We start from the raw sequence: 72,089 nt of genomic DNA on the forward strand, positions 1-72,089 counted from the left end.
AGGGATAAATTTTCTTCATAATGAAAACTTTTTTGAAGCTCGTACACCAATTAATTTGTGTACAATTATTGTAACTTCTTTCATAAGGTACTGTGTTAAAAATTACAATGTTAAATTGAAGTAATTCAAATTTTGCTCCATTAAAGGGCCCAAAACTGTGTTTATTATGATCAAGGGATTTTAAGCTATCATTTACCGCAAAAAAAAATTAACTTTTACCGTACTATCTCAAACAGGCAGACTACTTTAATAGAATTTAAACAAATGAGCAATGGCATAGAATAGAAAAAGTGTCACCTTCCATGTAAGGGATAACGTTCAAGGGACGCCCATATAAGGGAATATAAAAGGATGATAAATGTAATTTCAATTCTTTGGTAGCATTTTCAATTTACGGTATCGAAATTCCTTAAAGGATTGAAATGAAAATAACAAAAAAAATTTAAAATTTAATTTATCAATTAATTCCCCTTGTATAGATCTGTTGTGAAAAATTAATATCGCTTCTGCACGGTTTATGAGATATTTTTTTGATAAACTGACTTTGATAGTTAATTTTCCTTAACCGTACAGATGAATCGATATGAATTTTTCACAAAAGACGTATAAAATGATGATTAATTAATAAATAAAATTTCAAAATTTTGGAATCAATTTATTTTATCGCTATCAAAATTCCTTAATTTTCATTCGTTTCAAACATCAGACATATGGTACCGTAATGAACTACACATTTTATAACCCCCGAACTAGAAAAGAGGGCTGTTATAAATTGGACCGCTGTATGTGTTTGTGTCTGTCTGTCTGTCTGCGGGATCGAAGCGCCTAAACGAATGAATCTATTTTGAATTTTTTGGTTTGAAATGTAAAAAATTTAAAAAATTGGCGATGATCTTCAAAATCGGCTCTGTTTGGAAAAGGCTTTAAGGCAAAACGTAATTTAATGGAAAGTGTTCTTAGATATGTTTTAAATGGAAGTTTAAAATTTTGTACCCGAAAATTTGTCGGGGGTTTTTTAAATTTTGTAGATTTTACTTGTGTGTGTTACAAAACATACATGTAAAATAACCATATCTTAGTGAATTTATTTTTACCCGATACTCGACTAAGAATACGGAGTTGGTTAACAATTAAATTACCCAATTGAATTTGAATGAAATGTGATTGGTTACCTTCCAGAATTGTAGAAACTCTATGTAAAATATAGTTAGTTATATATTAATTTGTCTTTAATTTTATTTTGTTGTATAAAATTTAGTTATCACTTAACTTAGTGAAACATTACATAAAGTTATATAAACATTTGTTATAATTACTTACTCGCATACTTACTTGTATTCAATGTGAGTTTTTGAAATGTTTTCTAATTGATGTGATTAGTAAATATGTAAATATAAAATTTATTTTATTTAACTTTATACTCTTATGATTTATTGCAGCCTATAGTTAACTAATTTTATTTAATTAATTTTGTAATTAAATTAATTTGAGTTAATTTATGTGACAAAAATAAAAAATAATAAAAAATATCAAATTAGGTTTTACTTCCTACCATAAATGAGAAGCAAATCGGGAAAGAAAAATAATCGGGAAAGAATCGTTGTTAAACTTTGAGTTAAAGTAGCGTACTGGCTTAAAAGTTATTGTTTGTTAGATCGTTAAGAAGAATGATACCCCTTACGATGCAATTTTAGTGTCTATTGGAGATTCAGTTCAACCAGAAAAAATAAACATATTCTTACTGTTAATCGCAAAAAATTGACCCAGAAAAAATAAACCTAAATTTTATAGACCCGGAGTTTCGTTTGTCGAGTATATAGGAGTTGTTGACGCTATAGAAGTTGCTGACGCTAGACGCTATCACAAAAAATTTTTCGGCCAATTTTTTCCGGTATATTTTTTTCTAAATTCATTTTTATTAATGTGTATACAGTGTTCTATAAAAATAAAGTTTTTCTGGCTGTTTTGAAGTGGTATTCAGGCACAGAGGCCCGAACACGCACGATATATTTTTATGCGCGATATTTCAACGTCACTTTTGACCGGTTTATCTGTCATTGGCCTTTTGTTTCATTCGCAACTCGTGTATTTATAATAATAAATGTCAACTGACGAACTGACGTCACAGCGCCATTCGCATAACTTCGTGTTTCCGATTCGTTTTCGCCAATTTGGATTTTAATGATATTCATTGTCTATTTTCTCGGTCGTATGGCTTCAAAAAAAAACGGGGAAAAATTAGCCCATTTATCAAAACATTTACATTAAAAAAAATAAAAATAAAAAAGTGAAAAAGGTCTATTTAGTTCATTTTATTAACTTAAGATCTATCAAAATGTTTTTAATTAACTGAGTACGACTTATATTACACTAACGAACGTAAACTAAAATTTTCATTTTTTGCTTACACGTTTACTCTCCTGAAAGAAATCGTCATAATTTTTGAAGGACGTGAAAAAAAAATATTTTTAAAAACTATATAATTTGAACACTTTGAAAATTTGTATAATTTGAACACTGAAAATTTCTCTCATTTACGTGGTAATTACTCTGCATTTACTTATACATGCTAATGAATTTGGAAATTCGTTAATTTTTTTGCCAGAAACCCGCTTTGCTAATCTTGACAAAATATGGACTGAACAGAGCTTGCTTACATTTTGGAGCAAGTTCATAGCCACTTTTTATTACGTAACATCCTTTTTGTTTTAAATTAAAATTATACTGCGTTATTAAAGTAATTATAAAGTCTAAGTCATTACGCAGTGTAAATAAAGGTGCAAGACATTAGAATAGGTATTTTAGATTTTAGATAGTAATTTGACTAGTAGTTTTTAGATAGTAATTTTAGCAGATACTTGAAAAGCAGACATTCTTTTGAAATTAAAGTTACTAATTTAATATCATATTAATGAAATCAATACAAAATTTTGAAATGCTTTACCAAAATATTTAATCAATTTCCAATTCATCATCTTAGTTTGTTTTGTTTTCATTTTTCTATCAACATGGGAATTTAAGGTAAACATGACGATATAAATTGCAAAAAAAAAAAAAAAAGATTCAATTCTTCAGATTTGAAATAACATTCTTATATATATTTATGTTTTATTCTTCAAACAATTTTCTTATATTAAAGATAGAGATATTATATACATGTATGTGTAACTGACAAAATAAAAATAGAATTCGAAAAATATCTAAGTTGGGTTATTTAGAATAACAGAGGTATCGAAACGAAAAAGTGGTATAGATCAGGCATGAAGCATAGTCCTATGAATAGATAAAATCGATCAATTCTTGTAATTTCGTTGGTAGCACAAGCTCATTGAAGATTTTAGTGAGGTTGTCTTAGTTCAATCCTACGTAGCTCCATGCCTGATCTATACCACTTTTTTTCCATATCTCTGTTATTCTAAATATCTAAACTTAAATATTTTTCGAATTCTTATCATCTAAGTTATAGAAAATATTCAATTATTTGAAGGGCTCTAAAAGAGGTCATTTTGTTACTACTTATTTGCTTATAGGCTTATGAAAAGTTTTTGATAATAATATTAAATTAATATAATTTAAAGAAACTCTCAATATGTTTGATCGGCCGGTTTGTGGCATTATAGCTTCTAAACGGATGAACCGATTTTAAATTTTTGTGTTTGTGTGAAAGGTAATTTAAAACACCATAGTGAAGAGCTTTTTCTATAAAATAACCTTTGCCATGAAAACAAAAATCTCAAATTTGATGCATTCGTTGAGTACCTACGAGGCCACAGACACCCTTCGTATGCAACGGAAACTTTGATCATGATTTTGATCCCGTTAAAAACGTTGGGTTAACTCCAAATTTGCCAAGGACCGATGAAAATACAATAATTAAAAGTTTATTTGATTATCGGATAGAATTTTTAGAATGAACGAATTTTATATCTGAAAATATATACATTTATTTGCGCTCCCACCATATTTTGACTGAATATTTTATAAATAAATAATCGTCTAAAAAACTAAAAAACGCAAAATAAATAATAGTTTAAATGAACTAAAAAACATGCTTTTGTAACTAGATGACGAAAAAGTAGAAAATAATTTCTTTAAATTCAAAAAATCATTTTATCGTAAAAATGGGGTGCTTTTTAAAATATTTTATAATGGCTTTACTTTATGCTAATATCTGTCTTTAAAATTTTTACAATAATTAAAATTTAGCACCCCATGCTTTTTTACGATAATATGATTTTTTTCAATTTAAAGACATTATTTTCTACTTTTTAGTTCAGCTTTTTAAACTTACATTTAATTTTTCAGTCTAGTCCTCACCCGCCAAATGTAAAACGGGCGATAAGGAACTTAAAAATCTCTTAATAAATTTTGCAATGATTTTTTTTTTCTAATTGCAATATTTCAAAAACTCTGTGTATATAATTTGATATCGTGTGTTGTTTGTTCAGTTACCAGTTGTTGCCGACTAGAGAAGTTCAAATTTAATTCCTAACTTGAATCCCATTGGAATACTATGTGTTTTTTATTTTTACAAAAAGAAAAAAAAATTGAGATACAAATAATATATTTTTTTCTGTAAACAGTGTGCCTACTGTAAACAATTCCCGTTATTTTTAAACACTATATCATGTAAAACTTTCATTGAGGCATCGCCCAATCATTTTGATTTAAACACGAGGATGTGCTCATATAAAATTATTTTTCGATTTAACATTAACATTAAAGACTGAGGGTCGCTTAAAACATAGGTCTGACAACGCACGTAGAAAGGCAGAAGTTCAAAAATTAGGTATAACCAAGTGATTTTCTTCATCTTCACCCACAAAAGGAAAATGAGGAAAATTACATACTTTTGGCTTACAGGATACCGCAGATTAGATACAAAAATTGCTCTGTAAATTTTTTTCAAACCACCCCCAAAATATACTTCGGACCGTTCTGATCAAAAACCTCCACGGTCACAAAACGAGTATTTTTTATCGAGCAATTTTCGGGCTACGAGCGATCAATGCTATACATATATTGTAGTTTAGTATATGACCACCATATGTGGTAAGTAAATGTGTGTTTGTGAGATTGTGTGTAGCTGCATTTCCTTGTTAGTTGGTGCGTTGTACGATGTATTATTATTAAGACAGTAGTCATATACTAAACTAAAGTATATATGTAGCTTTGATCACCCGGCTTGAAAAAGTTTCATAGAGAACCATTTTCCTATTTAATCGTGCGGGGTCCTTTGATTTAAACTGGATAGGTTTAATGTAATTTCATCCCATGCAAGTTCTTCAGTTAATTAAAGTGAAAGAAATACTGAATAAGTTATTTCTAGGGTAGCGAGTTCCATTCCAGAAAGCACAGTTAGTGAAACACAATAGGCCTCAGAACTCACCGGCGCTGTCGAAAGGATTATTCATCATAACCTATCGTAATTTCATCACTGATTATGGTATGTTTTCTTCTGCTCCTCTCTTAATGTCTTCTACTTATCACTAAAGAAATGTTTGATAAAATTTTTCAATATTTATAAGTCAGTAATTATAATAAGTCGGTAATTATGTGAAAAGAAATTATATTAAATAATTTCTTACGATAATTAAGGAGATGTGGGAAGAAAATTGAATTAAACTAGTTAAATTTAAAAATGTAAAAATATGATATAAATACCTTATATATTGCAAAAGTGGTATTCCATGGTTGCTGAATTGTTAGTAAATGGGCTTTATTGATTATATTGAAACAAAAAGAATGAAAACTAAAAGTATAACAGTTCAAAAGAATAATATTCTCTTTCTCTTTAAAATATTTTGTATCTTAATTTTTACATTCTCTTTTTTAAATCGTTTCCTGTAATTTGTACGTTTCGTATTTTTGGTAACATTTTCTTTTTTAAAAAGATACCGTTTCGCGAATCATTTCTTAATAAAAAAAAAATTTTTTTACACGAATTTTTACATAAATATACGACTTTTCGAAACATAATTATATAAAAAATGATCGATACATGTATGTCTTTTTAAACTTCCCAGAGGAAGTTAATGTAATGGGGCCGTTTTTGAAAATCTCCAGTTTTACATATATCCCGTTTGTGTGTGCGTGTGTACGCATGTGCGTATGTTCGTATGTGTGTATGTTCGTATGTACGTATGTTCGTATATTCGTTCGGATTATTACACTTGGATTATCTCGCGTTCCAGTCATGACATTAGCACGTGGCTGAAGCTAACACTTCGACGCGCAATCGTGTATTAAAAAACTGAAAGAGTTTTCAGCAGAATTAGTTGAGCCGTTTTTTAATGGTAATAAAAAACTGGAAGAAACTGAAAAATCAGAATCTGAAAAGTGGATAAAACACATCATTTATCTATGGAGATAATAATCGTTCCAGAATAAGCTGCAGTACATGATCTAAGAATAATTCAAGATCTTTTTTTAATGTTTTCCCCCCTCTGGGAAGTTAGTCGTGTGGGCTACAGGAGTCGCACTCATACGACTTCACTACCACACCGACTATGTACTGCCAATTAATTATTTTTTTATTACAAGCTTTTATTTAACTTGAAATGAAGGTATGTTTGTACGGATTGGAATCTTGTAACTCAATTTTGAAGCAATTCTATCGTCAAACGATTGAGCTGAAATTTTGCATCATGCAAATTTCCACCATCTTTGATATATAAATATTCTTTTTTGTCTTCTATTAAAAATTTTAATAAAAAATACTTTTTAAAAGACAAGATTTTATTGTACTAAAAAGAAGAAAATAATTTTTTATATGAGTCACACATACACGACTATTTGTAAAAGCTTAAGATAAATAATTTAAAATGATTTTCTTAAAATTACTTTTATCTATTGGTTTTGTGTGAATCGATACCTATTTTTATGGGACGTTACATTCCAGAGCTTAATTTTAAAAGTTTTTAAATAAAACTAATAACGATATAATTATATTTTCTCGTACTTTTGTAATAACTCGTCGAAACAAATACACTCAAAAATTATTTGGCTCAACTATAAACAAGAACTGTGTTTATCACAATGTGTAGTTGTTCTAATTTTCAATCTTTGATGTATATGTTAATATACAGAAGACAAAAGTTTTACCCAAAAACATTTCCTCAATAAATTGAGACAGAGCTACATAGACAAACGACAGACAAACAACACAAATACAACTTGCCTAAAGTTATTTATTTATTTAGCTAACATATGTAAAATGTATGGTTACATACATACACATATACATACCTGTTTATAAAGTTGCCTGTAAAACAAGAAGAACCATTGTTTTATCTAAACTGTACTTATATTTCAGGAACCAGACCTACCAAATTTGGACTGGGACTTGGGAGGTAGCATGCAGTTAGGCTAGATCCGAAGCACATTGTTTCCCCTTTTTTTAAAATACGAATAACTTGATCTCTCTTAAAGTTATGAAACATTTCTCTGTCCCTTGACAAATTTTATTATTGCCTTAAAGTTTTAGAACGAAGGTCTTCCAATGTCGGGCATTGACACAGCTGGTGTACCTTTGTTCCATCTTCCTGGTTGCATTCCCCACAGAAAATGTGATTCGTAATATCTCGTGATGTGCCCAGCGATTATTCAACTAGATTCTTCATTATAAGTGAGTACTCTCTTTGTTTTGTTTGTTCGAACAATGACAAAATCACGTCGATTTTGCTACATTTCTCCTTACTTTCTTTTTGTAATTTCATCAATGGTATCTTTAAGCGCTTTGATTGGTATTCACAGCATTATAATTTACAGAGTTACAAAAATAGGAAACTGAAATTTAATGGACATCATCTAAATTTGATTAGGTTGGCTCTTGGTGTGTATAAACTTTATTAGAAGATCATTGTAAATGTATATAATAACGTGTGTTGTGGTTATATTGTCGAAGCCATTATGTTAGAAATAACTTACGAAATTCTAAAAACCGAAATGTATTATATTCAATCGATCATATTTCTCATAATAGTGGGAATTTCTTGCTTAACATAAACTTTGTTAGAATTTATTAAATAAATAACTCATACACCCTCTAAATTGTTTTCAATTAAATATCTATGAAAGGAGTAGAGCTAAACTGTACTATATGAGTTTGAACTAAACAAAACATAAATCTTTTTTTCAGTATTTCACGTATTACGCAGGTAACACATCTTTTTTTTGCTTGCAAAACGTAGTTCCACACTCTCCTAGGAGGCCCAAATAACATATCAAGAATGACATATGGAGCTGTAGGTTGACTTCAATTTTTTCAAATTTAATTTGTGTACTTTCAAACTGATAGTAGCAAGAGCAACTAATGTTTAAAAGCTCATAGTTTTTTAATTAAACTGCAAAGAATTAAGAAAAGTACGTAAATTTTGCAGTTATTCACGTATTACGCGGATGGGGCAACTTATATCGCGTTTTGCGTTTTTCCAACCAGTTTCTAGAGATTATAAAATATGTTTCATAAAATTACTAAATAGTTGCTTTGTTTTTGTAGCTTTGAAAAGAGGAATCTGATCTCTAATCAAGATCACGATCCGACTTCGGGGAAAGAAAACATGTGTTTAGCCCTTTACGCACCAATGTCCAATAAGATTAAAGCTGTCCATTCATATGGTCATCCACTCTACTAAGATTTTTGAAAAATAGCTGTGTTTCATAAGAAATAGCTCAAATTTTGTTTCAAAATGTTTCATAAATAATGTTTCATAAGAAATAGCTTAATTTTGTTCTTTTAATTTCTAAAAGAGGAATTCGGGAGAAGAAAATAAATTTTTAAGCATTAAATTCAATAAATGTGTTAAAATGTTATTTCTCTAGAGTTGATTTAATAAAGCAACTTGAAATTTTACTCGTAATATAATTTTACACAATTTTACAAAGCCAACCTAAAGATAATTTGTGTATTTACGTGTTATGTTGTTGACTTCGAATGTTGATAACAGGTACAAGTTTATCACAATGCACTCTCATACATTCAAAATCGATTGCTGTCGTTGTCATACACATACAATTCACACTAAGAGTGTATAATTGTTGTACATGACAGAGCCCTACACTTTCCTATTCAATGAAATTTATGTATTGTTAAATTTGTTGTGATAACGATCTGAATTGGATATATTATCAAGGGCAACGATAATATAATGTAGTTAAAATTATTGTTATTTTTAGAGTCGGTGTCAGCCATAGAAACAACTCTGACAGAACAGTTTGCTACATTAGCTTAGCTGACTCCAAAACTAACAATAATTTTAACTATATTATATTATCGTTATTTTTTTACTTTTTAGTTCATATTAATTTGTTTTCGTAAAGTTTTTCTTTTAAAGTCGGTTTTCTTCTTGCTAAAAGGTTTTTTATTTTGTGATTTTTAGTGAGTCTGAAGGACTTTAACTAATTTGTCAAAATTATGGTTGGCTTGATATTGAGTTATTCGACCTCTTGTCGTGCATACTTAATGCAAATTAAAGACTTTCATAGTTTAAGCATGGATTCCGTTGTCAAAACTGGACCAAACTAAAATGGGCCCACACGGGAAGCACCAGCTTTCAAAAAGATAAAGAATCATCAAAATCGGTTCACCCAGTCGAAAGTTCTGAGGTAACAATCATAAAAAAAATACAGCCGAATTGATAACCTCTTCCTTTTTTGTCTGAAGTCGGTTAAAAAACACAGTTATTTCAAAGCTTTAAGTTTTCATTTCTATCGGCAGTTACTGCCTCTTAGTAAACAATAAAATTATCGATTTTGTAAAAATTTAAACCTTATCACTTATGAATATTGTACTTTGTTACTAGGTTACTGTTAACACGATTGTAGTTAGAATTATCCGTTTTTCATTAACAAAATCCTATTCTTAAAATATTTCTATGCATGAAAATTGCCTGAAAGTTTTTTGTAAATTTTTTCTATGAGGAAAATGCATACAATTTTATTATACCATGTATATATGAAATATACATAGTATATTAAGTTTCGTCCCAAGTCTGTGGACACGATAACTGAAATTTTTACAGCGTTCTCAGGACGTAAAAAATGAGCATCATAGGTCAATTAGATCTTGGGTCCGTAGGACCCATCTTGTAAACCGTTAGAGATAGAACAAAAGTTTAAATGTAAAAAATGTTCCTTATAAAAAAATAAACAGCTTTTGGTTGAAACAATTTTTCGTAAACATCACCGTTTACCCGTGTGGGGGCCAATTAGGCGGAAATTTTATAGTATGCACTATACTTGAATATCAGTTATGTATGTGTCACATGTATGTATGTGTCACATGTATGTATGTGTTATGTGATAAAGAAATCAACACTGACTATGCATGGTATTTCAACAATTAACTCAATCAATTTTTTATTTTCACTTATTTTTAATTAACGTTAACATAAATTAAAAACAAAAAGTTTTTATATATAATACATGTGATATTGTTAGCAGTATATAGAACAATATTATAGATGTTTGGCTAACTAACCTTTTATAACTTACTTTATTATACGTTTTAAATTAAACTGAATTCCATTGTTGTAATATTTACACTTTTTATTAGATATTGCATTAATATTCATTGTTATACCGAGTAATTCTTGTTGAATATTGTAAATAAGAATATTGTATTTTTAATCCGACTATATAATGGCGAGGGTTATGTGTTTTTTCTAAACTACTTACCATAATTTGACAAATGAGGTATCGTTAGAAGCGTCTTGATCACCGGCTGGTTATAGACTATGGGTTTCGTCAAATTTAATTGAATATGGCGCTCTCTAGAGGATATAAAATTATGATTGAAAAACAAATTTTGATTTAATTGTAGCGTGTTTTGTATCAAATGAAAGGGCGTAATTAGTACTTTTCAAAAATTTATGTATTGTCGTACTTAATCACGAAATTATAACCGCAAAATAGTTTAAAATGTATGTATTGCTTCTAACGACAAATGAGGTGTCGTTAGAAGCGTCTTTATCGTCCACTGGTTATAGGCTATTTACCATTACATTAAATTAAATACGGCGCCCTCTAGAGGACATAATTCTATGATAGCGCTTTTCATATATATATATGTTGTTATACTTCCTCACGAAATTGGTTTAACCCCAAAGTGGTTTGAATACAAAAACACATTTATGCTGTGCTTAAATTTGCCTTCGATAGAATAATGTTTTTTTTCACCTAGCACAGGGTTGTCAAAAAGGATGGAGCGCAAGGCGACTCAACTCTTTCTCTCCATTTCTCAAAGGGGCTACGGAAAATCGTGAAGACTCAGTAAAAATAAATAAAGGTTTACAAAAAAAAAGTTAAAGACGTTTTTTCTTTGATTTCGTTTCACTATTTTCACTTAAAGTTGACGAAGATGATGTTTTTTATCTATTTTCTTCCGTTTTCTACTTTTATGCTTTCCGGATACAAAAATATATTTCTGTTTCCCAAGGATTCTTTTTAAGTACCTTGATTCAATTCAATTCAATTTTATTTATTCTTGTCTACGCAAGACAATCACTGTAAAGAACATAACATAAAAAAGGGATAGAGAAAATGAAAAGTAGGGTGAGGTAAGTAGCCATAGGGGCAACATATGTAGATATATCTATAAATATCAGTCGTCATCTCTAAAATGGAAATGCACGCTTGAAGCATTTTGTAAATCAAAAAATAATATGAATAAATAACAGGAGTATCAGATTAAATGGTCAATAATCTAGGAGACAATTGGATACATCAAAAAAAGCATGTTCGCATTTGTTCAATGCTGGTATGGTATAGGGGACAAATACTCAAAAATTATCCCATAATTAGTAGAGTAAAATTACGCCTTGTGTATGGATTAAAAGTTGGGGCAGCGAAACTATTAGAAGATCCATAACTGGTGTTATTTATATTAAAACTGTATGATATAAAAACCTTTGCACCACTTACATTAGTACAGTGTTGCGTTCACGCCTATACTTAGTTATATCGAAAAAAATTTCGTAGGAGGAACATGTGTATGGAAATGATTCCCTATAGATACAGAGTTGGTATTTTTACCAGAAACTATTATGCTATTTAAAATTAATTAATTTTTGATCTTTCTCCAACAGCTCGTTAATAGTTAAGATTGAGCTAAATATTAAACAGAAAAGTGTAACTACAATTTTTGTTCGAAACAATTGTTTGAAAACCTAACAGTTTTGGCTGAAATGCCAAACTCAGCTTACGAAGTTTCTAACTATTAAATTGTTTGTCTGAAGAGGAACGCTTCCGAACACACATGGCTCACGCCAAATTTATGTTTTGGTGTAATCTCCGCCTAGATTATTGACTATTTATTCTGATACATCTGGTATATGTATAAAAAAAATATTTTTGCATTTCTTTATTAACGTAGTTCCAGCATGGTATTTGCAGTTTCTATGTTAAAGCAATGGTACAATTTTTTTTTCGACAGAATTTAACGAAAAATTAAATTTAAGAATTTAATAATGCTTACTATTAATTCCCAAAGTTTCAGAAATTTTGACCGTTTAAAATGGGAAATAATTATGCCAACGTCCCAATTTCGATCAATTTACGTCAAAATTAATATCTCGAAAGTGAAAATTAATTTCTAAATTTTTTTTTTAGAATTTTATTGTATAAACATTTTTTTCTACTTTTTCTTCAATATATAATAATATCATAAAAAATAGTTGGAGAGACCGGACATTTTACATGCTTTAAATGGGACATGACCCTCAAAATCGCGAACTTTGTCTTTAAATATCTCGCGATCTAAACGGTCAAAAATTATGAAATTTTAGGAATTCATAAATAAAGCTATTATAAACCCGAGAAAAAAAATTCGGCCAAATCTGTCGAAAAGTGATTTCATGCTGGTACTACCTTAACATGATGATAAAAAGAATTTATTAAAAGGATTTACATAAATGAATTTCAATTATTTGAAATGGCATGCGATAAAATATTGTTATTGCAATTATTATTAATATTTTATAATTTATACATTTTCAATATCCATTAAATGACTTTCGTTAATTCCTTTTATTACTCCACTGGAATTAGATGAAATATATGACGAATTGAAATGAAATGGCTGATTTTCTAAAAAGTTTATTTAAATCAAAAATTATTTTACAAGGACAAGCTTTTCTGTAATAAAAAATAAATAATAATAATCACTCATAAATGGCTATTTGTAAACGCTGGAGGTGCTCAATTATAAATATCAAGGCTGATTTGGAGCGTCTCAAGCCTTTATAATTAGTCATGTATATGTGACTCATAGAAAAGTGATGTTTGAGTGACATACAATGAAAAAAAATTATTAATACCAATGGATATGAGGTTTTATCAACCTCATCGCGAGATCAAATAATGCAAATGGTACCACGAATGTGATATAACTATCCTACGGGGTTTATGAAACTACGCATGAGTTGTTTGTATGAAAGTAATACACTGTGTAAAAAATTTCGAATATTGTTGTTTTGAAATGCAACATGGTTTAAACAATTTTTTTTGATTGGATCTTCACTTATAAACATTATAACAAAATAGTGATGTGATTGTCACATCTACATGAGCAGGTAAAAAACTAAAGGTTTATACCACTCATAGGTTTATTTAGGACATGAACCAGCGACATATGGATTTCTATTGATTTTAGTGTCCTAAGTCTCATGAAGTTGGCTCAATCACATATGGACTACACTTGATAGATATGCAATCATCATAACCAAATTCTCTATTTAAAGCAAATGTAAAGAACTTTTCTTTTAATTCATTGTTTCGCTTTATTTACACGATTATATATTCCAACTAAGTACAAATTTATTTTTCATCAATAACCTTAAACTAAAATCAATCTCTTCCATAGAAGTAATGGTTTTGTTTATTTAACTTCAGTGATTTTGTATCAATGAATTTGTATCATATTTTAAATTCAATCTCACTCCATTGTAAATGCAAATATTTAGCTGAACCTGTTCCAATCGTTAGGCAATTGTTTGAAAGTATTTTTACTTTATTTCAATATGAAACGGCCAACTTCGGGATGAGGTTGTCATTATTTTAAATTTTTTTTTAGTGTATAAATAATTAATTTCTACTTTTTAGTACAATAAAAAAATATACATTTCAAAGCAAATTTCATTTAAATTTTTAATTGAAAACTAAAAGAGTTATGTAAATCAAATATGATGGGAGCGATGAGAAAAACTAATCATGTTTACCATAAAAATGCATTGTTATCCAATCTATATAAGTAACTCGTATTTTCCTCAACAAACCCTATACATTGATACACGTTTAAAGAGAGTACATAAAAATAACTAATCCGCCACCTTGAGTGCTCCGCCATATTCGATTTGCAATGTGTAAGCTTAATCAGTTCAATCAGTTGAGGATAACTTCAAAATGTTCTTACCATCAATATTTCTGAACGCTTCAAACTTGGAACTAAAACTAGTATACTTTGATATGTATTTCATATTTACATATAACAAGTGAAAACAAACAATTGACTGAGTTAATTGTTGAAATACAATGCATAGACAGTGTTGATTACTCTATCACTTTATACATACATACATGCCACACATACATAACTAATATTATCATCTAATACATACAATAAAATTTACGCCTAATTTGCGCCCTCACGGCTAAATACTGATGTTTACGAAAAAATGTCTCAAACAAAAGTTGGTTATTTTTTTATTAGGATCATTTTTTACACTTAAACTTTTGTTCTATCTCTAACGGTTAACAAGATTGGTCCTACGGACCCAAGACCCAATTGACCTATGCTTGATATCTTTTTTAGTTTTTGAGTTATTGTGTCCACAGACAGACGGGCAACCGGAAATGGACTAAGTAGGTGATTTTATGAACACCTATACCAAAATTTTTAGCGTAGCAACAATATTTTTAAGCGTTACAAACTTGGGACTAAACTTAGTATACCTTGCATATTACATATATGCATGGTGTAAAAATAATAAAAAAGATGTTTTTATACTTACGATTTTATAATTCATCTTCATCTTCCAAATACCATAATTTTGAGACATCCAGTATAAATATAGTATGGAAAATGAGTTAAAGTATCTCTTTTTAATAACAATGTTACATCTGATATACATTTTTAAATTGAACTTAATAAATAGCAAAATGAATTCATTCACATGTACAAGTATATGAAAAAGTTATCCCACAAATATGAATATTGAGTATGGCTTCGGTTTCGAAACTTCACCACTGACCTAATATTTGTGAAGAATATCCTACCTACCTAGATATTTTATGAGCCAACATGTAAAATAATTTTAATGGTGTGAAAGGAAGTACCACCTATTTTATTCCCAATGAGTGTATTTGAAGTTCGTACAGTTTTTTGTTCTACCTTAAACAATGAAATATAATACACTACGGTATAGTATTGTTATAAGTCTTTGAGTATGCTCATGCTCGAATATATTGAGCTTATATTTATTAAAAGAAAACTATAGAATATTATACATAGAAAACGCGAAAGATCTGCTAGCGTATAAGTGGATGCGATATGACGAATGAGAAAGAAGACTGCCAGTGAGTTCCCCTTTCTTAGAGTCATAATCATGTGTACAATATACTTATTATATGTATTAGACAAGGACACAGGGGAACTTACTGGCAGTCTTCTTCTCTCTCGCTTCGCATATTTCATCCACTTACAGGCTAGCGTTCTCTATCTTCATATCTCTATGAAGAAAACACGCTAAGAATGGATGATCAAATTGCTGTTTCCCGTATTTGCAACAAATTAGAATAGGGGATAATCTCGATGTCGAATTGGCCATATCAGCCATAAAAATGTAAAACTAGATTTGATACCATGATAAATTTTAAAGTGAAATTAAAATTGACTTAAAAATGAAGAAGTTATAAGCAATCAAAGATTGCATTAAAAGGTTGCCCAACCTTTTTTAGCAAAACAAAGTTTTATATGTAATCTCTATGGCGGTACACACGTATGACGTCACTAGTATGGATATCTGCCTCTTTGTTAAATTAGGAATATTAAACGTAATTGATTTTAAAAACCAATTTCACTTTTCCATTCATTAAGTCAGAATTCTTCATTTAAAGCGAAAAAAAATATTAGTCCGATTCCCTATCCTGTGAATACTTTTGTTGATTCATATGTCTGAACACTCCATTAAATTTAAGAATTTTATATGGCTTCCTATTAAACCCCAAAGTTTCAGAAATTTTGATCGTTTAAACATGAAATAATTATTCGTTTCATTAAAAAATTTTTTTTTAAATTTTATTCTGAAATATTCCTTTTAACTCTCCCACTTTTTTTTCAATTCCGTCGAGAGAGCTTTTTAATATCGTAAAAAATAGCTGGGAGGAAGTGTGTTTTACATGCATTGACTCTTGAAATCACGAACTCTGCAGCTGATTATCTCGCGATCTAAACGATCAAAATTCTGCAACTTTGGGATCTCAAAGCTAAACTATTTTGAGTCTGTGAAAAAATATTGACCAAATATGTCGACAAGTGCATTCATGTTGGAAATACCTTAATGTGATGAATTAATAAAAGAATATATGCATAGGATGGTCCAAAAATTATAAAAGACTACTTCAAATGGTAAATGAAGTTAAAACAAGTGAAAACAAACAATTGACTGAGTTAATTGTTGAAATACCATGCATAGTCAGTGTTGATTTCTTTATCACATAACACATACATAACTGATAATCAAGTATAGTACATATTATAAAATTTCCGCCTAATTGGCGCCCTCACGGGTAAACAGTGATGTTTACGAAAAAATGTTTCAAACAAAAGTTGTTTAATTTTTAATAAGGAACATTTTTTACATTTAAACTTTTGTTCTATCTCTAACGGTTTACAAGATGGGTCCTACGGACCCAAGACCCAATTGACCTATGATGCTCATTTACGAACTTGACCTCACTTTTTATGTCTTGAGTACGCTGTAAATTTCAGCTCGATATCTTTTTTCGTTTTTGAGGTATATTTTTCTGTGCATGATATTACACGGTTTCTGAAGTAAAATTAGCCAAGACTAGGGGTTGCTGGTTGCTAAAGAGTGAAAGAGAGTTAGCGGTCTAAAAATGTACCGCTTAGGGAAAGTTTTAAAATATAATTAAACGTAATTTGTCTGAAAACTCCATATTTTTTTGCTTTACATTTTAAATTGGTTCAAATTTTCGTATTTAAACATCCAAGTAAAAACATATAGCTACCTATTCATACACAAAGATAGGTTATATGATATCAACATCAGTTGATCTAAACGCGTAGTGTAAAGTTGATGATATTCAGAGAGTTGAGATTCTGACGATGATAAAGGTAGACACATAAACTTACAAAATGGTTTTGGTATATGCTATAACCTAGGATGTGTATAATATGAATAATAACAATAATGTACTTCCCCTTTATTATCACAAAACAACAATCTCTGGCATTACAAAGTCGACTTATGCTAAAAACAATGCCTTCAATATATATAAGGAATTTTCTCGTTATTTGTTTTATTAATTTATCGAAAGAGTTTTGATATATGGGAAGGACTTGCCAATACTTTTGATTTTTGCCCGAAGGTGTCATTTAAGAAAAAATTTAAAAATCAAAACAAAAGATCTATTCGTTGTGTGCGTAGTCATGGTAGGTAAAATAAAATCGATGCCAGCGCTTCCAATGAAAAATTTTGGCGTTAAAGGAGGCTGTTATGACTCATTTGCAATTCTTTATATGTAAATGTTATAGTGAATGTCAAATGAAAATTATTGAAAAACACTAATTAATTGAACTTAATGCATTAAAAATTGTGAAAATAAGAAATCAAATTGCACAAATAATATTTTTCAAATGTAAATTTTCATAATTATTAATTTTAATTTGTTAGACAAAAATATTAAATTTTTAATGTAAGTCATAAATGCAAACCATACAATTATATATGCATCCATACGATTCTATAATTAAAGTAGTGTATCGTTACAATGGAAACGCCTCCAATAAAACTCACACACGGTGGGAATCGAGAAAAGGGCTATCTAGCTTCTTTAATAGATAAGAAAAAAATTTAAGAATCACAACAAAAGATCTAGAGAAAATGGCTATTATTGAATAGATATGAATAAAGAAACATCCTACACAAAATCGGATCTGATCGATTCATCTGTAGCACCGTAGCTGCAAAACGAATGACCCAATTTTTATTTCTATTTGACTTTACAGAAATGGTTATATACTTCGCATGTATCTTGTTTTTAAATTTCTCTCTCTTTAAAACGGCTAACCCAGGTGACCTTAGATAGGTGTTTCAAAAAAAAGGCTCTAAATAGTAATACGAAAAAGGAGAAGTGAAAAAAAAATTGACTAAATTAATTGTTGCAATACCATATGTATACCGTATAAATAGTGTTGATTACTCTGTCATATAACATACATACATACATACATGTATACATGTATACATGTATACATACATGTATGTCACACATATGTAACTAATATTCTCATGTAATACACACTATACAATTTGCGCCTAATTTGTGCTTTCACGGGTAAACAGTGAGGTTTACGAAAAAATGTTTCAAACAAAAGTTGTGTATTTTATAAGGAATATTTTTTACATTTAAACTTTTTTCCTATTTCTAACGGTTTACAAGATGGGTCCTACGGACCCAAGACCCAATGGACCTATGTTGCTCGTTTATGAACTCAACCTCACTTTTTACGATCTTTAGTTTTTTAGTTGTCGTGTTCACAGGCGGACAGACAACCGGAAATGGACTAATAAGGTGATTCTATGAACACCTATACCAAAGTTTTGTTAGAGTGGCTGTCCTGGGGTGGGACTCACTTAGACCATAGAGTCCGTTGTGATAAAAGTTTTGTTGGTAGCATCAATATTTTTTAGCGTTACAAACTTGAGACTAAACTTAATATACTATGTATATTTCATATATACATGGTATAAAAACCAGTACTATCCAATAGGATTTCAAAATATGGGAAATTAAAAACATATTATAAAAATATATATACAAGTTATATGTTTAAATTTAATTAGCAAAAATAAATTGGATAACCCTTACCCTTAGGGTTAAAAGTTTTAATATGGTCTAATAAGAGACTCTTTTAAGTACCGGGAAACTAAAAAATCTCAAATAAAATAAATAATTTTCAAAATCAAAAACCCGAATACGTGAAATAAAATCTACACTAGCTTATTTTTTAATGCACTAGCTAATTAAAAATAGTTTAATTACGTGATTATCGAATTATGTTTTAGAGTGAAATATTCTAAATAATTAAATTCATTTTAATTAATCATTCTATTTCTGTCACAAGTTTTTATAATTTACTGAGTACGACTCATACGAAAGTACACGAACCGGCCTATTTCCGAAGTATATTTTTACTTACATCTTTATTCTTGGGATGAGATAAATTCTCACAATTTCTGAGGGACTTAAAAAAAATCTCTTATTTAAAACTGTAGATAGGTTAATCTAAAAAAATGCATAAATCGAAAATAGACAAAACTATTTTAAATTACAATTAAATTTATTTACAAACTGTGGAAAGAGTTTCAACTACATATACCACTTGAAAAATAAAAGTAATTTATATTTTAAATCGATCGTGAGTCAAATGCTGAAGCGCAAGTGCTGACGGGTTAATCACCTCAATACTCATTCAAGATACTTGCGATATAACAATTTCAAGTTCTCTTTGCTAAGTAATAATTTACTCGCGCTTCCACCATTCAGGTGTCTTTTTTTAAAAGAGACAGAAATTCAATATTAAATGGGGTATATATAAGTACACATAAAAATATGTTAATTAACGCCAGATATTAATTTTTGTAAATAGGTGATTTCTTAACTCCAAGATAGATAAAAAAGACGCATAAATTGAGTATAGAACGACAACACAAGCTTGTACAAAATAGAATTAAAAACGATAAATATTTTTATTTATTTATTTTTTAACATTATATAGCATATAACAAAATTTTTGGCTTTTGCGTTCGCCCTGTGATCTACGGGTAGAGTTATAATGGGTCTGCGGGTTTTTTGGCTCTTGTGTTCATCCTGTGATTGAATTCACTCTGTGATCCACGGGTTGGCCATGCTTTTAATGGGGTCGAGTTAGTACAGGTCTGCGGGTTTTTGGTCCTTGAGTTCACTCTGTTATTGAATTCACCCTGTGATCAACAGGTTGGCCATGCATTTAATGGAGTCGAGTTAGGACGGGTCTGCAGGTTTATTCATTTTTAGGCTTGAAAATATTAACCAAGAAAATTGAGCATGTTTTCCTGAATTAAAGAAATTGTAAGTTTCGGTATCTCCACAGGCGGATTCGTAATCTAGGTAAAAAATGCTTGAAATTGTTTTTTTTCTGATGGTCTAGGATGATTTTTAAGGAAAAGGGCCTAAACTGAAGTTTTACCAAATTCGGTTTTGTCTCCCTCCAACGTTTTCTTTGTGGAGCATTTGGTCCAAATGCCTTTTTTTTTAAATATAATCATTAGCTTCTTCAGTATTTTGGAATTCCGAAATACCAATTTTAAGTGATAACCAAAAAAATTTTTTAATTTGACATTTAATTTGTCGGGTAAATTGCAAATCTAAACATTTTTACCAATTTATTATAATATTAAAATGTTGTTGTTCATATTTAAAATCATACGTTATATAGCTGTAAATTAAAATTTAATGCAGTTAAGTAACCATTATTGCCGTTTTTTCATACATAGATGTTCAATATAATATTTTTCTGTGCATATTATATAAGAACTGTCCCCTCTTATTATCTGGCGTTAAAACACACTTTTTTGACGTGATTTTCACCCTTTTCGACGTACATTTAAATCGCACCCAACCCATATTAAATTTTCTGATACTTCGAATCCATATTTAATTAAAAATAAATTGTTATAAAATTATGCATTTGATAATCTATTTTAAAATTAAACTAAATGCATTTTAGTTCCACATTCTCGAAACTGCCATAATTGTCAATACTCCCGGATGTTATTAAATTTTTTTTAAAAGCTAGAAAAATGCTTACTAAATTCTATCAACTGTGACCTTGGTTTTATTGTTCCAACTGGCAATCATTCACTGTTATATTTTACTGCAAGAATAATATAAATCTTATAATGATAAGGGTTTAAATTCCACCCTCAATCCATTTTTTAAAAGAAACATTATATATATTATACAATTCGTGTAGAATTTCTAGTTAGAAAACATGGCAAGAATAAGTGATTTGCGGTTGGTCTGGTTCAAGTGCTTTTGGTATGCAATGTTTTCAATAAACCATTTATCAACTGTATACAATACAACACTTGAAGGCAAGAATAACTGATGTGATACAAAAATCAATTAATTTTTTGTGAATATCTTTTAAACATTACCTACATTTATTGGTATAAAAGTAAGAAACATAACAAGATAGTTGATTTTAAGTTCTTTTCTAATTGAAATTGGGTAGGTATGAAGTTAGCCTGACATCTGAGAGTGTCTTGTCTTTATCGTGTTCACTTGCGGGGAATTCCGAAAACATCTGCCGAAAAATACTGATTGCAATTTATTTAAAGAGAACTTTTGTAAATCATTTTTCATGTCCATTGTCAATCAGATTTGCCGCTGTTAATATCGCACTACTTTAAATCATTTTAGTATGCCTTTAATTTTAATATGACTTAGTCGAATGAAGCCTTTCTGATAAAATGATACCTTTCATTCCCATTTTTGGTTTTTATATCCTATTTATGAAACTAGCTCAACCAGTACGGAATTCCGAGTCCTGCAAATCTGGGCCCAAAAAATCAAATATTTAGTTTAAATTACTATTAGGAGAACATGCTTTAAAAATAATTTATATAAGAAAGTTTATAAATATTTGTTGTTGCTTCTCAATGATGTTTTCCGTATTAGGATAACATCTATAAAAACTGTTCCATCCGATAGCTCTATTTCTATATAGAGTGGCAGTATGGCATCATGCATAGTAAAAAAATTAGCTTAATGATGTATAAATTTTGAACGTAAAAGTATAATACACTCATATCTGTTTACACCTGGCTACGTAGAGCTGGGGCCAAGCGCCCAACGGCAAGCGTGATTTTTTAAAGTCTTTAGATATATTTTTGTGAAATGGGCATTTCATTTAAAAAAACAAGCGAAATTTGTTTTTGAGATATCAATTAAAAATTATTTAATTTAAAATGAACTAGCGGCCACATTTTGATAAGCAACCTAGTAGGTATTTATTATCTTATTCATAAATTTATTCGCTAGCCTATCTGTCCGTGTGTCTATCTATGGCATCGTAGTGCCTAAACGATTGAACCCATTTGGATTTTTTTTGTTTCGTTTGAAGAGTAATTTAATAGGGGACTGCTCTTAGGTATATTTGAAGTATGAGTTTACTACAAAATAGGCGATGATCTTCAAAATCGGTTCAGTTTGGAAAAGGCTCTAAGGAAATAGGTAATTTAATTGTAGAGTGTTCTTAGATACGTTTCAAGTGCGATTTAAGGGTTCCGTACCCGAAAAATTACTGGAGGGTTTTTAATTTTTATTAATTTCACTTGTTGGAATATACTTGATGAACGTACGAATTCTACAACCGAACCTGGTACTATTATTTTAATTACATTTTTCATTTGAAGAACTATATTATCTTGCTCAGGCCTGGGCGAGTTACTTTAAGTCGAAGTCACCATTGTTATAACTTTATTGTGTGTTATACACTTCGTTCTGTGTCTCTTTATCCAAGTCCGCATTGCTCATAGAGGTGGAAGCGAGACAGGTGTACGACTATTCTACCTATCTCAGTTTCTCTTATAGTAATGAGATAGATAGAAAAAAAACTGTTGTCTCTCTGTCTTACTCGTATTTTTGGTTTGTCACTAGTTAGGTTGTCACTGTCTTACTCCTATTTTAGATTCAGAAGTATGAGGGACTTCTCTAAGCTATGTTTGCCCATGTCTGATCTTGCTATTATAATTTTTGGACCACCCTATGTATATATTCTTTTATTATATAAAATAAATAATATACATTACAAATATAATATATTTTAAGTCCTTTGATGTAGTTTTAAGTATAACAATAACAATAAAATTTTAATATTATGAAAACAGGCCTTTTGAAACTAAGTAAATACTGTTATAATAAATTTATTTACGTAGAACTACTTTAAATCTACCATCAGATTGTTGTACGATGACTCATAACACAATATATAAGAGTGTGTGGTAAGTTATTGGAAAACCATTTGATTGTGGCTTTAAGCTTGTTGTACATTTACGAACAGTAAGAGTTGAAGCTTTCAAAGCAATGTATTTAATATTTATTGAATGTAAAGCATGAAGGTATATGTTTATAAATCGTTTTTGCATTTACTATAAACTATATACATAACACAACACATTAAGGATAAAGTACTCTGAACAGGATCGTTTTATATACAGGTAAAGTACATACTTAGGGAAAGCTATCAGGTGTGTATATTAACGATAATCAATACAGATAAATTATTTAAAGATTAATCTTCCTTGTAGTGAAGTGATAGAGTAGTCTTTGGAACTATGGTGCTTACCACACGTTTGGCGAGTGGGAGCTAGACAAATGAAGATCCCTACCGATTCTTTTTTTATCGTTTATTATCTTGAAAATAGTAATAGTTTTCTTTATTAGGTTTTTCTTTCATGTGAAAGGTCGTTTGTTCTAACCCCATCCATATCAATCTAATTCATTTTTAAATTGTTCGTCGTTTAATAACTTCTGATTACGATATTTGGTAACTTCCGATTACTGTTCACAGGTGGCGTTTGATTTAAAATATGAAAAGATATATGGTTTTGATTACTTTGAACAGTAAGCCAATCAAAATTATTCCGACCTATATTATAGTTTACCGATAAAATTTAAAAAATGGATATTTTAAGTATATCATACATTTTTAGAGCAATAATTAGTAATAAAATATCTATTTTCAAAATTTGAGGAACGAAAACTGGGAAATAGACAATTTAATGAAAACTAAAAACGGGTCAACTTTCGATTTTGTGAACGGTAAGGCGGATCGGGGTGTGACTTTTTTGCATTCGATTCTTGAAGGAATCCCCCAAATTTGTGAACAAAAATGATGAGGGAGAAATAAAAAAATGGAAAACTGAAGACTAAATATCGATGGAAATCGAGTCTAATTTTGTTACCCAGAGATTTTATTTTGCTACTCAGGGGTCTTATTTTGCTACTCAGGGGTTGGGGCCGCTTAACTCTAATATCACAACAACAAAAAATGGCTCTCGATGTACCTAATGCTCAGAGTAGACAGTATAAACCTCGCCTCTTTAGTAGAATATGTAATATATTCATCGAAACTCGTTATTGGGATTTTACGGGGTCGCTGAGCACGAATATTAGGGCGAAAGAGGGACACCCAGGGACGAAATATGTTACATCTATCTACATATTCTTGTAAAACTCCAAAAGCCGAAGGCTATACCGCCCGCCCTTGACACCAGGTACTTCGGAAGCCGTTTTTGTGTTCAGCAGCCCCAAAATCACTGTTAATATCTTCTCGAACGAGGTGCATACTGCGCGCCGAAGTGTATACTACCCGCCTGGGCCACCAGGTACCTTCGACACTTTCCGTCCTGTCTTAGATCTAATTCAATGTACGCAAAAATATTTTGATCTTTCGATCAGTTTGCCGCCCTCAAAATTTGTCGCTTAGAGCCATGGCCCATGTGACTGAATATGTATATCCAGACCTGATCCGCACACGATATAGGAACGAAATTTTTATGGCAAAACTACGCACGGAGATAGAATCAAAATTACTCTTGATAATTATAAATACGTAACTGCAATAGGTATTTTCATACATGAAGACTTAGTATACGGACAAGTTGTGAAAACCACTCTCCAGTGTTAACATTATATTGACTGAACGACATTTTCAAATTGCAACCAGATAAAAGTTTTCAATTTACACCATGTGATAATTACATTCGTTACTTCATGAGATAGATGAACACTTTTTAACCCGTCAGCACTCCCGTTAGGAACATTTTGTTCCACATATATCTACCATGTTTCAAATAGCAGATATATGTGGTTGAAACTTTTTCTGTCTTCATACAATTTTACCTATTATCGAATTATGAATTTTTCAGATTTTCAAACCAGCCTGTACATTCGCTAGCTAACGTATATTCAGCTCTGTACAGTATAAATCGAAGTTTATTTGTCAACAATATTGCAATGTCATAACTAATTGTGTAATAACTTTTGTGATAATAACTGTGGTAATAATTAATAGTTATTAATAAATTTTAATAGTAAGTTTAATAAATGCAGATGACGTTGTTAGTAATTTTCTTCTGATTTAGTTATACTTCTTATAATTTTTATTGAGAGCATTCTTACCGATACATAAGCTACGAGTATAAAGCCGTATTTATCTAATCTATATAACATATTGCCATTTTTAAAATCCAAGAATTAATTCAATAAATATTCACGGTATAAATTAGCGAATATGATTATGATTACTTTGATTTTATTTCTAAAATGATTCACTTCATTCTTGCCCAGTAAACTAAATTATTCATTCTTCTCCAAGAAATAAAGAATATTTAACGCATGTGCAAAATATGTGAACAAATCTCTCAGTACGGGACTAAAGATTACCGAACGGTTGACGGGAGTGCTGACGGGTTAACATAAAATATTTATTTAAAATGATACTGCTATGTGTTTATCAATTATTTTTAATTACTGAACCATTATTAATATGGAACATAGGACACAAGGATTGCTGTACTTGTTTCCTGGTCGCTTAACATAAATGCAATTTTAATTTAATGATATACCTGCGAATAAAATAAACTATTCTTGTTTTATGTATGTAACTTCATGACCAACATGTGACTATTTACGCTTATCTTGGCACTGAGGATAGACAGAAGCTCAAAAATATCGGCTTCCGTATAGTCATTGAAACTTTTGAAAAGGTTGGTGATTAAACTTTTAGCAATTCACCATACAAATTTCAACAAGCTCTATGTTTTTCTTTGAAATCGAATCATTTCTGACCAGATATCTAAGTAGAAGTGACAAGCTTTCTTCTACAAACCAAGCAAAGGGAATGTTTTGATGCTCATTCAATTATGTTTGGCCTACAAAGGGTTTAAAAACAAATATATTTTATTTATACTTCATAAAATAAATGCATGATATACAAAACACAGCGGTTTGAAACTACTCAACTTTGAAGTACTTCATTTACATGAATTATCGAGACTCCTGTCATCATGAGAATATATCACTGTCATCGTTGACTCTATGATGAATACTGTGTTTACTTTCTTAAATCATCAATTTTTTTTTTCAGCTCTTTTCAATCACTACAGCTATAATATTAATTAAAATTTTAACGATATCCCGGCGACATAAAATCAGGTCTGATCTATTCGTTTGTGGCATCGTAACTCCTAAACGGATGACCGGATTTTAATTGTTTTTTAAGTTTATGTTAAAGGATAGTGTTTTTAACTATGTTTCAAGAAAATCTGCCCAACCGTCAAAAGATCTCTTTTTTATTTGTTATCGGACACGGAACCCTGAACTCAATTAAATATACTTAAAGTAAAATTGATCCTTCCCTAACAACAATTTATCATTCTGAAAAACGAGACATAATTTTATTTAAGAAGAGGGAGAGGTGTTCGAGAAATCTGATGGACCCTTAATTGGATGCAGAGATTAGGGAATAGGCCAGGGCCCAAATGGCAGGGCCTAAGGGACACATTTTCTCCAAAAAGATGTTAACATTTAATAGGGAGAGCGACCATCTTCAAAAAGATGTTGCTATTTAGATGGATGAGATGTTTATTTAAGGAATATAATATAAGGGCAATATATAATTTAAAATAATTTATTTATAATAAACTATTTCTGTTGCATAATGTTCTTAAAATACATGTCCCATTCATTTTTGGAGAATGTAGCTTTCCTATTTAAGCTTCTATTAGAACAAATTCTGTCCCATATACGTGAAAACATATTATTGAACAACGATGTAAAATAAGAATTGAAAAGTTATCCAGCTACAAACCTACTGAATTTGTAGATAATTTCTAATGAAAAAGTTTTACTACCTACTTATTTCAATGGAATAAATACAAATGGAATGTTTTCTTAAGAAAATTATATTTTTATTTAAACAATATATTTACAAAATAAAACATTTTTACAGATTTAGAAATAAAGATAATATTAACTTAAAATTACAAAATATAAAGAGGTTTTTCATTTAAAATGAGAGCACTTTAAATTTAGATTAAACAACTTGCGTATATGAATGAGGAGTTTTATTGATCAAAAACCTGTGTCGCAGGTGGATTGCTGAGTCAGATGATTTACAAAAAAGTTTGGTCAGTTTCTGCTGTAAGATGTTGCCTTGCTTATAAAAAAACTTATATCCAGTTTAAGTTCAGACTTAACGAAAAATGGCTGAAATGGTTACTACTTCTGAGCAAGCAATAGGATACTTGCGAAGTAAACGAGAGTGGGGTAGTGAAGTCGCCTAACTTTGGCAACTATTTTCGAAGAGACTCCACGAGAATATTCTTATGGAATTGCTAAATAACCCGATCATCTTAATCAAAATAAGTAATCATCCTCGGAATCTAACGGAGTAAGCTAATTTTTTTTACAAACCTTTATTTTGATAGTACAAATGTTGTCTCAAAAGTCATAAATGATCTCGCGTTCGCGTAGTTAGATAGATATTGAAGGTCAAAGGTCTCGAAAATCAGTTTTTGTAAATATCTCGTTTCTTTTGCCTTCAATCGTATTACCACGTATTATAAAGTTGTAGAAGATAAAATTTTCTACAAATTTTGCCAGAAACTTTTGTTTGTATGTTGAACTGTTTTTGATAATAGAGGGCGCAGAAGGTGTTGCGCTCAACTTAACATACTTTAGTTCTGGGTCACTATTTATGAATAAAAGGTATTAAATAATTATTTAAGTAATATTTAATGAATAATTATGGAAAAAAATCGCTTAATAGACTGGGATTCACGATTTACCTTATCTATTATGCAGTTTTTTCAATTAATTAAGGATTAAATAGTACTTAAATAATTTTTTAATCACAAATTGTTTAATTTATGTTTGAAGTTTACTAATTTTAAATGATAAACTCTTTATATAAACAAAAAGTAATAATAAATGAAAAATAAAATAAACAAATAAAAAAAAAAAACATTTAAATTAAAAACATTTTGTTACATAAACATATTTTCCTGCTTGCTGTTGTGTCATTTGTTTCATATTTCCTTGAATATATAAAATTATTCCTATTCAAAAATATATTTCTATTGAAATTTTTATTATCTTTTTCAACATCATTCTTTTAAAAAAAAAAAAGAGTATATTCCTACAAAAACGTTATCACTGTTTTTGTTGTGTCTTTTTTTCTAAAAAAAAAGTGAAAATTATATGAAAATTGCCGAAGGTTTCTTTTATGATTGTTTTGTAATATTTTTCCGCCAGAAACTTTTTTTAAACATATTGTTTTTTCTCTTTTGATTGCTTTATATTTAGCGTTTATTTAACGATCAAAGACCAAATTGATAAAGTTGGTAAAAAATTAATAATAAGAAAATATGAATTATTTTATATTAAGGTTATGTTGCCACTTAAATATTAGTCATGTTCATAAAGAGGGGCCAAAGTGAACTATTCAATTTATTTGCTGATTCAGACCACTGTGCATGATCGATGAAATGGTTTGAAATCAGTTTTGAAACGTAAAACGGTACGAAAAACTATTATTATAATTATTTACAAATTTTATTCAATGTTTACAAAACGCTTTCTAGTTACGAAAGAGCACAGAAAACTATTTTAAGCCAAAAGCTGATTTTTATATTCAACTTATTTACCACAATTTTTGTACGATTTTCAAGTCCTACAGCTTTGATAATTGTTTCCGCACATAAAAATACATAAGAAAACTTCTTGAGCCTCCATCGGCTAAAAAATCAGTGAAAAGTTCTGTTTTTGAGCGGAATTCATGTAGGCCAATAGAATTACGGATTGTACGTGTTGTTGTTGGTTACAGGTCAGAAGTGGTTTTAATCTATGCAGGGGGGTACTCACATTATGGACCTGTCGAGTCCGCTCGTCTGGCACCTGGGGACTGGAGTTATTCAGCAAATTCGGCTAAAAAATTTTTTTTGCTTTCTTGTTAGCGATGTAGCTCGTAAATGGTGCACTTTAGAACACTGGTGCTGTGGAACTTTTTGTTCCTTAGATGTTTTCCTAACTTCGAATGAAAAAAGAAAAACCAAAAACAAATTTTTGGTCGCAAATTTTTGCAAAAAAATGCCGAGAAAACGCTATTTTTCAAATGAATTTATTTGTTTGCAAATAATTGTTAAAAATAAATTTACGCCTACATCTTGTAGCTTATACTTCAAAGAACAAAATTAGCTTTGAAACGTTTCATTTGATCGAATAGTTTTTGCACAACTCCATTTTGCACTAGGTGTCTGAAAAAAAGTGATTGACTTTGAGCAGGCCGCAAGGTCTGAGTTTTTATCCGGTCGCAATCTCAATGACGGAAATTGAAAGAACAAAATGTCAATTTTATTTAGCAATTTTGCCTATACACATTTTCAATATTAACTACAGCTACAGCGGTTTAAAAAATGGCGAAAATTCCTTAGTTGCAAAATTAATTTTCTCAAAGAATTTTCAACTTAACGAGATGCGGTTTTAAAATTTGCTTTGAAAAGAACATTTTAAAAATAGACCTCCGTTATTCTATTGGCCTAATGGACGTATAACCTTAATATCTTGGCTCCTGAAATTACAAATTTTTAATTGAATTTATAATTGGAAAATTTTATACTGACGTAGAATGATATTTTGTTAAATAATAACAATTGTTTGCAATTTGTAGTGACGAGAAATTCAGTCAAATTGAATATAAATACACAAGAGGAGGCTACGTTAAAAGCTCTTATTACGTAATTAAATATAGAATTTCACTTTGATTGAATAATTTTCACAGGGTTGAATTACATTGTTAACCTAAAATAATAGAGTGTCGAAATATCGAAATGACGATATACTGCTACCGCCTTCAAAGTCAAATATTGTATTACAATAATATGCCATTGTCGCACTCGAGTTTAGTTTAGAGATCATGTTTTACTGATACTCTCTACATGGTGAATTGTTCAATACGTTCTTTTGTGTTCAATTCGAGATGTTCAAATTAGGTATGAAATTTTTAAATACTCAAAATCCTTCAAATTTATTTATTCCACCAAATTTAATGTAGAAATTGATCATTTATTTCTACTTTGACTTCGGAATATAGTCGTAAGAATAACGAAAAACCAACGGAGACTACGAGCTGGATGCCTCATGGGTTGACTAGAGACAGCAGTTTCAGCTCAAAACTGTATGAAAAATTATCATCGATTCACAAAATGAAAAAGCAGATCAGCCCGTTTCGTAGGAGATTTGCTTATTCATCATTGAACCAACCATTTGGCAGTGTTGACGCTTGTGAATGTTTCCTGGGATTCAATTTTTGAAAAACTAACCAAACGATTTTCTTTGTAGCCTACATAGTAAGAAATGCACGGCGTTTACTATAATGCTAGTATGGTATAGAGACAGGCACGTATAGTATCTGCGTTAGCATCAGTAATATTACAGTATTGAGTAGGGCTATCCACCAGAAGTATTGTGGGTATTGCCAAATAATATGGGCCTGACACCCATACCGCATTGACTCGTCCGCCACAACTATTGCTAATGTTACTATTCCCTCAATATAGTATACAAAATGGCGTTCTCAGCGATACTGACTTAGTAATATCCACAAAAAAATTTCTTACCGTGTAGTTACTCTTAGTGAGGTAATGGCAGATAATTTAAGCCAGCCTATCTTACGACATTTTTTCGTGGTCATTCAGAGCGGTAGCGGTAGTACAAATCGAAATTAATAAATAACATCTTATACGATAACCTCCAAAACAATAACAAATCACAAATTATTTAATGATGATGATTTCGTAAAAATCCAGCATTCCACAATATTTTATAAATTTCTTCACGTGGAATCTTACTTGCCTCACGTTCAAATACTGGCATTTCACCATGATGGAACCAACTATGTTTTGCTAATCCTGCACGAATTCTTGGATTTTTATAGAATGGATTTCGTAAATGTGATGGTAATGCTTGTTCTTGCAATGATGTTAAAACAACATCTTTGTGTCGAACATCTGTTACTATTTCTGGTTCGTGATGATGATGTACAATTGGAGCAAAACGATGAAAGCTTGGTGTGGGAAATAGTGAATGTGGATTTATGTGCGGTGGAAGAAATGATTGAGGACCGATTTCTGTTATTTGAGGAAAGTCTGGTTCTAATTTAATGTCCGGAAAACCATGTACATCCACTGCATTTATGTAATCACTCAAATGTAACTCGTTTGGTTTGTGGAGTCCATAGTGTTTAGTGTATGTTGGAAGTATCGGTGGTTTGATTGGATAGAAATGTGCAGTGGTTTCGCATATGAAGAGTGTTAGAACTACACTACAGAAATACCAATTGTAGTTCAACATCATATTGTAATTTGTTGCAGAAACTCCAAATTGGAACAATGAAAATCTGTAACAAAGAAAAATGTATATTAAAAAACTGAAATTCTAAGCATTAAATATCTATTATAAGACAAAGAAACCAGGATCTATTTCGGTGATTTTTTTCGGATCGGAGATCAAATTGTAATAAACAAACATAAAAGGCGAAATCGAAATCATACGATAGATTGTTCGTGATAAGAACGTGTGTAAATAAACTCAATAGTTTTGAAAAACTAATTTCTAGAGAGGTGAAAATCGCCTTGATACCTTCATTTGGTTTTAAATGCCTGTAATCCGACTTTATGTAATTCCAGGAGGTACTTATTCATAGTTTTTAAGAGCCTTTTCCAGCCCAAAAACGGCTCGTCAGCTAGAAAATGCCATTAAATGTTAAAAGGATCAAAATCTGCGCCGAACGAACATCTAAAACTTAAATTTCTATCAATGCTATAGTTGAAATCAAAGGTGAGAAACCGGGAAAATTTCTCTTTTAAGCGGAAGCTTACTTTTATTCTATGGATTTTTCAATAGGAGTGTTCTGTTTCAAAGATATGTATCAGGAAAAATCGCAAAATAGAAGTTAGCAATTAAATGAAAAGTTTTCTCGATTTCGAACTTTTAATTTCGGCTGTACCACTGAACCGAAATTGAAGTTTTAGATGATAATGCTACGCAAAATTGACCCATTAATATTCAAGAAAATGACATTTCTGTCAGACAAACCGTTTTCCAGCTACAAGCAAAAAACGGACAAAAAAAATTTCGCAGTTATGTGGCTCCCCATAATTATGCACACTTAGTTGAATTGCGCAAATTCCCCTGGAATAACACGCATTTAGGACCAAATGAAGGTAATAAAATGATTTCCAGCTTGATGAAAATTAATTGTTTGAAAATTTTTATTCTGATTAATAATAATTCAAAACGATACAGCAATTTATCTAAACTGAAATGTAAAACAAATAAAACGAAAAGGTACATCATAGTCTTATCGTGTTTTATCTCGTGTATTTGAATTGAAACTTTGAATACCTTCAATTATCCATATTCATACTGCCCTTTTACAATATGGCAGTTAAAAACAAGTGAAAACAAACAATTGACTGACTTAATTGTTGAAATTCCATGTATAGACAGTGCTGATTACTATGCCACATTACACATACATGCATGTCACACATATAACACATACTATACAATTCGCACTCTCACGGATAAACAGTGATGTTTACGGAAAAATGTTTCAAAAAAAAGTTGTTTTTTTTTATAAGGAACATTTTTTGCATTTAAACTTTTGTTCTATATCTTACGGTTTTTGAGATGGGTCCTACGGAACCAAGACCCGATTGACCTATGTTGCTTATTTACGAACTTGACCTCACTTTTTACGTCCTCAGCACGCTATAAAAATTTCAGCTTGATATCTCTTTTCGTTTTTGAGTTATTGTGTTGACAGACAACCGGAAGTGGACTAATTAAATGATTCTATGAACCCCTATACCAAATTTTTTTCATCATCAATATTTTTAAGTGTTACAAACTTGGGACTAAACTTAATATACTATGTATATTTTATATATACATGGTATAAAAATAATACACAAAGATTTTAAATAACATTCAGAGAAGATAAGTGACTGTTTTTTTATAATTATTTCATTTTTAATTTATTCGTGTAAAAGAATGGTAAGAAAAAATTTAACATTGCAATTATTTTATGATTAAACATTGTTTTATATAAAAAATAACAAAAAAAGCTTTTATACGACAAAATATACACCTGATACCGTAGCCGCCAAATAATACATTACCGAAACAGAGTCCAAGATCCTGTGACAGTACGGTTCCGTACTCTTGTGGCTAGTTTTTCAATCCAACAAACCCATAATAGTAAATTTGCGTAAACAATATTGTACTAGCCTTGCTTACAGGACTTATATCGATTACGCAAGCGATAATTAATTACAGAAGAAATTTTCAATTTCAGAAATACAATTCATTCAAGAACTTCTCGTGTCTTCAAAATACTTTAAAATTATACATCTGTTCAAGTGACAGCAATCACAAATCAGATTTACTTTGAAGGTACGTCACGCTATATTAAAGACTATGTAAGCTTGCACACACAAAACATGTAAACTTGCAAATACTTGCAAACTTACATATACAAAAATGATTGTATGTTATGGTTTGATGTCATTCAAGATGCAATGGCACTCTACATTGTTTTAGAAGTAAATTGGAATTGGTCTTTTAAAAGTGATATTCTTTTTCAAATAATACTTTCTTGGTGTAAAAAGGATACTAATGTAACGTATAAACCAATTTTTCAAATTTAGGACAAAAGCCTATCTCTAAAGAATAATTATATATCGCCTATATTATGGATATGAGCCGATGCAAGAAGCAAGCAATCAAAATTTCATAAATCAAGCTCGTGGTATATTAGTCTACCAACGTGATCATATTTTAAAGCATTTCTTATTTTTATTTCGTAGGTATTTATGACTTACTTCTTACTGCCATAGAAGCTTGAACTAAGAGATGAATATGTAAGTAATGTTGCTTTTGTATACATAAATTACCTTTTTCGTTAAAAAAAATATGGTCTTTTAGTCATACTGTTTTTAAAATTAACTACCTGATTTACCATCCAACATCTATTCTTTCTTTAGCATGAATGTGTACTTTAACACGGTTTAATTTATTTGCATAAGCTATACAGATTCTTAACTGAAATCATTGTTTTCATCTCGAAAGTTAATTTGGTAAGGAAACATAAAATTTGAAATTTGTCGAACATTTTTAGCTAACGTATATTCATATTATTTTTTGTTTGTTTACTAAATTTTTTATACAAAAAATAAATCAAATTTAAACATCAAATTAAAAAAATAAGCAAAAGCATACTCGTCGCCCTATTAGCTCAGTTGGTTAACCAATTAACGGCGTAACCAATTCTGTCCGCGGTATGCTTAGGGTAGCGGGTTCGATGCATTCCGTCACAATAAAATAAATTTAATTCAAGTTGTGATGGGTTGGTTTAGTGCATGGTATTTGCATGAAGGAGGTACACTCAGCCTCTGAATTTGAGGAGCTGATAAGTGAAATTATCAGCGGAAAGGTGGTAAAAATCATATATGGTATCCCAATGGGCTCTATAACCTAATTGTGTACTTCGTGGACAGTCAATTTAACCTAACCTAACCTAACCATACTCGAAACAGCGTGTCTTGGATTCATGCAAATACCAAATGGGCCGCCATTGATTGCAAATTTTCTCTAAACATACTGTGTAATTTTGGAAAAAAAAAGAAACCAAAATGGTGGATTTCATACGTTTATTTTTAATTAGGATTAAAAAAATTGGTTTAAGAGTTTTAATATAATATAATAAAGAGTTTCGACTGCGTTATATAAAATCGGAAAAGTAAGAAACAAATCCAGTAGTTTATGTAGCGATTTCAACAGTCGGAGTCCATTAAAATCTAGACCGCCTCAAATCGTTTCAATAATGGTCCTCGATTGTTAAAAGCGCTACCGTAAGCAATTGGACTTGTCTCTTTCGTTCCCGATTTTATTTCACACCATCGGGTTTTTTTATTTATTTAATTATTAATCCTTTGTTTGTTTTTACATCTAGCATTCTTACACTAAGCACTATTTTAAAAGCGAAAGCGATTACTGTGGTTGTCGAACATTATTTGAAAAAGAAAATTAGTAGTAAGGAGAGGAAACTATAGTAAAAATCATAAAATAAGCAAAGTAATTAATAACCAAACCATGAGCAAGACATCTGAAGATTTAACATCTTTTGGAATTGATACATTATTGAATCGGAATGTAAAAGGTCATATCATGAAAGCTCACATTCACCAAAGGTTTTTTAAGTAGGAACACGCAATGAAATAATATAAAAGTTGAATTAATTTAAATTATTAAACTGTCCGGCCTTTTGAAATGTTTTTAAACATATTTTATAACTCATATTTAAAGCTAACCTACGGCTATGTGATTGTAAATTTTTGTGGTAAATGAGTAAGTAATGTATATAATATAATATTCTGTTATATAAAATATGAAAATTCTGCGAACATTTTTGAAACAAAATTATTTTGACATGATATTTTTGGTTTGATTTGTCTCTTCAGCATCATTATACACAGAAAAACCAAACAAGGCACATTCAATCAGACAATTGTAATTCCGAAATTAGTACCTACTCCGTGTTACAAACATTTATCGTATATTAACATATGTGCATCGTAGTTACAGCATTCGAAACACCGTCGTAAATTGATGTAATGAATAGCGTGGTGGCTCAATTGCTTTGTAGCGAGCTTAACGTAATCGAATTTGTGTAAGCTTTTTTACTACATACAAATATAATACAATTAATAACACTTTTATTTTAATGAAATTATGATAGATGAGTTCTTCAGTTCACTCGTTCTGTAGTTAATTTTAAGAGTATGTATTGTAATCTGACTTATTGTAATCTGCCGCGTATAGTAATCTGACTCGGATTATAATCTGAACGTATCGCACGCTGTGCACCGTTTATATACTAACAATCAATTGTTCTAGCAAATTCTAAAACTGTCATGTATGTTCTATTGTACATATCTTATATAATACTTATATATGTTTTCTATCTTTGTTTAAGTAATATAAAACGATATTGTTTATTTCTTTTTAGAATTGTCTAGATTACATTTGTTTTTTAAGATAGTATTGTCAACTCCACAGCTCCTCTTCCTCAGCGTGGAAGTTCATGTAATATTTATAAGTTGTAAGATGGTGGATCCGATAAAATTAAAAAATTTATCAATTAATAAACTCACATTAGGCTAGGTAAAATCTAGTAAAAAATAGAAAATAATCAAATATATAATACTGAAATTTTTCCGAACTAGAGCCTTGCAGTTTGCTTTCTTTAATTTTATTATAAAGTAAAGTAACATGCTAATTAAAAACAGTGAACGGAAATGAAGAATTTATAATTAAAAATACAAGAAATCGTAAAGGAAACTATAAGAATGAAACGATTCTAGAAATGCTCATAAAAATTTTATGAAAACATTTAATCGTTTTATCTATCTCATCTAATTTTAAACATATGTAATTGTAAACTATCTTGTTTGTACTAGAAACTTATACTATGTATCCTATGTTCCAATTTAAATAAAGTTCTGTTCAAGTTGAGCACACGTAAATTACGTCGAATTATTTTTTACCTGTCCAAATTTTATCTAGATCAAAATAATATGAATTCAAACTTTGTCCATGATAGTATAGGGAATGCAAAGGGAAAACCGGGCAATACGTGTGTAGAAGTTGTAATAATAGTCAAAGATATCGTTCTATCTGCCGTTTTAAACCAAGACTCGATCTCGTTACTCCAATTAAGTGGAAAATGTAACTTCCAAAAATTGAAAGAATTCCAGAAAGATATTTTTCTTATAGTTATATCGTGACCCGCGACTCGATGGTTATAGCTTAAGAACGTATTCTTGGGACAATTCAAGTCGAAAGTGCTTTCTATACTTTTGTCCAAAGCTCAATAGTTAAGGAGTTATGTGCACTATTATGTCCCCAAAGATAGTAGTCAAGAAGAGTAAACTATTGACATTTGATTGTTTTTTATTTTTTAAGTTGTATTTTTAAGATTAATTTAATACTTAGAAATCATGAATATGCATAATGCAAGAGCGTCGGTGCGGGAATATCAACAGCGGTGATCGAAGAATTTTTATTATACACATGTGCCTAAATGTTTGGCATAAAAATATAATTTTTTTAAAGCTAATGCAGAACGCCCCTTACAACAAGAACTTTCCGGCGAAACTATTCTTAAAATGGTCGAAAATAGTAGTCTACGAAATAAATTAATCCATAAAACATACTTTACTCAACAATATCTTTACTTGATTGGTTATATTCAATAGTGCCCATAACTATTGAGTTTTGGACAAAAGAACTAAAAGCACCATCTTTGATTTTTTAAAAATTTTGGGGGCTGTATTAAAGTGGTTGGACGGAATTTAGTGCAAAGTAGTAAAAAGATAGAAATCCTTTCGGAATTTATTTTGAATTCAGAGATTCTTCCCTTTCATTGGGGCTACGTGGTCCAATCATGATTTAAAACGGCAGATAAAACATGATTAAACTCGTAACTGCTTTTTTATGATTCAACAATCAGCATGCTTAAATTCATCACTGCGTTTTTTTATTAGAAAATTGAATAAGGGAAACAGTAAATATATTTTTTCCTAATAATTGTTTTTCATCATTATATCCATAGTAAGATAACTGGTAGAGAAAATAAACCTTTAAGCGAATACATCTAGGCAAATTATTAGTTTTCCAAATGTACTACTGCCTTCCACAACATTAATGTAAAAGTATTCGGTAGAGCAAAAGCTACAACCCAATATAAGTGGATTTTGTATACATAATACTTTTTTTTAAACTTTTCGTATTAGTACATCTAAAGATCACCATCAGAGTTTTTCTTGGCATTAACTATTAGGATATTTACTAATGATAATGTAAGTAGAAAAACTTTGTTGATACACTAACTGACAATACTACTTTTATTTTCAAATATGATGTTTATTTAATTCCTGTCTTTAAAAAAAATGTGTTCAAATACTTTCTTCAAAGTATCCCTTAATAGCCCTGGAGCTAATAGCACATTTTTGGATATACTTTCCCTTCCTTAATGTTCCTTAATTAATTTTATAAGTGTTCCAATTTGAGTTTTCTATATAAATTTCAATTTTTGACCCAATTTCCTAGATCAATTTTTTTTGTATTATATAAATACGTATTTCGACTACTAAGTAGTCATCATCAGTGTGAATTAGGTAATCGTAATTACTCTTACTGTGTATGTTACTCGTTGCTGTGAATAATTTGTTCACTTGTTCTACAGAAATAACAATTCTGTAAGACCTGTGTACAGACTTTTACATGACGATTATGGTCAATTTAACCGTCCTAATCAGCAAATATTTCGCATCATTGTGCAAAATTTGGAGGAAGCAACAAATACTGGAGATTGATTAAGGCGTATGTACCATCGTAGCATGAGTCCAGCCAAGAATTCGTCATTAGATTTCTCTTTTTAAGGTTTTCTTTAGAGTCGCATCTATATCAACAAACCGGCCATGTTGGAGCACCTAACGTTTAACATCCAACAAATTATAGTCTAAATAACTCCCCGAAAGTCATGGAAAATGGCTTGGGGCGAATAAAATTCTGCAGAAAGCCCAGTGTGGGTATTTATATGACATCAGTTTCAAATTTAATGGAGTATTTATACCTAACATTCGATTAAAAAAAACACAATTAAGATAATATAATATTTTTTTTTAATTAAAAATAAGGAAACACAATTTGGGTCACTCCAAACAGTGACCCATTTTGGCAGTGCTTGATGATAAAATGTCATGTCTAGCACCATACTGTGATCGATCTGGCAATGTTTGTTCCAGATTTGAAATTTCATCCCTAGCACTGTCTTATTAACCAATAAATGAATTTTGAAGGTACAGCGAGTTGCTGATCAAAAAAGTATTCTAAGATCCAGGGCTAAATCGTGTATTATTAAGGTTGGCTTAAAATCTTCGTTATAATTAACAGGGTAAGTAAGAAGTTTACCAGTTTGTAAATTCTGGGAAAATGTATCTGTTCCAAATTGCTAAAGGCTTTCTCATTGAACGTATTTAATGATTAGATAATTTATTAACTTTAAAACTAATACTCTACACTTTGTAAGATAATATATTGTACAAGTGTGGTAAAATGTTAATTTCATTTGAACTAGCTTTTAAGCACTATTTTTATATGTTGAACATTCTTCTTACTAAAATTAAATGTTGCCTTAATCGTTAAGTTTTCCGTGTATTTCAAGACGCTTAAATATACTTCAGTATTTTAAAAATCATATTTTCTGTGCCTTGACTGTATACATTCAAAAATATTCATGAAATATTCTTTCTAAACATATTAGATAAAATCAAAATATTTAAAGTTTATCAAATATTCGAAGAATATTTATGGAAATTTTCAATATTTCAAATCATTTTATATTATGGAAAATATTTTATAGCATAAATTTTGTATAGATGATAAATATTATCGTTGAAAATGTAAGATAAACAAATACCTGTTGTTTGGAAGTGAGAAAATGCATGGAACTTCCGATAAATTTTCAAGAAACTAAAGTAATTAACTGTTCAAATATATGAACAAACTGTCTGACAAAATGAGCCACACTTTTAATTGGTTAGTCATTCCAACCCATGTTTTCTTAAGATATCAGACTACTCATGACTTTCATATTGAATGCTTGACGTTATTAGACATTTTCCCAATAAATATGCAATAATCTCGTAGCCTATTTCCCAATTTAGTAAAAGTTCCATTGCATGCATAATTTTCTGGCGGATTAAGATTCAATATCTGGATGACCGAGCTTCGTTCGGTTATTCGCCAATAGATGTCAGCAAGAGTCATATTTTTCACTTTAGACTACTCAAACGCCTCCTTTTTGTTATGTTATAATTTGCATTGTATTTCATTAACTACGTTATACACCAATAGATGTCTGATGAATTTTTCATGAAAAGACGGATAAAAGGACATTTCTGATAAATGAAACCTAGCTAGATCGACTTATCGCCCCAAAAAACCCCTACATACTCATTTTCATGAAAATCGTTGGAGCCATTTCCAAGATCGTTGATATATATATATATATATATATATATATATATATATATATATATATATATACAAGAATTGCTCGTTTAAATATATAAGATATCTGGATGACCGAGCTTTGCTCGGTTATTCGCCAATAGATGTCAGCAAGAGTCATATTTTTCACTTTAGACTACTCAAACGCCTCCTTTTTGTTATGTTATACACCAATAGATGTCTGATGAATTTTTCATGGAAAGACGGATAAAACGACATTTCTGATAAATGAAACCTAGCTAGATCGACTTATCGCCCCAAAAAACCCCTACATACTCATTTTCATGAAAATCGTTGGAGCCATTTCCAAGATCGTTGATATATATATATATATATATATATATATATATATTTATATATATACAAGAATTGCTCGTTTAAATATATAAGATGATTGATATTTATACCCGGTATACTAATTTTAGTAACAAGCTTTAAATTCATAAAAACACATTATTAGCCCATTTCCAGCTGTCCGTCAGCTATTAAGCTGATTTTTATAGCGTGCTCAGAAAATATGCCTTATAAAACAAATAACAACTTTTGTTTAAAAATTTTTTCGTAACCATTTCTCCTGAGGGCGCAAACTAGGACAAAACGGTGTCCATTTTCTCTAGTACTATAAGAGATACGTTAAACTATAAAAGATATTCAACAATTAACTCAGTCAATTGTTTGTTTTCACTACCAGTACTTCTTCACCCAAGCCTTCATAATATGATATTTGAAAACAAATCCCGAAATAAGACTTACCTAGTAGAATAAATAAAAATGGAACAGAAAAGAAAATTAAGGGACCTAAAAGGTTAAAAAAAAACACACACACACACACACACAAAATGCTATTTATAAAGGACAATTATGCCCATTCGAAAATTAAATTCAGGTAAAAAATTAAATTCAACTTGTTACATGAAAAAGGTTCATAAACCTTCTATTTGATTATTAATATATTATACTAAAATTTATTAATCCGATATTAATATTATATTATATCCTATATTATTCGTTTATTTTTTCTTGGACCTCCAAAATTCGTCTTTTACTACGTAGACTAGTCTATATGCATTTTAAGGAAAAGTCAAGAGCAATAAAAATCTTAGTCCGCCCTATCATAAATTATAAAGTACTCCCCATTAATAACATATAATCTTATTACAAGCAGTGGCTCTCAAATAAGTTCGCTTGTAATTTTTATTATTATTTTAAAAGAAAATATTTTGTGTTGGATTTTCTTTAATTTAATTTTGCGAATAAACTGTATGTTGTTCGTTTATTGTTCATTTATCTTTTGTTTTTTTGCTTGATTTTTTTATTTTGGTTTTAAGTATTTAATGCTACACAAGAGGATTGTTACGCAATCGATCGGTCTAGCTTATTAATTTTTTAATAGTGTCAAGTTATTGGCTTAATAGATACATTAGAATCTCAAAATTATATTAAATTCAAAGTAAATATCTAAAGTCGTCTTATTTATGTTGGTTGGGTTATTTTCAATGCACTTAAATATGTTTTTGGCCACTGGGTTGCCGTAGGCGTATGTAAAACTAATCATAAATATTTTATCCTTTTCCTAAGCAAAATAAAAATAATTTTTTTTTTCTATAAGTGCCATAAAACTCAGGGTACATCCTTCTCGTAAAAATTTTGTATTTTACAAATTATTTTTGGTTTAAGGATGCATTAATTATTATTGGATATTAAATTAAATCCCCCACTCAATTTCAATTTTCGGCCATATCCTGCGCTAAGGGCCAACAATTTTTGTAATCACTATAACAGTTTCTAAGATACTGTTCACCGGAAAGAGTACATTCAGGAAATGCATATAAAAGGATACCAACGGTTTAAATTATGTATGGATAGACTTTAAAATCCATATTTAGAATTTTACTGTTGTTATGTGTCATTTTTTGTATGATTGTTAAATTTCAACTCATATATTATCATAAGCAGATACACTGTGGCAAAACTACTATTTTGTATTTATACATATGTGGTATTAAGTACAAATAATGAGCGTTTACAAATTGGTAGTGAATTCGATTAGCCAAATTAGAAATATAAACGAGCTTGACTCAGTAGTTAATTCAATTCATTGGGCTCTTTTTTTGTGTCCTAATATTCTATTATCAGTTCCTAAAGGAACTATAAATAAGTCTGATGAATAGATATCATGAACGGTAACTACCCACTGATAGTCACCTAATCGAGTTTATAGTATGTAAACTAAAATTAAAACTATATTCGTAAATCTAAATCTTAAATCTAGAACACTTTGTCTATTTAGTCTATTTACTATTTCACTATTGTCTAAGAGACTGATGACTTAAACATTTGGGTGCCTTTCAAGAGGCGAGTCAAGTAACTTTCACTGAACCACGTAATTTCTGCCCGCAACAACAAATTTAATTGTTTTCTCTTAGACCAGATGTGTTTGCGCATAGTTAGCGTTCTTTCTACGTGAATTCCCAGGTATTTCACTTCGTTTGCCTGTGGAAAACTTACATTGGTCATTTTTACAGCTGGACAAGTTTCCCTTCTTAAAGAGAATGTTACTTGAACTGATTTTTGTTCATTTACTTTAATTCGCCACTTTTGTAACCAGTTTTGTATTGAGTACAAATAAAGAGCGTTTACAAATTGGGAGTGAGTTCGATCAGCCAAGTTAGAAATGTAAAAAAGCTGGGCTCAGTAGTTCAATTCATTGGGCTCTACCACATATAAGTTAGCTGAAAATAAGTCGATTTATCTAAACATGCTTTTGTAAAAGTTGCTCCATTTTGGAGCTATACGCCAAAGTTGCAAATCGTTTTTTTTCCATAAATTTAGGAAAACTGCGATTTTGATAAAATTTGTTGTGGTTTAACTCTGTTTTTCATTCTAAACTACTCACATTAACCTCATAAGTAATATCAATTTATGGGCATAAAATGTGGGGTTTTATAAAGCTAAATTTTTGGGGGCCCATGAAAGTAAGAGATTTAGATGAAAAGTTTTGTAAAAGTTCGTGAAGTAGATTTTTAGTGCATTTTTCTCAAGAAATTATGATTAATTTACTCAGTAACGATAAATTCTGTCAAAGTCTCTTTTAATCGCGGGTAATACAACGGGGAGCAGCTTGAAGCCATATATAAAGTGTATATTTCAGATTTGGTAAACCATCTGATCTGAAATTCTTTTAATGAAAAACATTTTCTTTTCTTATATCTTACAGAATATTGTGAAATATAAGTATGTCAGGCTAATATTTCTGAAAATTTTTTGAATCAATTTTGTATTAAAAAAACGTATCGAAGAAAGTTTATTATTTTTTTCGTAAAATTAATGAATACAAAGTGTTGATATTATTAATATTCCATTTTCCCTTACGTGTTCTCTTAAAAGAAAGCAACAAAATGAATAGAAATGGATTCGTATAATATATATATGTAATTCTTTTTTTCTTCACATTCTCTCTCACTCTCTTCTTTACGTAGACGTAACGTTAAAACGTGCAATGTTTTTTTTAGTACTATCCGAAGAAGATAACAACATCTCAATAACAAAAACATGTTTTGTTTGTTATATTAAAATCGAACACTGTACACACACACACACACACACACACACACACACACACACACACACACACATTTATATACAAAGATACGAATTGGAAATTTTATTCTTGTGAAAATGTGCTAATAGAAAATGTTTTCCAAACTTGGCAATAATCCAACAAAGAAAAGAAAAACTCTATCATATAAAGTACATGGTTGTTGTATTCCTGCTAGCTGCTTATGTACGACTATGGAATAAAATACTATAAGAAAGCGACGTTTTTATTTTTTTTTTTTTTAGTTTTCGAAAAACTATAATAAAATAATAAACTATTGGGGACTAGTTGAGAAAAACATAATAATTCACTCGCTCAAATCTGGTGTATGCATCAAGGATATAGCCAAAAATCGAAAAAACTTATGTGCCTGTGTGAAACTACGTTTTGCAAGCAAGAAAATATTGTTCTACTTGCATAAGAGATGAAAATATATTTTTACGTATTACGCAAAACTTTTTTTTGCTTGCAAAGTGTAATTACACACACCCCTAACAGAACCAAATAAAATAGCAAAAAAACAGCTTTACAAAGCCTTCCATTATTTTCTAGAAATGTTATTTTCAAATATTTTAAAGAGTACTCACTAGTAGAAGCTATCTATAAATTTTCATCTCTCTATATTTTAAAAATTTGGAGATTGTGGACACCAAATTTTTGCAATAATTTGCCCCCCCCCCCCTCACGAGAATACAATTACGAAAAATTGTTTCAAACAAAAGTTTTATAAGGAAAATTTTTTATATTTAAACTTTTGTTTTATCTCTAACGGTTGAACATAAGCAAAACTCAAAAATTTGGCATTTCTGAAAAGCCAAGTAAATTTTTCAAGCATCATATCTCAAATTTGACCTACTATTTGACATACGGATCTATGGGTTGGCTACAATTGTTTCAAACTTAATACACTTTTAAAATGATGGTAGGAACTATTGTCAAAAGCTCATAGTTTTCAATTAAACTGCAAAAAATGAAAAAAGGCCGAAAATTTTTTCGCGGATTACGCAGGTAGCACAATGCTTCTTTGCTTGCATTATGTAGTTTCACACTCTTTTAAGTGGTTTTGTGATTTTAGTTTTTTTTTTTGTTTGTCTTTAGTGGCCTAATAAATAATATTAAAAATATTTGATATCATTTTCATTTTTACAATATCAAAATAATTTAAGTGTGCGTTCAAAATGTTTTAACGTCTTTAATAATAATTGAAGAGAAAGTTTTGCCTAAAAATTTTTCTTGCAATGGTGATCATTGGATTTAAAGATTTTTTCCGCACTTAAAAATATAAAACGAAAAGTTCATTGTTAGTTGAAACTTATAATCAACTTTTGTGGAATCTCCTACTACTTTTTTTTCGATATCCTTTGTTTTCTTTTTGTTTTTTGTATTAAGTTTTGTTACTTCTTGGTTTATTCCTTCGTAGCTGTTCCTATACTCCAGTGTGTATGTATTTTTATGCATATAGTTACAGAAAATTCAATAATGTTTTTTTTACCGCCAATATATTTTTCTTTAGTGGAAAAATGCAATTTTTTATTACTTAAATCGTGTTCGGTAGGTGAGACCAATGATATTATAATATTTCATAACCCATAATATTACATGAACTGAATTTTTTAGTAACAGCAATTACTTTTATACATCTTCTCAAAAAGTTTTCTTTTTTTTAAACTTTCTTAGAAGTACAGTTTACTCCAAGTTTTATTGAGGACATTCAAACCGTAAAATTTATTTTATATCATGCAATGTAAAACTTTTTACCAAATGTTATATGGTTTGAATGTAATTTATGTGTAAAAATATACTATAAGTCCGAGCAAATTAGATATGTGGTTGATTAAATTCTGAAACGATCAGTTATCAACGTTAAGTTGTAGTTTTATTATGTTTACATGTTAAATATCAAATACAAACAAGTGAAAACAAACAGTTGACTGAGTTAATTGTTGAAATACCATGTATAAACAGTGTTGATGATCACATTACACATACATACATGTCATACATACATAACTGATATTCCCATATATCTCTAATGGTTTACAAGATTGACCTATGTTGCTCATTTACAAACTCAACCTCACTTTTACGTCCTAAGTACGCTGTAAAAATTTCAGCTTGATATCTTTTTTCTTGTATGAGTTATCGTGTTCACAGACGGACGGATAAACGGAAATGGACTAATTCAATATTTCATCAATATTTTAAGCGTTACAAACTTGGGACTAAACTTAGTATACCTTGATATATTTCATATATACATGGTATAAAAATATCGTGTCATTTGGTAGGTATATGGTCGTAAAGTATTTTTCACCCTCCTACGCCCGCTCTAAGGTGACAAAAAAGGTATTGATAGTTTGTATACGTAAATAAATATATAAACAAATATGGATCAATGTTTGCAAAAATGTCAATATTACTAAGGTTTTCTTAACTCCATGTGGTTTATAATATTTACAAAAGAGAATTCCAGTTGTTCTTCTCACAAGCAATATGTAAGAAATTTTTCTTTAAAAATCGGAAACCTAAGTAAATACGTTGTGTATTAAGAGAATTGTTATTTTTATTTCTTTAATTATAGGCAGCTAATTAACACAAATATGTTTAAATTTGTCTAAAAATCTTCGAATATTCTAAAATTTTTGCTGCAGTAAAAGTTGTAAAAACCTTGTCGAGTTTTTATGGACATTTTGTGGTCAAAATAATAACTACACATTTGAATTATTTTCTTTCATAATTTAATTTTTGAATTCGATATTTAAGACATGAGAACATCAAAATAGTAAAAATCAGCGAAAATCAGTACATATACAGGGTTTTCCGTGACTCGATGCGATGGTTTGAGTTTTAGGAGCATATCCTTATTATTATTATTATTATAAATCGAAAAAAATACGTTTTTCCAAAATCCGATAGTTAGAGATCAATGTGCACTAGTAGTTAAAAAGCAAAAGAGATTCAAATTTAAAAATATTATCCTATCCTGTTTTTCAACAAAAATAATTAGGAGAAAAATGTAATTTTTATGCAAACCTGCTTTGAAAAATATAGAATTTGGTTTAGAAAATCGTGTTATCGTGTTTACTGACAGGCATACAAACAGAAATGAACAAATTAGGTATTTTATTAACATCATTACCAAAATTTTGTTCGTAGCAACAATATTTTTAACAGTTACATACTTGGGACTAAAATAAGTATACCTTGATATATTTCATATGTAAATGCTATAAAAATATTCCACTCTGGATCATTCTGTAAAATTCTTCTTCTTTAAACACAAATTACGTTTACAATTAAATGAAGTGAAAAGTTACAAAATTTTTTTAAATACAATAAAGATGTAATACTCTGTAATTTGAAATTTAATTATGAATATAATGAAGTCGCGTACATAATATTTAATTATCTAACATTAGAACATGTACTTATATGATAATTATTTAATTAAAAATATAATTAAAATATTACCCGTAACTAATCTTATGAAAGAGAATATGTAATATGAATCTGCCTATATGGTTTCAATATTCAAACGTAATAAGCTGTCTAGGTGAAGTCGTCTCTTATAAAAGTTTAAAAAAAAGTACTAGTTACAAGAAAATATGTTCTAAGCGCGATTGCAAGTAAATACTTTCTTGTTTCAAGAAAATTCTTAAGCCATGTAATACTTATTTCCTTGATTTGATAATATATAATATTGAGCTTTTTTGAGAAATATTTACTTGCTTTAAAAACATCAACAGCTTATTAAACGTGTTTAATTCAATCCAGTAATTATTTTTATAGTGTGTGACCTACACTGCCCGAAATTGTGTCTATATTTATTGCTCCTCAGGCACCTCAAGCTTTTACTAGTCATGTATGAGATACTCCTACTTTTTAGTACAAAGAAAAAACATACCCTTTAAGAAATATTTTTAATTTAAATTTTTTATTTAAAACTAAAAAAATAAGTATATGAAATATGGTGGAAGCGATGAGAAAATCAGGTCATGCTTAGCTAGCCATTTCCATACAAACTTAACGTGGATGCAAAATTTCAGATCAATCGCTTGAGGATAACTACTTTAACCTCATGATAACCAGCCACCTAGTTAACTTTTACATCACTTGATAAATTTTGACCCAAATGAATGTCCCATATTCATTTTTCATTTTAAATGACGAAAAATTACAAACTATGATTTTTTATATGATATGAACGGACAATTTTGAAAAACTAATAGGTTTACTTTATTTTTGAACTTTCAAATTATCGGGTAGTTATAATATTCAACTCAAAATTTAAGAAAAACAAAAATTTTTTCATCTGTGATTGAGCTTACGGTTGTAAGATATTTTGTCCCATATATGGAACAAAAGTTATCATCAGGTTAAAATTCAGTTGCACGATTTAACCCAAACAAAAGTGAATACCTACATCTATACTTATATACAAGTTAAATAAAATTTTGTAAAAACAAACAAAAGGTTTTTAAGTGTCCCAAATTTCGGCTATAGCACCGTAGTCTACGCTGGTTTAATATTTGTCTAAATTACACCTGAAAATTGCCTCAAATTGGAAATGTGAAGATTGGCAAAAAAAACTCGATACCCATTTGAATGGAATTTAAAAATTTACACAATTGAAAATATATTGCCACATCAAAATATTACCCAAGTTTGTCGTAGTTTTTGCATAGAATCTGCCAACTTAATTTTTTTAGAAAATCATTATTGTAATATCACAAAAACCATAGCAAGATGGAGCTAAAATTTTATAAATTTATTCATAGATTTAGTTCAATTTCTACTATCGAATAATAGTTAATAATTAACTATAAAAGAAGGCAGCAAGTAGTAGAAAGCGTTAAATATAAAAAGTGAACATTATGTATTCTAAAGTTTATCTATCAAACCAGCTTAACCATGCCAATTAAAAACTTTTTATTATAAAAAATATTTCACAATCTCCATTAATTTTAAATTAATCAGTGAAAAAAAACTTTTAACTAATGATAACAACTTTTTTTTCAATCAAACTAAATATTCTATGGATAACAATGTATAAAACTCAGCAACGAAGTATTTTTATTTTTTTTAATAACTTTATTCAATTCGAACTAATTAAAAGTGATTAAGTGTCAAATATTAAAAAGTAAAATCAGGCATACCATAAAAAGTCTAAAGCCAAGTAAAAAAAAAAAATACAAAAGAAAGAAAAAATTAGAAATTATGATAAGCCCGTCACGATCGCAGTCATTTTTATAAATAATATTTTGATCACCATTTATTTCAATAGTAAATAAAATTTTTGAAGTTAATCCAAACAATTTTGATTATTTTCTGAAATTGATTTAATTTAATAAATCAATTAATGTTAAACTTTTGGAAACCTGGATAGTTTTTGGAGTAATATAAAGTACACAATACTGATAGAGCAAAATTAAATTTTTTGAATTCTAATGACGACATAAAGTAAAAAAAAATTTTTGATAACATAGGCAAATTCGATTCGATGTTATTGGAATTTTTTTTGTAACCCACTAATTTTGGGTCATTCTTTTCAGATTTCTTGTCAGGTTTTTGCTAGCTATCACTTTTGTGCCTAATTCCGGGATCAGGACTCCACATTCTTGGAACCTATTAGAGCAAGATTAATTTTGATCACAAATTTGAAAAGTATGATCCAAATTAAGTAGGATTACATACTTGTTTTATCAAGATTGAATTAAATTTGGATGTAATAGAGCAAAATAAATTTTTTGGATTCTAATGACATAAAATTAAAAAATTCGATATTTTTGATAACACAGGCAATTTTGATCCGACCTTAATGGAATTTTTTTTGAAACCTAATAATTTTTGGCCATTCTTTTCAGCTGTAATCTAAAAAAGCATCTAGAAAAAATCGCATTCAAATATAATTTAAACTTTCACACTAATAGGGAATATTCATGAAATTTAAATTTGGTTCAAATTTTTTTTTCCGTATCTTTATTGGCTGGACATTTTAACTAAACCATTATTTTAGTAATTAATGTCTTTTTAATTACTTAAAATTAATTAATAAAAGTGCAAATTCAGTGATAAAAAACAAAATTTCTAAAACGGAAATTCAAATTTTAAAACGGACATAACGTCATCGTATGGGCTTCTCAAATTCGTTGACATACCATATGGTATTAATTACTTATATTTTGTATGGTATTACATTGAGTTATATTATTCTACGACTTTTTATTAAAAAACTTAATCATATTGTGAAAAATGACAAAGACTGCGTTTAAACATCTCAAAATTATTGTGTATTTTAAATATTTTTTGCAATTAATTACAGCATTTTTTAACAGTATTTATATTTTTTACTATGTTACAACGGTGTAAACAATGAATTAAAAATATAAAAAAATGCCTGAATATTCCCTATTACAGGTGTGTTAAAAGTGGGTAAGGATTTTGCTTCGTACTGTAGAATACATTGTAGATGTAATGTTATAAGAAGCATCTATATAATAGTAATTATCTAAATAATTCTATTATCCATTTATGGTATAACTTACAACAATATCAATATTTAATATTGTACACTGAAACCTGAGTAAACATTTCCATTCTTAATTACTTCATTGTAGATAAGATATTGTAATTAAACTTAGATAGAAAGTTTTAGAATATTCAATATTGGACGTTGCGTTGCCCGCTCTCCTCAAATAATTCAGTTTAATAAATATATGATGGGAGTGCAAATAAATACTTGCATTTATTGATTATACATGTGTGCCCATAGTAGAGTTAGACAAGGTATGTTCTTGCGCAAGTAGGAGTATTAATTATTAATTATTTGTTTATATTAATTATTAATATTTATATTAATTATTTATTTATAGAGTAGGTTTCGTATGCATTTACAGGTCCTACCGAACAAGGAGGGTATTTCGACGTATTTTAACCCGCTGAAACGTCCGTAGATTGGCCAACAAATAATAATTTGGTACTTTGAGGTACTCATTTTAAAGGTATGAGTCTATGTTTTAATTTAATGCACATAAAAATTCATTTTATGCATAAGCATCGAATTTAACACTTTTGTAAGTATTAAGTTTTACCGTTTTTCCGGCCCACTGTTTGTATTAAGTCGAAAGCGAGCCCTTAGCGAAAGAAACCCCACATAATTATACATGAAAAAATTGAAAATTTTTTCTAGTATTAAGAATCTTTTTCTAGGCACTCAGCGCCTACACTATTACGTTCGAGCTTTCAAGTTGGTCAATGTTTTGATTACATATTTGCAATATCGAGTTGTCTCATAAAAAATTGAAAAAACCTGAGGCGGAAAAATTTCATTAATCATTAATTATTAATTTTTTGTAGGGAATTAATTTTTCATTACCAAAATCAAGGATTGTTCATGTTTTTTACAACATTTGAACCAGGAAGTGGGAACAAGGTAAGATGGCGTCGACTGGGTACGTGCGTGAACTGAACCCAAACTCGTCCTCCCTCGAACACTACATAGCTTGTCTAATTCTACTATGTGTGCATCTACCTATTTTTTCAAATTTAATTGAGTTTTCATTATTTATTTTCTGCGTTCATGATTTTATAGCGATTATAAAATTATTCATTAAAAAATGCATTTTATTTAAAATTATTTGTACCTTATTTTCAACTTTGATGAAGAATTTTGTTATAATTTCATGAATGTAGACGAAAAAGGATAATAAAATTTTTGGATATCTGCCTTGGTTTTTTGAAATATCGAAAGCAAAATAATTGATCAAAATGAAAATTCGATATTTTGATTAAATAGTTTTTTTATTTTTTAAATTCCACCGTCAAGTTTACGAGAAATCTATGAAAACATATCATCCATCTACCGTTTTTCCAATTCTGTAACATTTCTTTTCATAACTAGTTGCTCGTTAGGGTGACTATTACTAAAAACCATTTACTTGATTACCCGTGAGCCTAATCTTCTCTCATCGAGTTTTAAAATATCATGCTAAATCATGTTTAAAGAAAATCGAAAAACCTTATAGATTATTCTCTTGCCGCGACTGTCGTTATAAAACCATCAAGGATATATAATTTTGAATTAAGTAAATGAGTTACAATTACAATTCATTGATAATATTAAAGTTACGATTTAAAATGTATTTACGTGTATTATAGGTATTCCTGTACCTGTATTTAATTGATTAAATTTTATATGTAATTAAAACTCGTTAATGATTTCTCGTAATTAAAATTCGTATTTCAATAAATGTTGTACATACGCAGTGCAATTTGCGATCGTAATTATGAAAATAATGGTGATACCTATACGATCAAGTAGGAATATGCTGGAATATATTTTGGTATTCGAGATAGCAACGTCACGCTGATTTATTGTACCAGCTATTGATTTTTTTTTTGTATTGATCTTAGATAGGGATGACTTAACTAGTAGCGGTCTACTGCGTTTACTAATACGCATTCACAAACACAACGGAAGTTTCTGATATTTTAGTTATTTTAATTATGTATTTATGTCTTAACCTTTTAGCAATATAAATAATTAAAGAATTGAATTTTTATTTGCCAGACTTAAGTTCTGTTCCATAATTCTTTAGTTGCGAACATCCAGCGTTAAATAACGCAACCACTTTCAGGTTCAAAACACAATTCATTCCAGTCAAACTTCTATTAGGAAAGAAATATCCAAAATAAAAGTTTGTATTTAACTTTCTACATCTTACTTTCAACATTGTTGTTTGCAGGTAAGTTATACGGTTTTAATATTTTTGTTGTAAGGGAATTAAATTAGTTCGAGAGCTTTAAAAGAAATTTAAAAATATAAAGCCTTAAAGTGATAGCCACGTGCTTGAACCGTTAATGAATAATTACATATGTTTAGTTTTAGGTTTGACGAAAATGGAAGTTATTTTATCAGTTTCATATTCAAATCACACTACTTATATTTCCTTTAAGTTTCAAACAATTTGACTAAGCGAGCTTTTGATTTTTGGAAGGTCCTTTTCTATATTGTAATTTAAGAAGTCTAAACTAAAAATAACGACCCCTGAGACAAGGCAAGATTCAAAATTGCATTTTTTGTCTCGGCAATACGATAGAGGCCTAAAAAATATAAAAGCAAACTTGATATCATAACAAAATTTGAAATTTAAATTAAACTTCAGAAAAAAGTTATGAGCATACAAAATTTGTCTCCTTCAGTCAAAACTGAGTCCTATATGTAATCTCATTGTCAATGGTAATACGTGCAACGACGTCACTAATGTATATCTTCCTCTTAGTTTCCTTAAGAGTGTGAAACGTTCATATTTTGCATACTTCTAAGCATTTTCAAAAACCAACTGCACATCTCTGTCTGTGTAGTGATAATTCTTCATCTGAAGTGATAACAAATTTTCAGCGGAACGTTCAACCTTCATAATTGCATTAAAAAAGGTTTTCATTAAATTTTCGCCATCAATTCTCTAACTAAATCTATTAATTTATGAATAGCAAAACTTGTTTGAAACTTATATGCAACCGTTTTAACAAGCATGTATTAGAAGTTGTATAATAACAATATTAATGATTGTTCTAACCTGCTTAAATATTATAACATCGCATAGAATCTTATTTATAGTATGCAACAATTTTGCTGAATATCATGATCTCTATATGTATTATAATTTTCAATGTAAATTTGTAACACACTTAGGGTGTTACATACTCTTGTAACTGTTACACACATAAATTTTCTCATTAAATAACAAAATGTTGAAACTTTAATAATGAATATTCAGTTAAAATTTAAATTATAGATGTGTTGTTATCTAGATACAAGTTTTTCGTAGTATTTTCGTTTTGAAATCATAAAATAACGAAGTACAAAGGATCTAATAAAACAATGATAGTTAAAAAATTTTCTAATTTGCATTCTGGCAAAAAAAAAACATACCTGTATAATAATACAGTAACCTTGTCGTTTGAAAGTACGAAATGGTCTGCATCAAATCCGGTGGTTTCGATTTTTCGCAGGCTTGTTTAAAATATTATCCCAATGAATAATCCAAGTTTGTGATCCCGAGCGTTGAACGCAACTTCGTCTAAAATCGAAAAAACCCGTGAAAATTTCGGCTTTTTTAACGATTATAACCCTAAACGGGTTGTTCTTGAAGTACCTTTTAGGTAGAGTAATTCGAGCACGCTAGAGAGTTCAAGTGCATCATAAAAAAGATAAATTTTGAACAGCTTTTTCTCGTAAAGTATTGGGAGAAAAAAAATAAAATTTTCACGGGTTTATTCGATTTTTGACAAAGTGGCTTTTGTCGCTCGAGGTCACGATTAAACAAGTCTGCTGAAAATCAGAACTACCAGATTTGACGTTTGCTCTGATGTACAAAGTGATGAAAGATGAGAGGCTTTATCTCGGAAAGTATTGGATCTACAGAGTCCACTCTCGTCCCATATTGTAGCATATTTAGTCTATTTTAAAAACGTTTCGGAAAGGTTTTATCAAAAAAAAACTAGCCCTTAAGGGTTATAATCGCCAAAATCCGAAATTTTCACTGATTTTTCGATTTTTGACAAAGTTGCCTTCGGCTTTCGAGGTCACAAACTTGGATTATTCATTCAGAACTACCGGATATGATGCAGACTGTAATGTTTCAAGTTACTGTAATATAAAAATTTAAACAAAATTTTTAAAGGAATAGCTTTTATCTTACTACTAATAATTATCATATCGGGAAACATCAAGTAATAGATATCTGCTAAATCGAAAAATATTTCCGTTAAATTTCATGAATTTTAACCGCTATAATTTTTAAACAATATTGGGGTATTGCATGACACTTAAATAAAATATTTAGACCTGTAGGTTGGAAATGAAAGGTTTTACAGCTTCTTATTTTCATTAAAATTCGCGTTCTAACCCAAAATGTCTAAAAAACGCTATTTTCCGGATTTCCTAACGAAATTATCTAATTAAGTGCTTTGATTCTAATTAATATTTTAGAAAAATTCTTTCAAAACGGGGTCACTTTTAAAGAATAATATAATCCGTTTTCACAGTTAAAACTGCAAGAATCATTGTCTAACATGATTGGTAACATTATGAACATTTAAATTGTTTATAACAAATTACTCAATATTTCCCATAATCGACCTTAATTTTCGAATTCAGCTTGGTCGTTTTCGTGGAACTTAATTAACTTCGAAAACCCACTCAACGGTCGTACTATAGCCATATCTTTTATTACAGTGGTGCGTTAAATTATTATACTTGACTAGTGTGCCATGATTTAAAAAACGAAATTAATTAGCATGTCTGCTCGGAAAAAATTTCTGGATTTTCCTTTAACGAGCGTATACAAGTCCTCATAGGCTCCTTGAAGAACGAAATTTTTCTCGTTACTGAACTATCACTAACTTCGTAAACACAAATAAAAATTGTGGTCCATAATAACTACACCAGGTGATAAATCCTTAAAGCTGATGTCACATATGGTTGAAAAGTTGGCAATGCCAACGAGTGAGACGTTAGTGTAAGAAAATATTTTTTAATTTTTTTTTTTAATTTTCTCTCTTTTTACAATGCCTTATGGTAGTACGAGTGCCAAGACGAGCTTAGACTTGTGGTTGAAATTATTTGTACCTTACTTTCAACTTTAATGATGAATTTCATCAATGTAGTCGAAAAATAAGAATAAATTTTTTCGTCATCTGCCTTGGTTTTCGAAATATCGAAAGCTAAATAATTAAACAAAATTTTCAATTTTCAATTTCTAGAAAATTATTTCAGATATCTTTAGTCTTACTTTTTGTCCTATATTGTCAAGTTCACCATCAAAAAATAATTCACCATCAAAAAAATTGGAAATAAGTATTCTTTTTAATTTTTGTCTACACTACCGTGCTCCAAACATCCTTAACGAAAGGGCATAACGGGCGGGTTCTTTAACTTTAACTTTAATTAAATTTTTTTTTTTTAATTTCCACCGACTAGTTTAGCAGAAATCTATGAAAACATATCATCCATCTACCGTTTTCCCATAAGAACAATGTTAAATATGCCTACTTTTAAAGTCTTTTATTTATTTTAATAATCCGGCAATTCCCCCTAAAATCTTGATTGATTTAGACTTAGTACAACAGAATTGCTTTAGACTTAGTCCAACTTCGTAAAAAACAAAAAAAAAATCAAGGCTTTTATCTAAACTTGCCTTGGCGCTCGTACATTCTTCAAAAATGTAAGTATGAAAAATATGAATTATTAAAAAAAAATTTAGGTACTCTTTCCAAGAAAATATTTTAAAAACACTACCCCAAGACTTAAATGCTCTTAATTCAACTTATCTGTATTAATACCCTTCCCAAGGTGTCCACGCATCGATGCCTCTGGCACAGATATAATTGAATTAACAAACGTTTTCGTGTATTGCACCATTTAATTTTTATGCATAAATATTTGTTGAATAATAAAATGTGTATATTATGGTTTTATGTATAATAAATAAATGTGGGAGTTTAAATTTAAAACAATTAAAATGATTTTGTAAGTGAGTTTTAAATAATATAATAATAATTGTAATTTTGTATATATGTAACTATTATTCTCATAATAATATTTAATAAATAATAAAGTATTAGTTAATTTATTATTTAATTTATTGTATTAAAAACAAATATTACTAGCGAGTATCACATCAGTTTGTTTTAACATTTATTATTGTGTAAAATAATTACTATTATTTATCAAAAATTATCCTATTAAACGCATTTTAAATGAAGAAATTCGCTTTTACTGCGTTCAATTCAAATGATAACTTTTGATATTTCATCATAGTAGGGGAACCCAAGAGAGAATTTTTGTAGTAACTCGAGCGCGTTAGATTAAGATATGGGGGGTTCCTTGGACCTTCGTTAGTATCTTCACCAAATATCAGCCCTAAATAAGGGAAGACGCGCGTAGGGCAGACGATCAGAAAAACGAAATTGCGATATTTGAATTAACTCGAGCGCGTCAGATTAAGATATTGTGGGTTAGTTAAATGCTAAAAAATGGACATGCCAATAATCGGACGATTTAAGCGAGACGCAAAGAAATGAGAAGCTTGCAAAGTTTGTTACCCGTAGAAACTCAAGCGTGATCAAAATTTTTTCATATTATTGAAATTTACATAATATTTTAGCATGAAGTGAAGGTTATAACAGAAAAATTCTTGATATTTAAAATTGAAGTTGCCCAACGAAGCAGGTAGTTCACAGCTAGTTAAAATAAAATTTTGATTAATTAATGGGAACTAATAAATTTATTAGAAATGCATATTGACGTGCATATAACTCCCATTACCGAAACAATTCCATATAGAACAACATTCTTTGACAATTAAATTAGATTTTCCCATCGTTTGTATTTTAATTAAAAGAAATTGACGACCTTGCTCAAGTATTATTTAAAAAAGAAAGGTTAAATAGTATGGAAATTAATAATTAATTTTATATTTTGCTTCAGTTATTTAACGATCAGACATTCTCCAATTAATAAATATGCTTCTTTCTGATTATCAATTAAAGTTTTCCGTCAAGCCACTTTTGTGGTGATTAAAAAAAGAATTTTTACATACCTAGTAATCAAATTTCACGAAGTTGAACTCCTGTAATATAGAAAAGACTAAATTAATTTTTTGCAAGTAAACTAAAATAAAATAAATAAAAATATTTGTGGATCAAAAAATTTAATCTAAGACTGAATTAGGGCCCACATTAACCTATCTGTTTACCTAATCAAAGGTATTTTTTATGAAATATGTAACATGCTAACAAATATCCCTGTAATGAGTTGCTTAAAAATCTACTTTTAGTAAAAATACCAAGCATATCGAAGGACTTGCATACCGAACGCCCTTTGATCTACTTGAAGGTAAAAACTATATAGATTAGCACTTGAGTTGTCTAACTCTTTTGTTCACTATTATCGCATATATACAAATTGATAATAGTAATTGCGCTCATCTGTTAATTCATTTACTCGCGCATATAAATGAAGATAATATTATTGAAAATACGGTGGTATGTGATTTTTCAAGAAATATCGGTCAAAAATTAACGTTTACAACATTGCGACGCTTTGAAATTTTTATTGAAAGTAGTCTTAAAATATTTCTTAGGCAAACATTACCCACACGGATATTTGTTAATATTTTATTTCTGATCTTGTACTTATTTATAAATATTTCATAACAACATAAATTGCAAATTTTCCTTTTTCATCATTCCTTAACCTTCTGTAATCCAGATATAGGTGATCTTCATCTTTTCATATCCTTTACAATCAGGAATCCTAAATTTCTTTATTACCTATTATCTTCCAAATGGCTGAATGGATTTCAGCATTTACGGTATCATTATATTTGTCTCAAAAACCCAAGTATCCTTAGATTTTTGAAAAAACAAAACCCGACTGCGTTAAATAAAATCTGCAAAGGAAGAAACAAGTCCAGTAATTTACATAGTGACTTTAACAGTCAGGGTTCTATAAAATGTGGACCGGCTCGAATCTTCCCGAATAATGCGCCCCAACTGTCGCTATATAAACTACTGGACTTGTTTCTTCCTTTTCATATTTTGTTTAGTGCAGTCGGGTTATTTATTTTTTTAATTATTTATTTTTGTTAATTTTTGAGCACATAAATTCGTCGGTTTTGATGAAATTATCGACATTGCAGAAGCAAGCCATGTATTTAATTAAAAGTGTTTTTTCGTCTATTATTTTGAAACTCAAATCGTGTACATCCTGTGTAAAAATTTCAATTTATCATCAATCGTTATCCAAAAATATACTGCATAGGTGAGTAAATGGTTTGTGAAATTAGATTAAAAATAAAAAGTGTTTGTTGTAATATGTTGAGTTCACAGAAATGTTGTATAACCAGTTCAACATACAAGGTAACATATCATGTACATACATACATACATACATGCACATGAACGTACAAACTCACATCATAATATCGGAAACGGAACTACTGCTGCTTCTATATATACATATATATTATAACATAGGTATAGCTATTAAAAGTTATTGACTCTGACAGTATTTAAAAATGTAATTTAATAATCTATATTATTTAAAAAGTCAACACAGACATTAAAAAGATAACATTTTATATTTGATATTGTAGGTTTTTTATTTCATATTGATTATATCGATTATGATGTAACTATTTTTTTTGATAGTAAGAATCCGGTTTCATTTGGGATATCCCAAATGTTTAACTTTGATTGGTTACGTCCAGGCCCGTAGAAAGTACTGCCGGCCCAAGATTACGTTCTCAAGTATGGTTGTCAGGTCCATACTAGTTGGCGCTACCCACAATACTTTTGGTAAATAGCCCTACTCAATACTGTAATATTACTTATGCTAACATAGATACTATATGTATCTGTCTCTATACCATACCAGCATTGTAGTAAACGCCATACATTTCTTTTCGTGTACTCGTCCCAACGTATGTTACAACAAACCTCATGAACGGAGTAAGTTCTTACAACGACCTTTTTTAAATAAAAATGGAATTTTGTAAAAATTACCAGTAATTTTGATATTTTTTCAATTTGACAAAATAGAATATTGGTTAAAGTGTCAATCAATGTTTAGTTCATGGTAATTTAACCAATACACATCAAGATATATTATTTTTCTAAAAATTATTACAACTAGTCCCTTCTTCCGAAATCCTCTTAAGTAATACAGGCATTTGCCTGTATTATTATTCAAAAACGCTGTCTATATGCCTGTTTTATAAGCGCTTGACTAAAAGAACAACAGATTTTAATGCGATTATGATGTTTGAAAGCTAATTTAACCATTATTTTTTCTAGTTAATTGTAGAGATCGTTACAAAGAGCGCCGAACATGATTTAAAAATTTCTATTTTTAATAAAAATAATATTATTCAGTGCCAAGGTTAGGTTTGGTTATATTGGCTGCCCACAAAGGACACACTTAGGTTATAGAGCCCATTGTGATACCATATATGTGTTTTATCACTTTTCCGTTGAAAATTTCATTTATCAACTCCTCAATTTCAGAGGCTGAGTGAACCTCCTTCATGTATATACCATGCACCACACCAGCCCATCACAACTATTAATTAAATTAATTTTGTTACGACGGCGGGAATCGCTTCCACTACCCAAAGCATACTGCGGGCGGGATTGGTTACGCCTTAACCAACTGAGCTTATAGGGCGACTTTCAGTGCTTACAAATAGTTTAAAATAAAAAATAAATCCAGGTTTTCCGGCTATATATATTTTTTTTTTTTTCAAAACCCTAGAAGAATTTGTTTCTCCAAGATCCTTGCTTCGTCTAAATAAATGATTTCTCAGTAAATGTTCTTGTTATGGAAAAGAAAAAACAGATACACTAAGAATTCAAGTGGCAGTAAAATAACCCCTTGCTATTTTATAATAAAACAAGTGAAAACAAACAATTGACTGAGTTAATTGTTAAAATACCATGCATAGTCAGTGTTGATTTCTTTATCACATTATACATACAAACATGTGACCCATACATAACTGATAATCAAGTATAGTGCATATAATAAAATTTCCGAATAATTGGCGCCCTCACGGGTACACAGTGATGTTTACGAAAAAATGTTTCAAACAAAAGTTGTTTAATTTTTGATAAGGAACACTTTTTACATTTAAACTTTTGTTCTATCTCTAACGGTTTACAAGATTGGTCCTACGGACCCAAGACCCAATTGACCTATGATACTCATTTACTTGAACTTGATCTCACTTTTTACGTCTTGAGTACGCTGTAAAAATTTCAGCTCGATATCTGTTTTCGTTTTTGAGTTATCGTGTCCACAGACGGACGGACGGACGGACGTACGGACAACCGGAAATGGACTAATAAGGTGATTTTATGAACACCTATGACAAAATTTTTTTCCTAGCATCATTATTTTTAAGCGTTACAAACTTGGGACTAAACTTAATATACTATGTATATTTCATATTACATGGTATAAAAAATGCGGTAAAAGATCAGTGTTATATACCGATTGTAATATAGCTCAAACAGATTCACACTAATTAAACTTTTAATATACACGGTATCAACAAAAGTATATTAAAATTCATAATTATAATTATTATAAAATCAGACATCTACGTTCATATCGTTTATGAACTTTTTTCTATCGATTCATAACAATTTTATGAATAATAATAAATTATTTAAATTATAATTATTTTACAATAAACTTTTTTTTCATATTAAAAAAAATAATATTTTTATGTAAAATAATTTATAAAATGAATATCTGATGATGTATTTATTATTTAAATCATCATTTATAAAATTAAAACAGCTATCTTTAAATAAAAAAAAATTATTTATTTATTATTATTTAAAAATAAAAAATATGAACTTTCGTTTTTTTTCCTTTATTAAGCGATAAATATTCCAAATAAATAAATAAACAAGTATATTTTATTATTATAAATAATAGAAAATTAAATTACCAAATATAATATTTTGAAGAAATCGATTCAACAATACACATGTGATTCTGATTCATCTTGAAAAAATTAATAATGTTTCAGTTTACTGTTTTTTAGAAATCTAATAAAAATTATTCAATAAATAATTGAAATAAGAGCTGTGAATAGACCTTTTTCGCATTTTTTTCTTTTTTTTTAAATGAAAGTAAATGTCTTGATAAATGGGCTAATTTTTTCCCCAATTTTTTTTGGAGCCATATGACCGAAAAAACAGACAATGAAAATCATTCAATTTTAAATTGGCGAAAACGATCCGGAAGCACACAAAGTTACACGAAGGTTTTTTGACGTCATTTAAACTGGATAATAATGATATAATTAACAAAATCAACTTAAAGAGTTCTAAAATGCCCACTAAATAAAATATAAAAAAACTTTAAACAAAAAAAAAAAACGACTTTAGAAAAAAAAAAACAATTCAAAAACAAATTAATATTCACTAAAAAGTAAAAAATAACGAAAATATAATGTAGTTACAATAATTGTTATTTTTGGAGCCGGTGTCAGCCAAGAAAACAACTAGTTTGCTTCATTAACTTGGCTGCCACCGACTCCAAAAATATCAATTTGTAACTACATTGAATTTTCGTTATTTTTACTTATTAGTGCATATTTATTGAAGTCGGTTAAAAATGTAGACTAGTATAATTCACGTGTTAAAAATATCGACCACTTACAGCAGCTAATATCGTTCAGCTATCTGTCTCTTTACAATATTTTGTGCAAAACTTTTGGTCACTTCTCGTTAGAAATACCTTAAATGCAGTTCGAAAAGTTTTTTGGAATACAGACTGTTTAGAAAATAGAGACAATTTTTTGAAACTTTAACTAGTATAAAAAGTAATTATGAGCAAATAAAAGTTTATTTCGTTGATAACTATATTTTATAGCGAAATTTTTATGATGATGAATAACTTTGAACATATGAAGGATAATAATGCTTGATACTGTTGTACCCCAGGGGCAAACGTGTGACCTTATTCATGATATCTATTGCATGTTTCAAAGCTCATAGCTTAATGTTATGTACCAGAAGTGTTGAATGTTATTGTAAATACATAGTACTATCTAGAAAAGACTTGCCAACGATCTGTCACCACAAGCGTATAGAGGATGTTTTTTTAACTTGACATTTGCAAAAAATGTTTGAAAAAGATTTGACAAAATTCTGGAAGATTTTGTGTTAAAATAAAAAGCACTTCTTTATATTCTTCAAATTATCTTAAAAATCAGCAGTTCTTGTAGTAGAAATCAATAAAAATATCAGTTATTTTTTGCTCAGATCACAAAAAATTTGTTTTTTTCAAATAAAAGTTATTGTTTGCATACCATGTATATGAAATATACCAAGGTATACTAAGTTTAGTCCCAAGTTTTTATACCATGTATATGAAATATACCAAGGTATACTAAACTTAGTCCCAAGTTTGTAATGCTTAAAAATATTGATGCTATGAACAAAATTTTGGTATAGGTGTTCATAAAATCACCTAATTAGTTCATTTGCGGTTGTCAGTCCGTCTGTCGTCTGTTTGTCTGTCGTCTGTCGTCTGTCGTCTGATGATCACGATTTCTCAAAAACGAAAAGAGATATCAAGCTGAAATTTTTAAAGCGTGCTTAGAACGTAAAAAGTGAGGTCGAGTTCGTAAATGAGCAACATAAGTCAATTGGGTCTTGAGTCCGTAGGACACATGTTGTACACCGTTAGAGATAGAACAAAAGTTTAAATGTAAAAAATGTTCCTTATATAAAATTAAACCACTTTTGTTTGAAACATTTTTTCGTAAACATCACTGTTTACCCATGAGAGCGCAAATTATGCGCGAATTGTAAAGTATGTATTTAAAGGGTATATCAGTTATATGTGCGTGACATGCATGTATGTGTAATGTGACAGAGTAATCAACACTGCCTACATGGTATTTCAACAATTAACTCAGTCAATTGTTTGTTTTCACTTATTTTCTTATGAAATTCGAAAAACCAACAGAAAACATAGGCTTCCATTTGCAAAAATGAAGTTGTCCACCGTTTAACCTAGAATATATTCACCTAAAAATAAACATGTATTTGAAATTGATTAAGTCTTTCATTGATCCAACTTTCGTTTGAAACAATCTTTTGTATCTAACTTATTTTTTAATTTTTTGCAAATGTCAAATTTAAGAAAAAAAAGACATTCTGTATATATTGTGTTGATACACGAGGGAAAGCCACTAAAAATAATTGTGCATACATAAAATTTTATATTTGAAGTCAGATATCACGTGTAATTTCTTCTAAAGACAGCTAGGACGTGTAGTTTCTTAAATTTATTCATTAGAAAAAGTAATAACAAACATAGTTAATTGTTTGAATTCCCTGTATTACTGTATTCATTAGGCTAAAATTTTATCAAATACAATGTTTGGTAACGGAAAAATGTTTGAAACAAATGTTTTTTGTTTTCAAAATATCATTTCATATCCTTAAAGCTACCGTCTGTTACAGTTTAAGTGGTAAAATTTTTTGGTACCTATAGATCCCAGAACTATTTCCCCGTTTGTGGTACCCATCAATTAAAATTTAAGATGGCTAAAAAATACTAATTACGAATAATTAGCTAAGTTATGAACATCTGTACCAACTGTTTTTTGGTTAAGACTATTATTTCATGACATTTTATGTTATATTTGAAATGAAAATGCTTTTCTATTCAAGGCTCTAAATCATTTCAAACGGAAAATAGGACAAAGAAATTTAAATCAACATTATTAAAAATAAATTTTGCCTCTGAAAGAGGAATATAATGCTAGAAAAAATATTCATAATACCAATTGAAAAACAGAAAAATATTAAAATAAATCAAAACAGAAAAATGCTAAAAAAAGTAAAATACAGAATGTTCAATATGAAAGCAGAAAAAACATCATTGGGAATATTTTTAGTCTTGTACGGTGGATGGACATACCATATGCTGTGCAAGTTCCAAATTTGAGTCATTTACCACTTTTGGAAATGATGGTGTACAAAGAAAGTCGTGCTCTTGCTATAGTACTTACAAAATGAAATAGGTGTGGTAACAGAATAATAATGAGTGAAATATTCTAAGAGTCTTAGCTTTGAATTAGAAAAGTATTTGATGATTGCATTCTTCTTGTTCTCGCTTACGGATTCCGGACACTATCGCGCATATAATAAAAAATATGCAAACGAAACATAGAGAAGAGCATGTTCCGAGTATAAAAGTAAGAGGTCTGGACTATACTTTGCTTTCCAACAATATTTTTTCCTTAAATCACAAAAGTGTGTCCGTTGGTAATGAATTTTCGCTGCATCCATACTGTAAAAAAAATGAAATGAATAAAACCGTACATCATAATGAAAAAACTTTGCAAAGAACTTAAGTATAAAGCTCTAGTAGCTTATATAAGTAAGAATTTTTGAACAAAACAAAACCGTTTAAAAATGTGAAGTATGCTTTTGAAAGCTTTGTGTATTATTACCTAAGGATATATAATGCTGCACTATGAGGAACTGTAAAATGTTATTTCGTAAATCTTCATGATCAAGTAGGAAGAAATTAAGTCAGGAAAAGATCATTTTCAAATAAGCATGTAAGTATGTTTATTAAAAAAAGGTCTGCAATGTAAAAGCACTATGACATAAACGAGATAATAAATAAAAGGTTACTCCATCGCTTTAGTTATTTTACTTGTCCACAAAAAACTAGTCGACTTAAGTACCTTCTTTTATACAAAAAAAGAAATATTACTGGCATCATTGAGTTAAATGGAAATAAACAGTAAACCCCCGCTGTCATACTAATCACTTAAGAAATAGTTCACTACTTCAAAATGAAGGTGAAATATAATTAAATTTTAAGGTATTTGTATGAAAAACATTTTTTCAATATTGTTTAGGTATAAACACAAAAATTGAAATGATTCCAGGAAAGCTTTTTCCAAATAGACAGAAAATTATCAAAGGACAATAGACAAATTCGCTTCCATGCTTCAATTGCGTCCAGATCTTTTAATCGAAGAAACGATATACTATTCGCAATTTAAAAAAAAAAAAAAAAAACCATACGTCTCATGGCGATGGTTGGACGCAATTTGTTGCAAGCTAACGCATCGATCTGTCGCTAGTTATTCTACATGTGATGCTGACTTATTGAAAAATTTTCGTCGAAGGTATTTCAACTTTAGGATTTATAACTCTCCTCTAATTAGGATGGATATTAAAACTAGATTCAAAGCAGCGGATGGGATGAACTTTTTCACTGATATTTAAACATCGACGAAGCCATCTTAGATAAATTTTTACTGTTCTCCAGGATCTTTGAAAATAAGTATTTGGGAATATTGGAACTAAGTTCCTTATCGCACGTTATCGGTTTGATTTTTTTGCTGGTTGGGAGGAAAAACCAAAAAATTTAATGATTTATCATTTTAAAAAAATTATCAGAAATAAAATAAAACAGAGATAATTTAAAGTACAAGAAAATTTTTATGTTATGTCATAATTAATATCCTGATCAAACCAAACCTAATGTGCGCACTACTTAATCCGAACTATGTCTATTTTAAACTAATATTACAATTAATTCATATAGTAAAAACTAAAAGTAGCATTAAAATTAAATTGTTTAAAGAATCAAACAAGTATTTGGCATATAAAAATTTTACTTTAAATTTTCAGAAAAATACATATTTGGAAATAAAAAAAGTAACTCTACGTTTATAATGTACCAAGGTACGAAAGGCATATAGTTACCTACCTGGTGTCCCACTACACCTCTCGTTCTTTTATATCACTGCTACTGCTGTCAAATAAATCCCCTACTATCTGTATAATACGAACGCTAAACCAAACTTTTAAGAAATTGTCAAGTCCAAATATTTCGAAACTAACATTTTTAACTTAGTCCCTTTCTAACTGATGTCTAAGATATTTGCGTTGTTGTTCTTGTTATGTAAACAGCATATTATATTACGTAAAAGCTATTTGTATATGTGTAGTGTACCTAATACTTGTACAACACTTAACAATATGGACAGAATCGATTTACATAGAAAAGGTTCACCTTCAGCTAACGACGGCGAACACAAGAATCACTGTGTTCTTATAGTTTTTGAATATATAGAACGTAAAACATACCTCTACATTCACAGAGATTTCACGTGGTCTTAAAAGGATTTTTATATAAATTAATGTAAAAGTTTGGGATTGTGACATTCTATTTTTAGAACAATGAACCGCAATATAATCGAAGTTTGTACTGAGAACTTAGAAGCGTCAATTAAAAAAAGAGTCACAAGGACTAAAGGCCCATTACTGTTGTATACAATAGTCGAAAATTTACTACATGGCCGCCAAAAGATGACACTTAAGAACAATGAAAAAAATATTCGAAAAATGATACGCGATAAATTCGAGGACGAAGTTTGCAATGGTTTGTCAGCTACAGATATGTTAGGACACTAGAAGGTAGACAAAATGAAAAGGCTGCAGGGTAATAGATAGGGTAAGAATGGAAAAAACCATACATTTAGCTGATAGTTTGATACTCTCGATCAAGATTCATAGCAAGAAAAACAAGCGATTAGTGAAGCATACGAAAAGTACATTCTACTTAGAAAAGAAATTGTACTCGAGTAAATCTTCAAAAAAGGAAATCAAAATCAAGAAAAGACTAATTTTCACAGAGCCACTGTTGTAGTGCTTTAGTTGTAATAAATTTTAGCTATTATATATCTCTTATCGTTTAGGATCTAAATTGGCTCTTAAAGAAACCCGAAGAAATAGCTCAAATCTTATGTCAGACAATGATGTCGTTCATCAATCTCAGAATCTTTTGTTTAAGCTATTTTTTGATTGGCTAACTACAAAACGAGCTAATAGCCATTACATATTAAAATGGCCCACCCTGTATATATATATATATATATATACATAATTAACAATTGATTAATTCGAGCAACACAGTCGATTCAAATAATAATAATCAGAGTAGAGACAGCATACGGAACTTAATGAGTTCACGATTCATTATTTATTAAATGGATTTTAACATTCTTTATAAGGAAAAACAAACCTTTTTGTTTTAGATGTCGTTAAAAAAATACCACTTTGGTATTACTGCGAAAGAAAATACTTCTTCCATTATGGTTTAAAATTATATTCAATAAAATGGATCTTAATTTTAGGGACAGTTCCTAATCTTGATACATGATTGAGTTTTCACAGGCCAAGTTGAAGTCAATGAGAATATAAAATTTAAAATTTCAAAAATTAAATACTATATTTAATCCACGGCGAGAAGAAAACATAAAAACATGTGAGAATTTTAAGTGCAAATTCAAATACCCAAAAGTAAAAATACACACTTGGTTTATCAAAATTGGTTATAATTTGGATGTGATAGAGCATAATTCAATTTTTTGGATTTTGATGGAGTCATCAAGTTCAAAAAATTAATGGTTTTCATATTACAGTCAAATTTTATCCAATCGGTTTAGATTTTTTCTTGAAAACCACTAATTTTGGGTCATACTTTTCATCTATGATGTTACTTTGTCGCTACCATTCACCGTTGTGCGAAGTAGCGAGACTAAGTTCTCACTATTTTGAAATTTTTTATAGGTAGGTTAAATTTGACTACATTTTTGAAAAGTATGATCCAAATCAACTAAAATTCCATGGCTTATCAAAATTGAATACAATTTGGATGTGATAAAGCAAAATTCAAATTTTTGAATTTTGATGTCGTCATCAGGTCAAAAAATTAATTATTTTTATATTATGGGTCAGACTATTTGGGTCATACTTTTCATCTCTGATGTTATTTTATCGCTACCATTCACCGTTGTGTGAAATAGTGGGACCAGTATCGATCGATCTTCAATCCATTTATAGGTGGGTTTTTAATACCATATTTAATTTGTGTACACCATTTTTGAAGAGTATTAAACTTTCAATAACAACCATAAAAAATTCAACCATGAATGTCAAGTTTAAAAACAAATGTTTTGAAAATTTAATTTATAATTAAAAATACCAAGAGTATTAACAAATATATTATTAATAATAATTAGAAAGTAGAAGTTATGAATTTTTTATTCATAATTTATGCGAAATATTTTCATTAAAATAATCTTGTGACCGCAGAATCAATATTTAAACATTAAATAAATCAAGGTTAGATTTTAAAAATTTAAAAAAGTAATTTTATAAATTTAAAGAAATTTGGTGGGCTGTGTAGGTGATAAGGTGACAAATTTTTATTAATTTCTTTTAAACCTTTGACAATTTCATATGAAAGTTCATAAATCGTTTTCATGTAATTGTTAATGTATGTTTTTTTGAAATATCTCTATTATTTTAAACACATGCTTAAATACTTGTTTTAAGTTAAGTAGTCATTTGTTTGAGATGTTCCTTAAATTTTTAATAAATATAAAATAATTTTGAAAAACTATTACTACACTAAAATTAAGCATTTAAAGAAACCCCTGAAATAAAATCAGCTCTGATCGATTCGTTTGTGGCATCGTAGCTCCTAAGCGGGTGAACCCATTTTAATTTATTTTTTTTCAAAAGTAATGATCGAGAATATTTTCAGTTATTTACATCTACGGTAGATACCTCCCCCCTCCACAAATGTCATTGAATATTTCTAGGTCCGTCAAAGGTAAGTCGTGTAAGTAGAAAGAAGTACCATCCGGGTTTGTCTCGTGTTTATATTGTCATTAATATGAAAATAAATGCACCAAAATATCTCCAATAGTTTTTGCATTTTGCGAGTAGTATTTTCTTAGTAGACTTTGAGCTATGTCTAGTCCTAGGCAACACTCCAAGATTGTTCATTTTCGATTATGCAGTAATAATTTCAAACAGAGTGTATAAGTGAACAATTTTTCCCTAAAAATATTTTAAACTTGCTCTTTGATGAGTTATCGACAGAGAATATTATATTTAGAAAAAATTTACTCGATAACTTTTAAATATCGATTCAAAACAAATTTCATCTAAGATACGAACGAATGTCACAAAATTAATCCTACAATCTAATCTTGTGAAAAATTATTTATCGTTTTTACTAATGACTTCTATGTCAGCTAAATTGAAAAGAAGAAACATTTGCCTTTATCGACAAAACATCTGCAGCCTATCTCTGAAAAAACATCTTTAATATATATAATATATAGAAAGTCTAGACAGTTCAATCCGTTATTCTGCTTTACACTTTAAGAGACCATATCATGCGACAAATAAATTTATATAATAATGTCTGATCCACATATTGCAATGAAAATCTGTATTTTATAGGTCTCAAAATATAATTCTGAAAGTATAACATGAAGTATTAATAGTTGAGAGATTGTTTTTAACGAAAGCATAAATTGTAAAAGAATACTTTATTCTAAGAAGGATATTTTAATCAAGATTGCTTTGTTATTGAAAAACCGATCAATATATACCGTGCGAACCAATTTATGGCTAATTGGTCGTTTTGTAGTTAACCAATCAAAAAATAACTTAAACAAAAGTTGCAGAGTTTGATAGGGGCCATCATTGAACTTAGTTCTTTGAATTAGAAAGTTGATACTCATAAAACATGTTTCGACATTCCCCTCTGTCCATGACTTTGAGACGAAATTCTTGTTTCAAGGGCATTTGACTTTGATCTTCAAATGATCTTGAAAATTGACCTGAACTAAGAAGTTATTAACACAGACAAATGGGCTTTGTTGTCCTTAAAAAGTTTTTCTATAGTTACCATATTTTCTTTCGATTAAATGAAATAATGACATATTTTTTAGTCACATTTTCTCTGATAGCTAACGATTTTCGAAAAAATGTTTTAAATAAGAAAGGTTAGTTTTTCTATGAGTCTCAACTTTTTAATTTAAAGTGTTATTCTATCTCTAATCTTTAATGTCCCCCATAAAACATTGCAACCTTATAAGTAGTGTGAGGAACTTGAGATTTCATCCATAGCTCAATTGTTGGGCTAATTAAATTTATGTAATTAGATTTGCTTTTTTGCTAAACTTTTTATTTTCCGACGGTTAGAGTAGAGATGGTCATATGTAGAGTGCGTAACAATAATAACAGGAAAGCGTATCCCATTTTTTTTTATCTTTTCGGTAATATTTCCTTTTATATTTTACATGTTATGGTGTCAATGGCCCGTGTAAATAAATTTTTATATCATCATGGGCACAGGTTCTGTTACTAAATGTATAAAATTGTTACCAACAAACGGATCAATGACAAACAAACAAACTTGATGAAATAAAAAACCATTACAACAGCAATTAACATCGTTACAAAATGTTAAAAAAGCTTTGATGACGTTACAATAAAAAAAAATATATATATATAAACTTAATAACCATTATACTGCAAGTAAAGCCCCTATAACAATAAATTTTTCATACCTCTACAATAGACAACATTGCCAACAGAACATTTATGTCAAGCATTATTACAATAACATGTACGATAGGGATGGGTTATCTCAAATCGATTCTGTCAAGATCGATCCATGGTATCTAAAAAATCGATTTTTGTGATTGATTTTATATTAATTGATCCTTTATGCTAAGAATCGACTAGTGGCCTATGAAGTGGTGAATTTGTGAATCTGCGGCTGATCAAAATCACTATTTCTTACGTTTTATATTGGGTGGACCATTTTAACATGTTATGTGTAGCATATTTTTTTTCAATTAACTGCAATAACGACATATTTATAAATCGTTCCGAAAGCTGAATATTTAAAAAAAAAAAAAAATGGTTTAAATAAAAAATGCTATTTTTTTTATGAGGACAACTTTCTACCTTAAAGTGTTATTCTATCTCTTACTTTTTTAGATCAAAATTGATTATTAAAGCATTAATGAGCCATAATAGATTAAAATGGTCCACCTTGTATTGTAACATTGTTCAAATCTTCAAAAATTGTTTTATACTTGTAAAATAGTAAAATAAAACAATATTTTAGACAGATATTAATTTAAAAGTTTAGGGCAAAATATTTTTGTAAAACAAACCTTTCATTCAGACATTTCTAAATTTTTACTATTTTGAAGACCGATTCTAACTAGATCGATTTATTACATTTCGATAATCCGATCTGAAAAGCCGGTTGAAAATAGACTCAAGGATCGATTCTTAAGACAGAATTGCCCATTCCTGATTTTTCAGTATTTACAGTATATCATCAGATAGACTTTATTTTTATCACTGGTAACGACTACAGTAATAATTAACTGTAACTATATATATATACTATAGTATACAAGTTTGATACCAATTAAAGTATATGATTGTCAATAAATTATTTAAGTTTTTATCAGACGATAAAAAGAAAATCTTTTGCAAATTATTACACAAAAATTTATTCTGATAACATGCTATTCAAAAAGAATTCTTTTATGCTAACTTGGTC

The 72,089-nt window shown here is 29.4% G+C and overlaps 1 protein-coding gene across 1 annotated transcript; it reads right to left on the reverse strand.

The window, feature by feature from the left end:
• Positions 1-30,471: 30,471 nt before the first annotated feature.
• On the reverse strand, positions 30,472-31,704 carry LOC123293009. The gene has a single exon (XM_044873724.1). It carries the CDS (start codon positions 31,702-31,704, stop codon positions 31,129-31,131), a length of 576 nt encoding a protein of 191 aa, XP_044729659.1. The 3' UTR covers positions 30,472-31,128.
• Between the last annotated feature and the right edge of the window lie 40,385 nt (positions 31,705-72,089).

Source organism: Chrysoperla carnea, chromosome 2 (assembly GCF_905475395.1).
Source record: "Chrysoperla carnea chromosome 2, inChrCarn1.1, whole genome shotgun sequence".
Taxonomy (NCBI): domain Eukaryota; kingdom Metazoa; phylum Arthropoda; class Insecta; order Neuroptera; family Chrysopidae; genus Chrysoperla; species Chrysoperla carnea.

Coding starts and splice junctions, on each gene's coding strand:
- LOC123293009 (XM_044873724.1), bottom strand. CDS start 31,704: ATGATGTTGAACTACAATTGGTATTTCTGTAGTGTAGTTCTAACACTC.